The sequence below is a fragment of the Lepisma saccharinum genome, chromosome 7, assembly GCF_977018435.1.
Source record: "Lepisma saccharinum chromosome 7, izLepSacc3.1, whole genome shotgun sequence".
In the NCBI taxonomy this organism is placed as follows: Eukaryota; Metazoa; Arthropoda; class Insecta; order Zygentoma; family Lepismatidae; genus Lepisma; species Lepisma saccharinum.
The window spans coordinates 70,934,410-71,006,498 of NC_139235.1; positions in this window are offsets into that span (position 1 = coordinate 70,934,410).

Consider the following 72,089-nt stretch of genomic DNA (forward strand, 5'->3'; position numbering starts at 1 on the left):
AGGGAAATTTTCGATGAAGGTGCGGTATTTGAAGACACCTGTCTGTTCAATGCCCCCCTCTTCCCCCCACTGAGCATGCGCACATGCAGGCCTCTCGTTCGAGTCAACATAGACTGGAATTAAGCTGAATACAGGTGGCGCTTTGGTTTCAACTTTCCGAGAAAAGCGAGATAAAGAAGAAGGGAGGGATTGTGCCCAGATTAGAAACATTTCGACGGTCGAATCTTTTCCCAAACTCTGGTAAAAATTGAGGGAAAATTTCTAATTTTGTGCGTTTCCACGGAAATTTTCCTAATTTAATTTTTCAAGCAAAAATTTCCAAATTTGATTTTTCAAGCAAAAACATCCACAAAATATTCCACTTATTACAGTTTTCATGGTCATTTTGCACTTCTAGGAACCTTTTCCTGACTGAATGAAAGATGTTTCTAATTTTGAAATCCTTAAAACATTTCTCAAATGTTTACGAAACATTTGACAATTGTATGTCAAATACAAAACATTTCTTGACCGTATGCAAAATATTTCTAAAACTGCATGAAAAAATTCGCTAACTGTACGCAAAACTTTTCTAAGTTGTGTGAAAAAATATTTGTAAAATACTACCCATCTCTTACAAATCATCTTGACAACTGTAAGTAAGACTTTTATCAATTATGTGAAAGATGATTTCCAAATTGTGCTTACAAAATATTATCCAACAGCTTTTAAAACATTTCTTTATGTGTTAAAATCTATCCTACGTTCGTCAAGGCACGTATTTTCTGCTTTTACTTGTGCAGAAATGCACAGAGCAGTAAAATAATTCAGTGCTAACGACACAATCTCCTATAGCATTAACTTGGTCTGTCATTTGTAGCCTTATGAAGGCTACAAAACAGTACAAAATGGAGTATAGTGGAATGACGCGCTGTGAGCGCCACAGCGGCAAATAAATGTACTACCTGTTGTTCGCGAGAATACACAAGCGGAAATGGAAAGGTGTTAAGTATAGCGATGGTCGAGGTCTAATTGATTTGTGTCTTGCATTTCTAATATATCCATGATCCTGTATTATTATCAGTTTAACGGTTAAACTCAATTCCAGCCTATTGTCTCAAACGTTGACTGACATTTAAAAAACAAGATGGCCAACTGGAACATAATCATTCTTAATTGACGGCGAACGAAATATACTACATGAAGTGAATTCCATCTGCTAAAAGCTCAACAGCAATTAGCGAATCATGAAGATGACACGCTGAGCGGTCTTAATCGCAGGTTTAACCAGGCGCATCAATTAATCTCTTGTGGTCAAGCAGTTCTTGCTCTGAGAAATTGATTACACCTCATTCCGTTTTGGACCAAGATTGATCATCGTGCAAGATGGGTAGATAAATCTTCATTGTTTGTTTCACGGGGGGCTCTCGGCTCTGTTTGTCATCGCGTGATTTGGTTTATTGTTGAAGTTAACGAGGGAAGTTTATAATTTCTTCTTGGAGTATCGTGCGAATAATTAATTAATGAACGCTTCCAGACTGGAGAAAATTTATTATACGTCGACGTGGCTTCGTTATTAGTGACAAATGGTAGAATTTGTCACAAGTGATATTCAATAGTTTGTTGCACAGAAAGAAATGTTTCGAATGGTCAAAAAACAGTGTTTGTTGAAATTGGTGACATATTCTCCAATTTTGTAGTAATTCTAGCCGAACATCGTTCCCCTTGGCTTAGTATTACCACATAATTTATCAAATTTACGTAGAGATAACCTATTACGAATTCCATCCTATATCGTCGCACCAATACAAAGACCACGAATGCGATAAATTTTGATTTTGAGATAAAATAATTTTATCAATTGATGTCCCGGAAAATGCTGTCCTCGGTAAAATATGTACCTACTAATGGATTTTTGTTAGGTCACATAAGTTAGCATAGGAATTTAGCAACAAGAAGTTAGTCAGAAACTGCACTAGGTGAAAGTGCCATTGGTGCAACGAGAAGAGAGCAGTTCCATAGGAACTTCTGCTTCGAATCAGACCAATAAAAGACGGAGAAAGAAGGAGGACGATAGAGAAAGAAGAGAGAAACAGAGAAGAAGGATCGCAAGAGACAACATGATATTAGAAATATAGAGAAACAAGAAAGAAACAGAAGAAGGATCGCAAGAGACAAAGTAATATGGAGAAACATAGAGAAACAAGAAAGAAACAGAAGAAGGATCGCAATAGACAAAGTGATATGGAGGAAGATAGATAATTTGGTTTGAGTTGTTGTTTTAAGTCCACTTTATGCAGAGTAATGCTAATCGGGACTGGACCTACGGTTTAAAGTGGGATCCGAACCACTGTGCCATGTGCCTCCACCGGGTTTCGAACCCGGGACCCCTTGATTACAAGGCGACGACGCTACAACTGCGCAATCGGGGAGGCCGGAAGATAGAGAAACAAGAAAGAATCAGAGATGAAGGATCACAAGAGACAAAGTGATATGGAGAAAGATAGAGAAACAAAAAAGAAACAGAGAAGAAGGATCGCAAGAGACAAAGTGATATGGGGAGATAGAGAAATAAGAAAGAAACAGAAGAAGAATTGCAAGAGACAAAGTAATATGGAGAACTATAGAGAAACAAGTATGAAACAGAGAAGAAGGATCGCAAGAGACAAAGTGATATGGAGAAAGAGAGAGAAAACAGTAAGGAATGAGCAGAGAAATATAGAGAGAAACTGACTGATGAAAAAATATAAGAGAAACAATGGAGAAAAGATGGTGATCGAGAGAGAGGAAGAAAGTGTATTGTCTCTGTGCAGTCACGTATTCCCTTGTGGTTTGTAATGTTTGAGGAGTGGTCAATGTAGACCCATGTCAACGGAAATGCCTAGAGGGCTTCACTTTGACCGGATCTTAAATTCCGATTCTCCTCAGTTGTTGACCTGAACAAGTCTGAACACGGAAGATCATGGGTCACTGTAAATTAATCCTGGTAGACACTATATCTGGATCGCTATAACACCCTATCCGGAATGTAGGGAGGATATTTCACGACTTCACTCATCACTAAAGTACGGCCACGTGCGGATTGGCATTGCCATACAGTATGATGCAAGTGTTCCTGGTTATTTTTTCTTGACCATTTATTGTCGTCTTGGTCACGCCGCAAGAGTCTGAATCACTTCCCTTTCATCTTAGTCAGGCGGTGTCTCAAAAATTGTACGTCATCTTCAAAACTTGCAGCACAGTTGACGTCACTATACTAGCTGGCTTTGGACCATCTACACTTGACCTTTCATGTTCGTACAAGGATCTTGTAAACAAATACTTGATCAAGAGATGGCGCTAATGATTCTTAATGCTTTGAACGTCGTGACTAGAATTAAGCTTAACACCACGGTCTAGAAACTTTCAGAAAAAAAACGGGAAAAAGTGAGCTTCGAATTGTCTCACGTTACATTGTATTTGTTGTTATAAAATAAAAATATAATTACTTTTGTTTGGGTATGCTGTTTGTAGTTATGGTCAGATTGAATATAACTGGCCATCACATCCAATGTGTACAGTAGGCAATGGTACACAAACGAACCAAATAAAATATTGATGTTTCCAGTGATGGAATAATTGCAAGACACGTACAGAAGAATATAGTTTGTGAGCTAATTGACTCCATGTAATCTTCGTAAACAAAGAATAGTGAGGTGGACACGATTTATTTAACCTAATTAGTTTTAATTTGTAAAGTTCCCGGTGCACATAGCACCGTGCCATGAAGGCACATCTAGGGGATGTGGGGGTAGGGCTCCACACATTCTCAATCTAGGCCATCAACCTATGGGGCGCGATCCACTATTGGGTCCCGAGGGGGCGTTTGGTGGGTCGTGAAGTCGAGCTCTTAATGTATGTTAAAAACCTATTACATTTAACTTACTAAAATATATTGCTTTAAAAATTCAAATTCAACCCGTGTTGTACGTAGTCTAAGCTCTAAATTTCTGTTATTTGCGATCTACCATTTCACATTAGTTACTAGTCACAATAGTTCGGCGAGTATTTTTTGTTTTCAATTTCAACATGTGAATTTAGTTAAATGTTAGACTAGGGTAAATTAGTGTTTTAGATTATTATTTACTTTTCTAGAATGAAGTATGTGCAATTTCTTTAAGCAAGCGTAAAAAAGGGCTTCTTAAAGTACTCGATGTTAGCAAAAATATGATTATAAACCTATTAACCTTGCACACTAAGCGAAAATTGAAAGAAGCCAACAATACCGTAGCGAGTGACAATTACAGCTTAAAGGAAGAGTGTAAGTGGCAATAATGTGGCAGGTCATTATTATGGCACTACATTCTACTCATTGTCACACATTGTTACCGTCGGCTGACTTTATTTCCTTCCTTTCTCAAAGTATAAGGTTCTTTTTACCGCATGTTTCACACTTATACATTTTCAAAGAGCATTTTCCAAGGCCTTGTAACGAAAGAATCATCCTATATAACTAATGTTCGGCCGTGTGGAACAGTACAAGGTCGATCAGGTTATCAAAATGATTGTTGTCAATATCAACGTGCTAATGTTATATAACAATAACAGTGACACAACGCACTTATAGTAATTATGATACCCACTTTAATCACGCAAACTTTTATTATACAATTTTTTCACGTTTCTTGTCTACATACAAGGTTATGAGGGTTTAGAAACTTTGTGTTGGATATGCAGAGAAGATTAGTAGGTAATTGGTTTCGGTGTGCGATTTGAGACAGGTAACAGAGATTCCAAAAAAAGATGCAAACTCTTGGGTGTAAAGTTTTAAGCTTCTTCTAATCACCGTAACGTTTAAGTAAGGGAAGAGCTTCGTTTATGCGTTTTTCCCACAAAAACCTTTGCTTCCATCAAAGGGTGGATTCACATACTCCAATAGAGTTTAAAATAAGGAAGGAAAGAGGAGCTGAAAATAGATGATATCATCGCTCGAAAAGTGACGGGGCGAAGTGTGTGGATAAATGCATATCCAGTTGAACTGGAAGAGGCACTTAACCCACTCAACCTTCAATTTTCTAGTCACTTCAAACTTGGAAAACTCGTGCCTCTTTTCAAATCATCCAGCATTTTTATGTCTTCGTCTACTTTTGCTTTGATTCTTTAACAAAACATTCGTTTAATCTGCCCATTTGTAAATTTGAAAGGTTTAAAAGCACTATCGGAACGTAAGGTTGTAACGGCCATGCCAGTACGCATAAAGACTTACTCGGTATGACGCAATTATAAGAACTAGTGGTTAACTACTAACCTTTACGTAAAACTCTCTAAAAATAAGAAAGAAAGATTTATGACAGTTGTAAATTTTAGTTATATCATTTGAATATTTTTGTAATCAAGTGTAGCCTTGAGGTAGGAGCTACCTGTGACGTAGTAGTCAAGTGACTGACCTCAGAGCTGTTCAACGTCTAATGGCTTGAGCGAGATAAGAAAGAGAAAGTGCTGGCAGTTAGAACAGATGATTGAGAGAGGCCAGAAATTAAACGTGAGTTTTGAATAGTAGTTTTTTAGTAGAAGATTAAAATATGATCAGGTTTGAAAGTGTTATTTGGAACTTAACATTGCTGCTGTATTTTGGCACATGTATACATATGTGTGTGTGTGTGTGTGTGTATATATATACAATGACCCCAATACGAACCGATAAATGTTTGTATACACGCATTAATGGTGATGTAAAGTAAATAGTGTTTCTCCTCGTCGCCACAATCTGAGAAGTTCGATTGAGGGAGAGTTTCATTGCGTACTAACAACTTATAGCAACTTTACACAGGCCGGTTTGTGCGTGTCAAGGTTAGATGTCATAGTTACAGACTTGTGATCCCCAGTATGTCTTAATCTTCCATCACCTGGGACCACCAGAGTTCCAGTCGCAGAATCAATGTATCGGTGATAACATTGCTTGATTTGATTATTTTGCGTCGCTTTTCTTCCACCTTTGACTAATCGCGACGATGAAGATGAGTGATGGTGAAATTGATGAAGGGATACTCACAAAGAACATCCACATCCAGGCAGGGATTCGAAGCCGCGACTCTTAGCGTCGTAGCGCGCTGTGCTAACCATTCCGCCACGAATGTCGGCCTTCACTCTAGTGAACACCTGCGTACACTGGGAGACCACACACGGAGAAACGCTTTAACGTTCCATTGCGAATTCTACTTGGTTTTTTTTTTGGAATCTCATTACGGTTTTCTGAAGCAAGATAAATTTTCGAAAAAGTATGTTCTGAGAGGGTATATACTACTTTTTGGATGATGATACGACAGGTCACACTAAAAGTTTTTAGACACGCGCAAGTAAAACACTGGAGACCAAAAGTATGAATGCTATAATTTTTCAAAGTATTCTCCATGACAGTTGATACACTTGTTCATCCGCTCAAACCAAGTGTGAAAGCACTGGGACCACACGTCTGCAGGCACCTCTTGAATGCACTGAACGAAGGCGGTGACTGCCTCCTCGGGAGTAGGAAATGAAGAACCTCGTAATGTATCCTTGATTTTAGGGAACAGGAAGAAATCACAAGGGGCGAGGTCGGGACTGTAAGGAGGATGAGTAATTTCTTCGATGTTGGAGGCTTTGAAGAATTCAATTGTTCGTACTGCTGTATGGCTGCGCGCATTGTCTTGATGCACAATAATGCGACTTCGTGGGCGTTTTTCACGAACTTTCCGTACGATCTCCGGTAAACAAACCGTAGTGTACCATTCAGCATTAACGGTCCGACGTCCCTGTAGCGGCACTGTTGCAATATGGCCCGTCCGACTGAAGAAGTGGCAACCATTTGTTTGCCAACACTTCGTCCCTTCCTGACTTTTGTTGGTGGGTCTTCATCCGGGAAGATCCACTGCGTCGACTGTCGTTTGCTCTCGGGTTCATAACAGTACACCCAAATTTCGTTACCTGTTACGATGTCATACACTGCATTTGATTGTCCTTGGTTAAATTTGTCCAGCATTTTCATGCACCATGTGACCCGTGCCTGTTTTTGCTCCTGAGTAAGATGGTGTGGGATCCATCTGGCACAGAGCTTCCTGACACCAAGGCGGTCATGCAGGATCGTTTGAACCTGACTCATACCAATACCCAGTGTTGCACTAATAACTGCATATGTCACCCGGTTATCCTCCTCTATCATGCGACGCACTCTGTCGACGTTTTCTTGAGAAGTTGCTGTCACAGGATGATCATCACGTAATTCATCACTGAGTTTCTGACGTCCACGTCGAAATTCTAAAAACCAATTAAAAACAGTCGCACGGCATGGGGCTTCCTCCTGAAATGCATTTCGGAGCCTTTCATGACATTGCTGCTGCGTTAAACCTGCTCGAAATTCGTAAAAAATCATTGCTCTGAAGTGCTCCCGTGTTAAATCCATTTTACTGTACACACACGACAATAATTGACTAATTTCTGGCACACAACAATTAACAATTATAAATTCTGCAGCATTATCACACTTCACAGACTACTAACTTCAACATATCCTAGAGACAATGTATTGCTGCAATCAGTGTTGCCGCATCTAAAAACTTTTAGTGTCACCCACGTATTATTGATTTTCTTAAAAAAAATTCTTGATAATTCTTCTGATTTCTTCACTATGTATAAATTTAATTTTAATTTTTCTTTTCCTTGTCTTTAGTGGTAAAATGAAGTCAAATAAAAAAAAATATCCCATAGGCGAATCCTTACCTTTTGCTGGTTATAACTTTTGATACCCCTTACCCTTTAATGGTCCAATCCAACATTATAAAGCCGCAATAATAGGGCTGGCAAATAGCAAATATTTACTGTGCGGACACGACCGCTTTCCTCGATTTGTTGATTAACAATTCAAATTGCGTCACATCCGGAATTGAACGTCACTCCACCCATTACGTGAATGCGTCGGTGAAATTAATATTCCGCCCTGATCGCCTGACGCCCGCGAAAAAGCGAGCGAAATGCATTAAACGGGACAACAGCAATCGGGAAATTGAGTGTTTTTGCTTATAATGTTCTACCTTGAGGGTGGAATATAAATTACACTGGAATAGGTAACAGAGTGTATAAAAAGGTTGGTTCTATAAGTAACAATAAAATCTCATCATTGTAGGCTTGCTGTACACTTCGCATAGAATTTAGTTCATTAGGAACTTGTCAGTTTGTTGAACGCTGTGAAATATTCCCAGAGACCTAAATCAAATAATTTCAATTTGTTGATCGCTGTGAAATATTGCCAGAGACCTAAACCAAATAATTTCAATTTGTTGAACGCTATTAAAATATTCAGATCTGAACCAAATTTCCAGTGTAGACTGAAGACTTTGTATTTCTTAGTATTTATAGAATAAATACAATAGAAAGTCAAATGAAGACCTTAGAAGTCTGATACAAATTATAGACCACACTGTATACAGCTACAATTTACATGAAGATGGTAACAACTGTCATTTACAAAACGACCTCAAGCCTGCAACGCTGATTAAGTGAGCTTTACAACGCAATTTTTGCCATTTTCAATGTGGCGCCATCTACACACACTTGCATTAGTGACCAAGTGTGGCATCTTGCTATCTGGAAGCCTGAAATGTATTTAAATTACACTGGTCGGCAAATTGGAACTTTTTTTATCTCTGGCAAAATTTAAAGTAATTCCTATAGATTTCGAGGTCCTGATTCAGAATCTGAAAACCGTTTTCCTCCATCACTCACCAATTCTGAAATATTTCACTTTCAAAATCTCCAAAATTTCCAATACATTCAGTGATAGTCGAATGTGACAAATAGATAGTACTGTACTAAAAACAGGAAAAATAAGAAATGAGTAAACGTTTTGGGCTTGAAACTCTAATTTTATAAACGGACACACCATACACGAGGGCATTTAATTTTAAACGCAAAACTTACATGTAAAATATCAAATATTTCATATAGTCAGTAGCGTGAAAAATTTACGTATTCATACTTAATGGCCCAGATGAAATTTCTTCACATCTAGATACATTAAGAGAACATAAAAGTGGCACAAAATGTAAGGTAGAAAAGTGTAACATTTTTGCAATCTGCAGACATGCTTTATCCACACACGTAGGTTCGTAGAATGTTATTTTGTTGTCTTCTGTCTCTTGTATTGTTCCTTCGGGGTCTCACGCATAAGAGTCCAACAGTAATCGGCTAACATGTTTCCATTCCATCTCCCACTTGGACCACATCTTGGTGGAACCTCACACCACGTTCGTCTGAAACTGCGCCCATATTTTCCGGGAAAAAATCTAAATGGGAATGCAAGAAATGCAGCTTCAGTGACATGTTGCATCCGAAACTGTAGTAAGAGGAACTCAGTCCTTCCACTATTTCCACATAAGTTTCAGACTTTTTATTTCCCAGAAAGTTCTTGCACACATTTTCAAAAGCATCCCATGACCTCCTGTCAGTGTCATTCAAAACTTGTCTGAAATTGTGATCCTGAAATAGCTGTCTTACTGGTGGACCAATGAAGATACCTTCCTTTATTTTGGCATCACGTATGCACGGAAACTTTTCTTTTAGATAGAGAAACCCTTGTTCCTGTTTATCCATTGCCTTCACAAACAGTTTCATTAGGCCGAGCTTGATATGGAGAGGTGGTAACAAAATTTTTGATTTCTCGACTAAAGCTGGCAGTGATACATTTTTCTTTCCTGGAATATTTTCTTCACGATGTGCCCTTCTTTTTCAGTATAATGTCTGTCCTTTGCTCTGCTGTCCCACTCACAAATAAAACAGCAAAATTTTGTGTAACCCCCTTCTAACCCAGTCAGCAATGCAACAACTTTTAAGTCCACACATATGTTCCACTGATGTTCTTGGCAACATATTTTCTGCAACATTCGTTCAAGGTTTGCATACGTCTCTTCAATGTGAAATGCATAAGCCAGCGGTATTGATGGCAACTTGTTCCCATTATGAAGTAAAACAGCCTTCAAACTAACCTTTGATGAATCTATAAAAAGATCATAGTCATATTCGATCTCAAGTTTCTTCATCAATCCTCTAACAATGTTAGTGTACACTAAGTCACCCTCCATTGAAAACCACTTCGCAATCGTTGATTCCCTCTTCCTGAAGTATGACACATTTACATCACTTTCCAAAAGGTTCCACTGTTGAAGTTTGGATCCAAGCAGTTGCGCCTTTGTTTTGGGTAAATCCAAGTCTCGAACTAGGTCGTTCAACTCAGCTTGAGTAATTAAGTGCGGGATGTTGGTCATGGGCGGATGAAACTCATCATCTTCTTCTTCTCTCTTTCCAAAAAATGAATCTCTTGCATCATCTTCCAGTTCTAAATCCACGGTGTATTGTTCCGGAGGCTTTGGCACTGGCATTAAGTTATTGTGAGGGATAGGTCTGAGAGCAGATGGTATGTTCGGGTACTCCAATTTTCGTTTCAATTTGCTGGAAAACCGCTAACGTTCACCATACAAAAATAACAGTCATCTAGATGATTACGCGGTTCACGCTACACCATTGGCACAGCAAATGACATTCCTTTAAGGGTACCGTTCAACCAAGCAACGAGAGTTCTCGAACAAGGACTGCAACATATTTTGGGGGGGCATGCTTTATCTTGATCACCAACCTTGCAGCCAAAATAAAGCTCATGAGCCTTCCTCACAAGAGGAGTTAAAGGTTTTCTTTGAGATTTTAGTGTTAACTCGCCGCAAATGTAGCAGAAGGTGCTCGGTTGGTTACGACACGTACGAGACATTTCAGAAAATTCACTTCACTTAATACACTTTGACGGTAACGTAGAAAACAAAATTTGCATAGATTGAATATATAGAAGTATAAGAAAATAAGTTCAGTAACAAGTAATGCATTTGCTCAACAAATACATATTTACTGTTTTTTTAATTTCTTATACAAGATTCTAAGAGGAAATGGGTTACTATATTAAATACTTGTACTTATGAGAATCTCTGTAGACAGTTCTTTAAAATTTAATACAATTATTATTCACGTATATACAGAGCCATCTTTGGAGCAGATTATAAAAGCTTCATATTTTGCTCGACGATGAGCCCAATCCAACGAATCGAGAAATATCTTCTCCCTCAAAATTGATGGGTGATGGAACAATTTGGTCTATGCATGCTTTCTAGAATACTGAATGGGACTACTGCTACCCCGAGCGTGCTACACTCGAGCGTATAGAATGGAATGTCATTTTAATGTGACAATAATCGTAGACACGTAAATGTAAAATATCTGTCTTGGTAGTTTCAGCCCACAACAATCTCTTTCATTTTCATATTACTATCACTGTGTATTGGCAAGATAGACTAAACTACAGGGTGGGTCAAAAGTCGCAATACACCTAAATAAAAGAAGCTACTGTGGGGATAGGTGTCAGTGAGTGTTGGATATGCGTGTTGGGGGTGGGGGAAAACTTTATGATGAGGTTGATCTTGACGGCCGCCATCTTGAAGTCCGCCATCTTGGAATCAACATCATTTTTTAAATGGGAAGGGGGTCGTGTGACACATAATTTTAGGCTAGAATTTTGTCAGGAATTAAATGGTGTTGTCCATTTTGACGTATCTTTATTCGTGTAGGAGTTACAAAGGTTGTTTTTTTTTCAAGTTTTGAAAAGTGGCACACTTTACATGATGTGTTCGATGTGGCCTCCTTCATGCTGGACAGTCATTTCCATTCTCTTCTGCCACTCCGTATGCACACGTAACAGGACATCTGGTGTAATAGCCGCACATGCATCAATGATCCGCTGTTCCAGGTGGCGAAGATCATTGATTTTGACCGCATACACCATAGCTTTGAGGTGGCCCCATAGGTAAAAATCCAGGGGAGTGAGATCGGGGGATCTTGCAGGCCACTCCACTGGACCTCGACGGCCAATCCAGCGCTGTGGAAACTGTTCGTTGAGTAATCCACGTACCTGCAGACCGTAGTGAGGTGGTGCCCCGTCGTGCTGAAACCATAAGGGGAAGTCACCATCCTCCGTCGCTACGGATGGGAACACCAGCTCCTCCAACATCTCTTTGTAGCTGTCGGCATTCAAATTGTTGTGGATGAACACAGGACCAATGACACGTGTTCCCCAGATCCCGCACCACACTATGACTTTGGTATGTCCAACCATCTTGGATGGATCAGTCCAATGTGGGTTACTGTCTGACCAATAACGCAGGTTCTGCTTGTTAACCTCCCCGTTAACGTAAAAGTTAGCTTCGTCCGTAAAGAACATATTCTGGGCGAACTGTGGGTTATCTGCAAGCTGTGCTGTTGCCCATTCCGCAAACTGAAGCCGGCGGTCAGGATCGTCTTCAGAAAGGTGGTGTAATAACTGCAGCTTGAATGGATGAAAATGATGTGTCTTCAAGATCCGGAGTGTGGAGCATTTACCAACACCAGTCACATGAGACATGCTACGCACACTCCTTGTGGGACTGAGGGCGAAGCTACTTAACACGGCGATGGTTGTCGCCTCATCTGTTGATGAACGTGGCCTACCAGACCGTGGCGTATCTTTCACACTCCCTGTGGCAGTGAACCGAGACAGCAGTGATGCAACTGTGGCGTGGGAAATTGGATGTCGGTCTGGATGGCGAGCGTTGAAATCGGCTGCAATGGTGCGAGAACTTCTTTCCCCCTGATATTAGGATGATCTCAACTCGTTCAGCGTCGCTTAGTTTCATGTGGTCCTGTCAACCTGCAACGAAGAGAAAACCTTTGTAACTCCTACACGAATAAAGATACGTCAAAATGGACAACACTATTTAATTCCTGACAAAATTCTAGCCTAAAATTATGTGTCACACGACCCCCTTCCCATTTAAAAAAATGAAGTTGAATCCAAGATGGCGGACGTCAAGATCAACCTCATCATAAAGTTTTCCCCCACCCCCAACACGCATATCCAACACTCACTGACACCTATCCCCACAGTGGCTTCTTTTATTTAGGTGTATTGCGACTTTTGATCCACCCTGTACATTTTAACATGGGGATGATGACTATGTTCACTTATTTCAATTTCACCGTGTCTTTCATTTCACGATCCAACTTTGAGGGCTCACAATCACAGACAAATTACGGCCATTCGTGTACTAGTGGGCTTCGAGCGAATGCCGCTCCTTTTGCCTGTTCGAGTGTTATTCGCCCAAGCGAAGAAGCTCTCAATTCCGTACGCTATCTAGCGTCGTCTGTACGAACTATTTGGCGCTCCAGCGAAATCTTCTCCCTTCAGCACTCTAATGCATACCACACCAGCAATTTTACGAATGCTGGAAGAAGTTCGACAAAGTCATCAGTTCGCAGGCAGAGAGGGTGGAAAGACCTTCGTAGTCGCTCATAACTAACTAACTACACGTGCATCCCAAATATTATAGTTTTTGAGGTAAACAGACACTAACTCAGAGGTGAATATATATATATATATATATATATATATATATATATATATATATATATATATACAGGGGATGGACAAAAATATGGAAACACCTGCGAAAAAAAGCTGGAATACTGTAGCTAATAAGTAGACGTCGGATTTTTAGGTTCTAAAAGGTGTGCTTTTAGGTTCCTAAAATAGGCTCTAAAATCCTAAAATAGGCTCTACAATCCTAAAATAGGCTCTAAAAATACTAAAATAGGCTCTAAAAATACTAAAATAGGTTCTAAAAATCCTAAAAAAGGTCCGAAAAATCCTAAAATAGGTCCTAAAAATCTTAAGTTAGCTTGAAAAATCTTGAAGTAGGTTCAAAAAACTTAAAATAGTTCAAAATTCCTGAAAAATGCTGATTAGGTATAGTCACCTGCAATGAAAATCTTGAATAACGTGATGTGTGTTGCCTAACCCTTGGGCGATGGCAGAACTTACCATTGGAAATTTGCTATTAAAATCCACTCTTCGCCGTATAGTTAGGCAACAATCTTTTTTCATGTTATCCACAGTCAAACTCCGCAATGTTGTCTGTGAGGATCATCTTATATTTCAACAGCAACATTGTCTGTGCTGCAAACATCAATGCTGAAATGTTCGTTTGCAAGGCGTGAATGCCACAAAGCACCGAAGTGACGCGAAAAGTGAGCAAGACCACACAGATCAGACCACTTTGTACTGTACAGGTAACAGTGGCACCAGACATTTGATCTTTGAAAAATCACCATGGACTTTGAGGAAGGGAAATCGACAGAGAGTACGTTTCAAACACGTCCGTCATTGAATTGTTTCGTGACCAAACAAAGCAAATGCCTCTGTGTGACATAAAAATCCTGTAAAACCTTTAAAAAAATATATAAAAACCTAAAAAAGGCTTGATTTAGGCGCATAAAACTAAAATAGGTTCTAATCATCAGTCGTTGCGTTCTTTAACGCAACGCTGACATAACTTACTATTTCTTACATACCTGTAAAGGGAAAAATAGGTTAAAAACCTAAAAATACCCGAGGTCTACTAATAAGGTTCAGGACTGCCTTTAGCTTCTAAAAAGGGCTGCGGTCTCCTAGGAATGGACAAATACAAATCCTGGATGGTGAAATGGGATCTCGCACCATTCTTCATGCAAAACATGGTCACAATCCTTCTCAGTGTACATTTTCGTCCACGCAGGTGTTATCTGATGATGTCTTTCCGGACACACTATTATGTAATCATGATCTTGGATAGAGTCCCTCTCGATACGCCAAATAACATGGCTACTTTGGTAACAAAGGCTCCTGCAAGGCGGGCATCAACAATTTGCCCTCTTTGAAACACTGTCAGCTCCGACATGATTCAGCATCAACTACACTGCACGCTGTCTACAGCGCAACTGTCGACTCCTACCAGTCCGACAGGGTTTTATCCACGGCGCAAAACAAAATAATCTCGCACCGCGTCCGATTTCAAGTGGAAAAATTGCGTCGATATCACCCGTACCGATGTCGTGGTGTTTCCATATTTTTGTCCATCCCCAATGTGTGTGTGTGTGTGTGTGTGTATATATATATATATATATATATATATTCACATATATCAGGCATACATTCAGAATCACTACATTGGAAGGGCATGTTTGGTTAACCTTACTTTGGAAATTTATTACACAAATCCGGGTTTACGTTGAACCAGCAGCAGTCTACAACATGACATGATTTCACAGACTAGCAACACATAGTTCCGTACATGGAGAGCTTTATCCGTGACTGAAACTCCGTAATAAAATTTTGTGCATTATTTACAACATTTCTAATGTCGAAAATTGTGTATTTTTTTTCGAATCCGAAACGATGTTTTTGTAAATTATTAATAACACATAAAATATTTATTCCGTCACTATTATCTGCATAGCGCCGAAGTGATTCCACGTGACGGACTGTTCCACGACGTAGAACAAATATTAATTTAGAGTTCGGTGTTTTATTGTAGTTTATTGTGTCGTATACAATATATTCAACATTATCTAGAATATACTCGTAGTTTATACGAAATGGACATTGTCCCTTCAAATTCGAATATATTAGCCTCCCCTATGGCAGAGTGGTTCATCAGTCTGCCTGCAAATCGTGCAGGAAGCGTTTCGTAGCGAGCTCCGCTCTTCGCGTGAGAAGGCTTAGTGATCGAAATGTCCGAGTTAGCTAGGGCCGTAAACGGTTTGTTAGTGTTGTGTTAGTTTTTTTTCTCCCCCTTGGAGTGCAAGCGAGGTTTTGGCTAAAATTACCGTGAGCCAGTGAAGATACGATGAAATAGTTCACGATGAATACACAAAGAGAAAACACCTTGAAATTTGTTTTCATTGATGTCAAAACGCGACCTACGTCATTGGATTTTCATCGATGGTTTCATGATGTCTACCAAGTGCCTACGAACCAAGTGCTCAGTTTTGAAATAGATTACTTTCGTAAGTGTTTGTACGTGAAATTTGCGTCAAAAGTGGTAGGAGAACGGTTACTAAATGATTTTGGTGCTGAGGTAATTTATAGTGACGTAGATGGTGACCATAAGGTTGAAGTAGAATGGGCCCACCAGCGACATGTAATTGTTAGAATCCATGTAGTCCCAACTGAATTAAGTGCAGAAGTGATAAGTCGTGTCATGAGGTCTTATGGGGAAGTGTTGAAAATCGAAGATGAGACATACTCTGCAGACCACATTTACCCCACTCGAACTGGACGTGTCTTGATCAAAATGGTACTACGTAAACCCATACCCTCATATGTAAACATGAATGGAGACTCCTATTGGGTAACATACCCTGGGCAGGTTCGTACCTGCATAGCGTGCTCCGAAGAGGGTCACGTAGTCGCACAGTGTCCTAAGCGTCGATCCTCTAAAAACCAGCCCCGCCGGGGGCCGGTTAATATACCCGCTGACAATGTCCCAATGGTATATGAACTAACTGTGCTACCCGTACGGACTAAACCAAGAGATTCAGCTCCACCAGTTGCAGACGTCCCTGCGTCAGGAGATAACAATGGAGGGAACACGGATAGCCCCAGAATCACCGACGAGGAGACAGGTACCAGACAGGAAGTTAGTGTGAAGAATGCACCAACAGGAAGGGAAGAGATGGAGCAGCCAACATTGACCACTTCGGAGGAGATGCATCACATACCCCCGCCCCCACCCCCAAGTGCTTTGTTCGCGGAGGCAGAATTCCCCGTAGTCACCTCTCCTAGGAAATCAAGGTCAAGATCTGTATCAAGGTTACGGTCAGTGGCGGAAGAGTCCATGGTGCTACGTAGAAAGAAGAAGAAAAATAATGAATGCGTAAGTTCCACAATAGTTCATAAAGAATTTAGAGTAGAACCTGGTACCCCAAAACAAGATGTTTCAAAGGTTAGTTTAACAAGTAATTCAGCAAATGTAACTAAAGAGAAACCTTCGACGAGTAACAAACTTACCCCAGATTTATTTAGTGGAAAGCATAGTTAATGCATTCTAGGCAGAAATTAGAGTTTAGTAATGTTGAAGAAAGTAAGTAAGTTTAGTTTTCTTTTGTGGACAGTTATAATCACGCAAACATTTACCTTGGCATCTATAAATTTGAATCAAATGCGAAGTAAGACCAAACTAATTGCTCTCAATGACTTTCTCATTAAATCGTCTATTGATGTGGCCCTCTTACAAGAGGTAGCCATAGACGATTTTTCTGTACTGAACATGTTTAAAGTATACAACAATTTTACTCCTTTTGCACAAGGGACTGCCATAGCATGTAGGCGACACTTGGATTTACGTAATGTAGTGCCCCATCCCACGGGCAGACAAATAAGTGCCAAATTAGGCTCAGTGTTTCTCTGTAATGTGTATGCTCCGTCAGGAAGCCAAAACAGACAAGAAAGAGAAGATTTTTTTTCAACAGTTGTAGGGCCCGAGTTGACATCCCACACACTAGACACTATACTAGTGGGAGATTTTAACTGCGTAATTCGTTCACAAGATCAAAATCCAGGATACAACTTCTCACGTGCGCTCTATGAATCAACGCAGGGGTTACAACTGCGTGACGCTTGGATACACACACATAACCTCCAATAGTGCGTCAAGGATTGATAGGTTTTATGTCGCACCCAGATTTCAGGAATATATAATTAGTGTTCAAAATTTTCCAGTATGCTTTAGTGACCATAGTGTTCCAATTCTCAAAATAAATTTAGATTTGATCAAACCCCGACAAGGTAGCGGATACTGGCTTTTAAATAGCACATTATTACGCAATGGCAGTTATGTCCAGCTAATCAGGGAAACGTGGAACGAACTCAAGGCCTCTCGGCCAGTGCAAAAGACCCTAATCGAGTGGTGGGAAACTCGAGTTAAGCCTAAATTTCGTCAGGTCAGTAAATTCTTCAGTGCAGAGGTTAGTAGAGATCAAAGAAACAAATATAATTTTTTGTATGCGGTCTTGAATGATCTCCATCGTTTAGCACTGCAAGGTAATTTCGATCGTCCCTATGCAAATGAAATAAAAGCGCAATTACTTGCTATACATAGGAAACGAAAATCTGCAGCAATAATAAAGAGCAAGATTCTTTCTATAGACCCAGACGAGCAAGCCACACTAAGTCACATTCTTCAAGAACATAAACACGCCAGGAGTCACGTTATTCATAAATTAACTTTAGATTCCGGTGAAGTTGTCACCAGCCCTCATAGTATACACGACAGGTTTTTGCAATACTATAAAAATCTTCTTGGTCAAGCCTTTAATCCAACAGAAACGCAATGCAATTTTTTTGAACTACCTCCCTGCGCCACTGACAGAAAATGAAAGAACTGAGCTCACACAACCGTTTAGTAAAAAGGAGGTTCATGATGCAGTATTCAAAGCTCCGAGGAATAAAACTACAGCCGAAGATGGATTACCATCAGAATTCTATCAATGTTTCTGGGATCTAATAGGAGACGAATTAACGGAATGGGTCAACGAAGTGTTGACAACAGGGACCATAGGGAAGACCAGTAGCACGGGAGTTATAGTGTTAGTTCCCAAAAAGGCAAATCCAAAGTTCGTCACAGATTTTAGGCCAATTTCCATATTGAGCAGTGACATCAAACTTATAAGTAGGTGCATAAATCAGCGTTTAAAAAAATATATGGTTAAACTTATTGGCAATTTACAGTTCGCTTGTAATACGTCTCAAAGTATACATCACTTGCTACAAACGATAAGAGACGTAATTATTACCAAACAAAATAAGAATGCATCAGAGGCAATTCTATCTTTAGACTTTTCACAAGCATATGACAGAGTGAGCCACGAATATCTGTACAATGTCTTAGAAGCATATGGCTTCGGAGACACTTTTCTTAATTGGATAAAAACATTATATAATCACATGCTGCTAAAACTCAAAATAAATGGTTTCTTGACAACAAGTTTTAAAATGCGACGGGGTGTACTACAAGGTAGTCCCTTGAGTAGCACATTGAACGTTCTCACAATAGCCCCCTTTTTGTTTAGTATCCAGCATCATTTACAGGGCATTTCTATGGCTTCCACCACAATACAAGTTGGCAGTTTCATGGACGACGTCACGATTTTTCTCAAGGATGAAAGAGATCTGTACAGTGTTAAAAGCCAAATACATACTTTTGAGCTCACATCAGGAGCAAAACTAAACAATCGAAAGTCATTCCTGATTCCCCTTGGCAAGGAGAATCCTTTCACAAACAATACGGCGATCCCTGTAGACAAGAAAATAAAAATTTTAGGTATAAACTTCTATGCAAATATCGATGAAACGATCGAAGCCAATAGTAAGCTTACGTGCGAGAGGGAAATCTACGTCCTCAGAGTGAACAAGATGCGCTCTCTGAGTTTAAAAGCACGAGTAAGATTTATCAACGTTTTTGCTCTCTCTAAACTTTGGTATGTAGCAAAAATCCTGCCCTTCAAAACACAGCACTTAGCCAAGGTCAACAAAGCTGTTGGCTGCTTTTTGTGGCACGATACAATTTTCCGGGTGGCAATAAATGAGGTCACGTTATCAGAGAAGACAGGTGGGTTGGCACTAATACACGTGAACACACAGGCAAGAGCATTGTTTGTACAGACTGGCCTTCAAACAGCGTTCTCACTGCACGAGTCAACGACCCAAGCATGTATCCAGACGATAATACAAAACATTCCATTAGAAGCTCCCATCGATATCCAAAGTATCCCCAAAAGGTTTTTGTTTTATAAGGACATCGCTTTACAGGTATGCTACCAGTTATTACGACGAGACAATTACACCATCTGTTAAAAAGTTATATAGTGAAATCAATAGTTTCAAGCACACAGTACCACGAATAGTCAAGGATTTCAATACACATAATTGGCCACAAATATGGGAAAATGTCTCCGCCAAACACCTTTCAAAAGCTGGCCAATCAATATGGTACAAAGTGGTTCATCGTGTTATAGTGACAAGAGATAGGACATACCAATATGGAATCAGTGAGTCTCCTAACTGTATATCATGCAACGTGCCTGACTCTTTAGCCCACAGGATAACCAAGTGTCGCAACTCCTCCACGGCGTGGAACAAATTGCGAACAATGCTCAGTCGTATATGCCGCACCTCAGTAACAAAGTTTACGGATACAGATATAGTTTTTCCTGACTTCAATTTTTTTCCACCAACAAAACAACGAGCAGTACAATGGTTGATAACAGAATACTTATTATCTTGTATATTTCACAATGACGAGAGCAGTTTTCAGAAACAATTCAGTATCTTCTTGCAAGAACAATACGAAAAAATTCCTCTCCAAGCAAGGAAGAAATGGTATGCAAATTTCTTATTAGTGCTTTATACTTAATTTAGGTCAAACAAAAATGTAAAGGTTAACCAGATAGAAATACAAATTGTAATAGCAATAATACACTTATGTCAAAAACAATGTAATTCCATAAATTGTATATCAGAATGAGACAATAAAAAAAAAGAGTGGTAGCGTTCTCGCCTTGTAACCAAGGGGTCCCGGGTTCGATACCCGGTGGAGGCACATTGTGGTTCGGATTCCACTTTAAACTGTAGGTCCAGTCGAGATTAGCCTTACTGTACATCAAGTAGACTTAAAACACCAAATCAATTACAAATCAATCAATTAATGTACTTGTAGGCTTGTCAATCACGACATTCTTTTAAAACATTCTATGTTTAATAAAACCATATTTATGCATTTTAAAGTGACGAATGAGACTCCAGTATAAGGAAAATAAACAAAATGATGTTTAAAAAGAATCGTCATTTTGTAATTATGATGTAGAGGTTGTGTTGAAAATCAATTGCTTCTTATACGTAAAATTTACATAGGGCTAGTTACACTGTAATATCGAAACACGCTAGTGTTCTAGGGTTAATTCATTTTTGCCTTTACGTTTTACGTGTTTTTAAGAATTCAATTGTGGCATTGGTTGTACGGAAGTTGTCAACTGCTTCGTTGGAGTTTTGACAGTTCATAGACCGCGGATTGACTACAACGACGCAAATGAACACAGCGATGGACAATTTGCATGTACTCCACTCTACACCTGGATGTACCTTACTGGCTAGATTTCAATTCCAAAATAGCTTCTAATTAAAATATCTTTGATCTCTTAAGTGTATAGGTATAACATCATTCGCTCAAACACTCCATCGCAAGCTTTCTGGCTTCAGGTTATTCCCGCGATTCCCTAATTTCAATGTTTTAATCGGTGGACACGCACGACTGGAAGTGATACATACGCTTTGACGCATCGCACTGCAAAAAGCACCCATAAATAATGTAGTGAATTTTCCTGCCATTGATGAATCGCCTGCATGGAAACATCCGAAGGTGCGGAACGGCAAGTTAAAAGGTTACTTCATCGAGGGAATTGGCGTAGCTCTCGCACCTGTTAGCATCGAAAACGACCCTTTGTGGTGGCCATTTTTGCTGCAACCTTATCGACGCACGGGACATTTCCGATTCAATCTAGTTTCAGCTTTTATTTTCTCCTGTTCTCTCCGGCGGAAGTTCAAATTACAGCGGGCGGAAACTGATTTTAACCCACCCCCTCTTTTCCTGGTTCTCTACAGAGGAGAAAAACGAGAAAGGTGCTACGAAAAACCTTTGTGATACGTATTTACGTAACCATACGAGACAAGTAAGCGGTTAAGCTGGCAAATTGACATGGAAAAGGTTGGAAACTGTGATTAAACGGTCGTTCTGGTAGATTCTTACGTGTTGTCTTCTGCCGACCTACGTGGAGGAGTGGTTAGCACACAAACTGTCCCTTCATCACTTTCATTTTTCATCACTCATTCTCATCTTCGCAATTAGTCAAAAGTGGTAGAAAAGCAAAATCAGTTAATCAATAATTCAAATTAATTTGGAAAAACTATTTTTTTTAGTTCGCAAAACTTATTATTGCATAATAATCTTAACCATGATTGTTACAATTAAGATTGTTATTATTTCTATCATTCAAAGTCGAGTGTTCCTTCATCATACTATCCTCATCGACGCGATTAGCGAAAAGTTGCAGAAAAGTCAAGCTAAATAACAAAAATCAAAGCAAATCAAATCTACCATTCAAAGGTCTGACCCTCGCCCCTCCTATGAAAAATTCTGGGAACGCCAATGGAACAGAATTCTGCAAGTTCTAGGCTATGGCTGAAGTTACACTTTGCTGTCAACACCCCCACCTGGTTTCCTAACATCGTAAAGATCAAAATTGCAGATTTTCCCAAGGTATCAAAGGGGGTACGTGCCCCTTAGGCTCCCACGGCAACGCCCTTGACATCATCAATCCCAAGACGCATCCCAAGAGAACAGAGGCGTACTGCATCACTTAGAACTAACACCCCTCTTCATCATTTTAGCACATGTAATAACCTTTCGCCACGGAGACGGTGTATATCACGATGAAGAGGCAAGTATCCTGTGGTTTATAATCTCCGCTTCGAATAGAGTTCCCGCATCTTGACATGTAATAAGCACCAGTAGCTACACAACTCATCCGGGAGTTGTATCCAGGAAAGGGAGGGAGGACATGAAGAAAAAGGATATGATAAACTCATAAAGCAGGACCCATAAATGCAGCGGACGTAGTTGTCCAAGATAAATCCAAAATCTTCTCTCCTCCTCTAGCGTATTTCTTGTCGTCTGACGTCATCCTGTTGCAAACTTTACTGACCGAAAATTTTTGCCAGGGATAATCCCGAAAGACCGAGAGAAACCGTTAGATGGGAAAGTTCCTAATTCTGGACAACTTTTTTTGTAGCATGTTTTCACTTCTTTCTGTACTTGATAGAAAGTTGTCGGGTCCTGTGGATGAAAAGGAGGAAGGAGACCATTTCTGCTATTTCCGCCAACCTCATTCCTTCGGAGCCTTGCTATCTTTTGGCCACTTGCCGCCATTGCCGAGGAACCGCGGAAGAGGCTAATCGTGGGCTATGCAAACACCCGATACGGGTTTCGACGGTTACTTAGTCTTCGGGATCGGTCCTGCCGTGACGTATCGGGAATTTCAACAAGGTGTGGGTGGGCTTTGGGAGGAAGTGTCCCCTGATGGGTCATGGCTGCCAACTCAAGATGCCAAAAGTCTCCTGTCCATTTTAATCAATACCCACAGCTAGAGAGAATATATCTTTCGACGAAATTTGATCTTAAGTGCAAGAGGCAAGGTTCGAACAACGTTATTGCTTAATCACATTAAAGACCTATCTCAATTTCGTCTCATATATTGCTATGCACCCTGTATTGGTGTCACCAATTAAACATCAACTAATAATATCGCTTTCCTATTTATTGCATGGCTATATCCTGTACAGTGGGATCCATGAGTATTACCGTGCAAATTGTCCATCACCATGTTCGTGCACTTTATTTGACCCAACAAGAGCTTTAAGAATTAAAAGAAAACCAAAACAAGCTGTTGACAACTTCTGCACCAGCATAGGTACATAAAAATCCATATATAAGAGAAAATTAATTAATAGTCATGGACAATTTCCACGGTAATACTCATGGATCCCACTGTAAACTGGCCAATAATGCACATAAACCAGATCTATAATCACAAAAGAAGCATAACTGTTAACAGACTATTATACTTATTTACTTTGAGATTACGCCTTGTTTATTTATTGTACATAATCTTTCATATTCCTTTCCTTGTTTAAATTATTTATAACACAAACATATTCCACTAATGGTTTTAACAGAAATTATTCTCGAGACATTATTTTAACCACAACACGAAATCAATCTTATTTTTCCAGGTAGGTACATCCAGGTAGCTTCTTATCCTCACAAACTTCTCTGATTGGGTCGTTATGGAATTAGTACTCTAACTATAATAATAATATTTAAAGATATAAAACTACATTTCTTTCTTTCCTTCTGTCTTTAAACATTAACTCCACAAAGAATACTTCTTCAATGGACAATAATAAATTGAAACAAGATTTCGCACTTCTTCATGTCGAAACAAAGTTAACAACAAGTAGAGTTTGTACAGTCACGGACACTTCTGGGTTGCTAGGATCCCATTGAGTGTCAATATGTTTGTTACAATCCAGAAGTGTTCGCGACTGTACACAGCAGAGATTGAGCATGTCTGAATTTGAATAGAAGAAGTAAGTGATGAGTAGTGGCGACATCACTAACGCGTTCATTCTCTGAAGGTCAGCGACTGCTAAGTGTTTTTTTTTCCATTGGGTGACGCGTGGTCAGCGCATCGAGTCCCATTTCGAGAAGAAGCCCACTACTTCTTTTCAAGTATCTCCCCAATTTTCCTCAGGACAATTAAAGTTAGAGGCTCCCAACGGGAATCGAACACGGGACCACTCACACTAAAGGCGAGAGGGCTAACCGTCATACTGCACGGAAACCTGATGCATACAAACAAAGCAAACGAACTTAGGACAAAGGAACTTACAACAAGGCTGAGAAAATAACAAATTCTTGACGAAATCATCCATAGGTTAATGAAATAAATGTCTACCATTGTTTCCACATCAGGAGGTTTAGAAGAGGATATGGATTCTACAATAACGAAAGTAAGAGCTCGTTGCTCTCACCGGTATAGATATCTGAAAAAATAGGTGTCACTTCAGAATTATTGTATCAGTGCCAGACATGGAACCTGAAGTTACAAGTAATATGAATAGATGTCACCCTAGGAATTATGTGGCTAGAAATAATAACTAACCACGGGATATGGAGAGGAACAAATTAAAAAGAAGTGGAGAAAGAAACGAAATACATAAAATGAAAGTGGATGGAATATATATTGAGACAAGGTAGCCGAAATGAAGCAAAAAGCGACTTAGATTGAATTCCACAATGTACGAATTGAAGGAAAAACTTAAAAATTCTTAGGGAAGTGTGGTGCAAAGAGAGGCAGAGAGTTCGTTAAAACTGATTGTAATGCACGTTTTGAGGTAGCCTATGTGGTGCGAATATTTGATTCAAGACGTCGTAGTCTTGTAAGCAAAGGGTCCCGGGTTCGATACCCGGTGGAAGCACATAGTGGTTCGGATCCCACTTTAAACTGTAGGTCCAGTCCCGATTACCCTTGCTGTGTATAAGAAATTAAAGTGTTCCCCTGTGCTTTGCACCACTCCATGAAGGCGTAAAGGGGGTGTGGAGTTAACCCCCAGACTTTCTTGATCGCGGCCAAAGGTGGGGGTAATGTGATCAGCACCACGCGCCTCTAACCCCCAGAGTTTCCTCCAGGTACCCACTTTATACGACACTGGGCGGGCGTCGGATTACTGTGCATAAAGTGAACTTAAAACTCCAACTCTAATCAATATTTGAATCACGAATGTTCTGGTATGAATCATCTTTCATCCATTTTGCCTAATCGACATTCAGGGGCCGGCTCCTATGGCGGAGTGGTTAGCACATTTTGCTACAACGCCAGGAGTCCCGGGTTCGAATCTCGGCCTGGGCATGGATGTTTGTGAGTGTCCATTCATCAATTTCATCATATCATCACTCATCCCCATCCAAAAGTGGCACAAGAAGCGAAGTAAAATCAAGCAAATCAATCAATCGACATTCAGGGCATCCCTGATGACGTATGTGATGAAGTGGTCACGAGTTTCATCCATGATGGAGGCACATTACACAGTGGTTCCAACCCTCGTTAAACTCTACACTCAGACAAGCTAAAGTCATCAGCCTAAACAAAAAATGAATAAAGTATGGAGCTCAAACAAAGCTTACCTTTACAAACGATATGCAAAAATTCATCAAACGGTAAACCTGAGGCCAGAAAGCACACTTTAGAGCATCAATTATCGGTGTCAAAAAAAAATATGCATTTAATTTTCTTAATAGATTGATTTGAGTAATTTTACATCCCTTTTCTGCCACTTTTAACTAATCGCGAAGATGAGGATGAGTGATGATATAATGAAATTGATGATGGGACACTCAAAATTAACACCCAACCCGCCCACATTAGTTTTTCTGTTCTGGGAATCACGAAATTTTTAATCGTCTGGTTTAATTTTAAAATACGTAAAACCATCAACAAATATAAATTCGTTGCTTGTTCTTATATGTATGTGTCATCGTCACGACACCGGCCCTCGTGGCGGAGTGGTTAGCACAGCGCGCTACGACGCCAGGGGTTCAGGGGTCGAATTCCTGCCTGGGCATGGGGTGTTCTGTGTGGATGTCCAATCAATTTCACCCTATCATCAAAACGAAATCAATCAATCAAATCAACCATCGTCACGGTTATCCTAGAGATGTAGAAGTGGATCAATCTGGACCCAGGTTACATATTCTGTATACACAAACCCAAGATCGTACCACAAACACATTTAGACCGAATGAATATTGACTCACTGATTGGTTTTCACAAGGCTCCAATCTTCGCTTGAAACGGGGAAGAAATGTTCAAATTAAGGTGGTCGTTGATAGCCATAACCTGGAAAAAAATCTGCAAGTAATGAATCCCATCGCAGTAACGGGTTCCTTCCTAGGCACTTCCAGCGCTCGAACCGACAATCGATAGCGGAAGGAGTCAGAGAATATATCTTTATGGAGATGGAGACATTGGGAGGCGACCGACGTCTTTGATGGGAAGAAAGATGACCCGGAGAAGAGTTTCCAGTTGAGGAGGGGGAAAAAAAGCGATTCTTCTCGGAGATGGAGGAGAGAGATGAAAGTTGGGACGGAGTGGAAGGTTGTCGCAAAGATTTCTGGGGACTTCATCCAAGATTTTTAGCCCCAGGATACTCTCCCGACGCAGTTGTTGGCTTGGAACTCGATGACAATGAAATGACGTATTACACTTTTTCTGTTTCTCGCTGAGGAAACAAGGAACGCGTTCATTCTCTGCGCTTCTATTAGGTGAAGGTCTAACATTTTTGGTACCGCTAGGTGACACAACTGTACAAAACAATGCAACAAGTACATATACTCTTTGCTTCTTGTAATATTTACAACAGTTTCTTGCTCTTTTGCATATATTTACTGAGCAGCTGCTTTTTTCTTGCACATACTCACGTACTACCTGCATATTTATATCCGATATCTAATACAGCGAGTTTCTTTAAGTATAATATTATCAAAAAATATAAATATGCTGACACAGGCAGTAATTTATTTTATTAAAAACATAAACTAAACGTAACGTTTCAACCTTCTAGCAAGGTCTTCATCAGACTCTGTCATGTACAAAAGTATTTTGTACTTGATACAGAGTCTGATGAAGACCTTGCTAGAAGGTTGAAACGTTACGTTTAGTTTATGTTTTTAATAAAATAAATTACTGCCTGTGTCAGCATATTTATATTTTTTCATAATAATGGAAACAAGGCTTAATGGTGTTATAATATTATCAAATTACTTTCTTTAAGTTTGTTACATATCAAATACTCATCTCAGGTGTTGACATATCCTAGTAAAGGTCTTTTCTACTGTTACTGATGCTGCCAAGGGGAGCGGGGAAGCGACCAATTCAGCACGATAAGAAACGCTCGTAGAACGAGCTACACGTAGTACTTCCTACCGCCGCGTCGTAACTTTCGGCGCCACCGCTGTTGTCTGGTTGGTCTGCGGTGTAATCCCCGCTCACCACTTCCCTTGCCAGAACGAGGACCGGCCGCCATAAGAGTGGGAAAGACCTATAGATGTACAGTGTCTCTCAAAAGTTTTAGGACAACGACATTTTAAACTAGGCAACCCAATTTACGCAAGGCGTTGGTGGGTTGTGTGTAGAATTAGGCTCGATTTCAGGGTTGCCACGTGCAGAATAGATATTTATGAAATACTCGAATGAAATAAAAAAGTATTATTGTATAAAAATATAGAAATATCACTATTATATCGCAAATGACAAAATTCTTTCTGAAAGAAAAAAATAGGTTTTCTAGCATTTCATCGCTGATGAGTCTACAGAAAGGAAAATAGCTGAGAGCAAACGAAAGGTAACAAAGGAGAGGAGAAAGAGTAAACGAAAGGAGAAGAGGAATAGTAGAGGTGAGAAGAAAGAGAGGATAGACAAAGAGAGGAGAAGTAGTGAGAACAAAGGGAAAAGAGTCGAGGAGAGATGAGGAAAATGGAGCAAAAAGAGAAGAGAGGAGGGAGGGGAGGAGACGAGAAGATGGAAGTGGAGAGTAGAGTAAAAGAGAGAAAAAGAGAAGAACGGAAAGAACAGGACAAGAGTGCAGTGGAGTCGGAAATCGAAGAGAGGAGAGGAGATTAGAGGAGTGGAGAAGAGTGGGATAGAGAAAAGATGTGAGAAAAGTAGGGAAGGCGATATGAGATAAAAACAGAGGAGAAGGAGGTGAAAGAAGAAGGAGAAGAGAAGTACAGAAGGGACTGGAGACGAGAGAGAGAGAAGAGGTAGTTGCAGAAAATATCGTCTCAGCGTCAAGAATAGATGCATTGATCAAATTATCGACATGAAGCATTCAATAACATTTTGAAATGTATTAAAGAATGTATTATTTCGGTGCGAAATGCCGTTTAGCTGAGTACAGAGCAAGAAATAAATGTTCCACGTAAGATCTTTGATTTTACCTGCGATTATATCACTAAAAACATGAATGTAATTTTAATATTTATAAGAATTATCCAATTTTTCTCCACTTCTCAGTTTGTTGAAATGGAGATTTTGCAATTTAATATTTCCCCTCCACATCGTTAATTCGAAACTGAATAATTCCGTTTCACACGGCGTGGACAATTAACACAATGTGATATGTCTAGAAATTACGAAAATTTTCTGCCACCGGAGGGGTTTGATCCTACGACCATCAGGTTGACAATCCTTAACGTTAACCACTACTCTACAATAACTAATTTCTTGAAGATTCTTATCAATTCTTGGTTTCATGCAGATGTTATCACTTGCTGGTGTATTTGCTTCTCGTTATACAGGGTTATTGCAAATGATCTTCCAGATTTCAGACACATGTAAATCACATTTAATGAAACTCAGATTCAAAAAGTTTATATGAATGTGAAGAGTAACTCATAAAGTTTTATTTCATGACCTCGCAAGTGTTCATTGTGACCCCCTTTGGCAAAACTTGCATGGACCCGTTCCATTGCTTCCTCGTTTACTTACGGGCGGCCAGTTGACTTTCTCTTACAGATTCATCACCTCTCTTAAAAAAATCATAGCAACAATTTACGAAATGAATGCCCAATGGGTGGATGTGGACCACTCTTTGTACGTTAATGTCGCTGCAGACTGATAACAGACTGGTGATCTAACACACAAAACGCTTTCCTGTCTTCGCCGGCAGCCATTTTCTATCGTAGTTATTATGCAGCAGTGTTACCAACCGTATCTGAAATTATGATTTCATAATTACGTGATTTACATGTGTCTGAAATCGGGAAGATCATTTGCACGGACACACTATTGTGTTATTTTTTCTTTGTTGACATCCTCATATAAAAATTGATCCACTCTATGTCCAGGATTTGATTTGATTTGTTGTTTTAAGTCCACTTTATGCACAGTAAGGCTAATCGGGACTGGACCTACAGTTTAAAGTGGGATCCGAACCACTTGTCTCTCCACCGGGTGTCGAACCCGGGACCAGGATTTTAAATAAATAAAATAATACTTACCGACCTTAGGTTTGCTGCAGACACTGGCGTACGGAGAAGGTGGGTAGATGAGGCTGCAGCCCTGTCCGAAATTTTGAAATAATCAAAGTTTTAAAATTAAATCAGTGAATAGTTCAGGGAGAAACCCGAGTGGCAAGTGCACTCCCGCTTAAAATGACCCATGATTGCCATGAGAGAGAGTAGCAAGTTCAAAATATATGAAATATCTTATTGTGTATATCGCCCACTGTAGAAATCAGCTATGTACTGTGGGATCCATGAGTATTACCGTGCAAATTGCCATGTTCGTGCACTTTATTTGACCCTGTAAGAGCTTCAAGAATTAAAAGTAAACTCAAAACAACATATTGACAACTTCTGCGGTTGCATACATTTGTTTATTTGTTTATTTAGCAAAAGATCCTTAACAGAACCAATAGTTCCAATTACAAAGGATCATATTAAAAACATTAATAATGAAGATTAAATATACATTCTAAAAATTACAAAAATACAGAATTACTATATTACAAAATACAAAGCAAAAAATAAAAAAGATAAAAATAGCAGTAGGTATGTTACACAAAGTAACAGAACAAAATACATACACAATATAGTACAATCACACAGAGTACTGCTAAATACTTTCAGATACAAACATATTATACACCGCACTATAGATGATGAACACTAACATTAATTACACAATTTGTACAAATATCAAATCCATATGAGAGTAAATAAGGCATGACTTTAAATACATAGTATCGATAAAAATAATATAATACAAACACAGCTTCAATCAAATTTACTGTGAATTTGAATGATTAGGCAATTACAATATATGTCTTTTTATTATTGAGCTATATGTTATAAAAGGAAGCGCGAAGTCTACTTTAATTCCCTTTTGAACAAGGTTGTTATAATTTGTGCATAGTCTGATAACAACTGAAGATTTATGTATATTGTTTCTCGATTTATCAATAAAAAAAGGAAGCAAACGCTTAAAATTTATTGGCTTAACATTAAGTTTAAAATATTGCAACACTTCAGGCGAATCTATTAAGTAATTAATAATCTTATAAAGTATAAAATATTGAGCTATTAATCTTCTAGATTTCAAAGGTGGCACCTGAAAATCTACAAGTAAAAAATTATAAGAAATTCTATTTAATCCGGGAACTTTTCTAACGGTGGAAGCGGCCCCGGCGCCTACCCAGCGTCGAATAACATGGGTACCTGGGGGAAACCCTGGGGGGGTAAAGACGGTCAGGGGCGTGATGCTGATCACATCATCCCCACTCACGACCGGATCAAGAAAGTGTGGGGCGTTACCCCCACACCCCCTATACGCCTTCATGGCGTGGTGCTATGCACAGGGGAACACTTTACCTTTTTTTTTTTTACTGCTGAACGATTATACTTTTTAAAATACAAATATCATCAAAGTCCATAGCTTAAAAACACATAGGATATAAAAGAAAAATTAATGAAAATAGCCATGGACAATTTGCACGTTAATACTCATGGATCCCACTGTACTATTCACCTTTACAATTCCAGCCCATCACAAAAAGAACATCCTGCGTACACGAGTGGCTACAGATATTTTACAAAGTTCTACGTCAATCGTTTATCGTTCTTTAATCTCTACCTTATTAGTTCAACAACAAGGTCTATTTCATTATTATGCTCATGTCGGGGCCAGTGGAGGAAAACGTTATGAATGAAACACCTAATTGTCCACTACAAGGAGAGTGTTGTAAAATATAAATGTTATCTAGCGCATCCCTCTCGAAAGTAATAATTATATAGAAAACAAACTTTGGGGTGTACAGAAAGTGGGAATGAAGCTGGAATGTTAAAAAAAGGAAAACCGGAACAGAAAAGAGAATAGTCTATTGTTTGAAGGCTTTGGAAATGTTCCATGCGAGGAATACAAGCGTGAAATTTCACCACGAGCAAAAAATAGATGGAAGGGAGGTCATCGGAGTCGTTTCGTAGTTTTGCCTCTTCGTTCGTTGCTTTTTTTGTGCCTTCCTCTTTCCTTTGTGGTGTGTGTGGACGGGGAAATTTATAATTCACCCCTATCCAACGATTATGACCTTTCCAGTGGCAATGTTCGCGATATGTGAGTGCGCGTGGGTACGAGAGGCTGCGTGCGTATGTGTGCGTGAGACTTCTAAAGCTAATTGGGAATTATCAGTCCGTGAACTTCATTTGCATCGCTTTCCATTACTGCAGGGCCTCACCAGGAGCAGAGTACATTAACTCATCCTTTCCGTACGGTACGAATTTCCAAATGGCCTTCGGATATTTCTCTTTTCGAAAATTAATTTCGCCACACAATCTCTGTCAGAAGGTGATTTCAGGAGAGACACACTTTGCTAAAGAAGTAACTCATCTGAAGTAACGCTGCTCGAGTTAAATATTTGAGAAAGTAACCCAGCTACAGTTACTTTCCTCGGAAACTAACAGCATTAATTTGGGAAAGTAATTCAGTTAAAGTTACTTATTTGGAAAGGTGGCTTAGCAACAGTTACTAATTTGGGGAAGCAATTAAGCTAAAGTTACTTACTTGTGACAGTAACTCAGCTACAGTTACTTATTTGTTAAAGTAACTTAGCTACAGTTACTTATTTGGGGAAGCAATTAAGCTAAAGTTACTCACTTGTGACAGTAACTCAGCTACAGTTACTTATTTGTTAAAGTAACTTAGCTACAGTTACTTATTTGGGGAAGCAACTCAGCTAAAGTTACTTACTTGTAACAGTAACGCAGCTACAGTCACTTATTTGTTAAAGTAACTTAGCTAAAGTTACTTATTTGGGGAAGCAATTCAGCTAAAGTTACTTACTTGTGACAGTAACTCAGCTAAAGTTACTTACTTGTGACAGTAACTCAGCTACAGTTACTTATTTGGAAAGGTAACTCAGCTACAGTCACTTATTTGTTAAAGTAACTCAGTTACAGTTACTTATTTGGAAAGGTGACTTAGCTACAGTTACTTATTTGGAAAGGTAACTCTGCTACAGCTACTTATTTGGGATATTAACTTAAAGTTAATTATTATACTTTAAAAAGCATCTAAGTTACTTTTATATCTATGAAGAAAATAGCGAACGAGAAAAAAATGTCCAGTAATTGTACCTGGTTCATTTCCTAACGAGATTTTTCTAGAGCTTTGCACTCAGTTCAATGATAACCAGTCATGGATCATTGCATATTTTTGGGGGGGCAGTGAGGAGGCGGTTAAACACCAGTGTTGAATTAATCACTTTCCTCCGGGGGGAAATCAAACTTCACGGGGGAATATCATAGGCATTCACTTATAATACTAAAAAAATAATACTAATATTTTTTAAAGTGCCCCTTGCTTCTGATATGTAATTAAATTAAGTGTTATTATGTATAATTAACTATCATTTTAAGAATAGAATTATGGGAATCAATAAATAAATTTTATAGCATGCAATAATTTGCATTTGCTGCAAAGTAAGAAGTCTAGGTCTTCTACAGCATATCTGTGGATGACGTCATCAGTACAACTTTTTGTGGGTTTCTCGTCCCTTTCAGTTGGCACCTTCACATAGCTTGATTTGTAGCCATCATATTTATTAATTTAGCAGTTATCTAAACGGACGATAATTTAAATTCGTTCATTATTTGGACTTAATTTTAAAGAAGACTGAATCAGTGAAAACAAAAAAGCCAGAAACAATACGTTCTATGTTAAAATGATTGAAAGAAAGGCAAGGTGAACATGGTTACTAAATTTCTTAGTTATTGTCAGATTGCTCTGCCAGGTTACTGAAATTTTCAAGGGGAAACTTTTATTTTCCTGGGTTGATTCCCGCCGGGCCACCTACTGATTCATGACTGGTGAAAACAAAAAAAAATGCAGTAACGTCAGAAAGGCTGAGAGAGAGAGAGAGAGAACAGGTAGGGGAAGTTTGCTGTCAATGGACCACATAAAAATATTTAAGTTTTTCCGATAGTAGGTTTGGCCTAATTTGAACTCTGCATATGGAAATATTTTGTATACCACTTTCTAAACAACCATGGACATTTACAATGTTGATGTATTTTCTTTGTTATTGTTCTAAAAATGAAAATCATAATTGTAAGTCCATTGACGGCAACAGTTCTCCATGAATGGACCATCGAGTTTCCGTCAATGTACCATTTGTCAAAAGAAGGAAAACTGTAGCAAAGAATTAGTTTTTATTACATGAGAACAATAAACAATGAAATACATAATTAGGCAACACAAAACTTACGAAGAATTATCTTAAAAAGTCAAATCAGCATTCATATCTTAAACACTTACTGGTGCCAAGTTGAGGCTGCTGACTCTTATTTCTGGTTGCTGGAAAGTCTTGTGGAGTAACGTCTTCACTGTGCTCTGTTGTAGGCTGTTATTGAAGGAGAGTAGATGGTGCAAAATGGTGATCTTGGAACACATCCCTGTTGACCGGCCATAGTCCCGATGCTTTGAAAGCACCGAAAGCAGTAGTCATTGTTGCAGCTTTGGCATATGCGTTTCCAAATAAACCGGCGACTTTACGAATTGTAACTCCCAACTTGATCAGGATGAACCCTAAGGTACTTTTCTATTTATATAGTGAAGTACGTCGATAGAGATTTGAAAAAAAAGCAACATCAAGTGGCTGGAGCTTTGCACTTGTGTGGCTGGGCAGAGCCAACATAATGACTCCATTAGCTCTGGCCATTTCGATGGCTTCCAAATTTTTAATGTGAGTAGAATGTCCATTACAAAGAAGAAGCACAGGATCTTGCTTGTTTGGTTTTAAACATTTTATAAAATGGCGCATCCACTCGCAGAAAGTGTCTTCGTTGATCTAGCTACTCTCGGGATTAAAGACAAACACTGTCCCAGGTGGTGAGCCATCTTTGAAATCTTCACGCTCTAGCACGTTTGTAAATGAGCATAGGCGTAGGACAAACCGGTCCATTAATCACAACAGGAAGTGCTTCATTGATGGCAACCTCGCCATATTGGATTCTTTAGAAGGCACAGAAGCAATGCCTGCAAAAAAAAACGAAACATCCTATATCGGATTTAGTAGTAGAAAAACCACTATTTAACTTCACTGATGTGTGAAGTTGCTAAATGATGTCTTACTAGCGAAACAATTACAGAGAACAAGTGTGGAGTTATAACATTGAGTCAGGAAACTTACTTGAATTTTTAGCTCGGCGATGGAATGGCTCCAACGTGTTCCTTCTCCTGAACACAACTGGCGGGAAGGAAAGGAAGAGAATTCAACTGTCTTCGCGCATGCGCTAGCCCTGTTGGTCCTTCCATGGAAGCGGTCCATTGATGGCAACCTTCCTTTAATATGTAAAGAAAGGTGACAATTTCCACAGGGTAATACAAAAGGAAAGAAGAAGAAGAAGAAGAAGAAGAGAGGGAGAGAGAGAGAGAGAGAGAATACAATAAAAATGAACAAGAGATAGAATAAAAGAAACCCAAGAGATAAAAGAGGAAAAGAGGGACTTTCAGGGAAATATAATAAAGAAGAGAAGAAGACGAGAAACGCAAACTGGTAGTAAAGGAAATACTCACGCCAGAAGAAATTGATTCGATGGCAGTAGAAGCCGAAAATCTAATGATAGAGAAAAGCAACCAACTCCAAGCATAAGAAGAACATTAATAAGTAGCATTTTCCATATTTCATAGGTCAATCACCCCCCTCCCCCTTTCTGCTCCGCCAACTGACCGTCCATGTGACCAACCACTTTCTGCTCCTGTGCCGACAAAGACGATCGTAACCTGAGGCATAATGGGTAATCCATGGGACGGAAAATCGTATCAAGCAAGGTCTTAGGATATTCTGTTGAACGGATCGTTCGAATGAAGACTCGTGAACTGAACCTTACCCCCGGGGTCAGAGGTCTTGTCACGCCCCTGAAAACAAATTTGCAGCAAATGCTCTGCTTGTCTTTCTCCTCGCCTCTTTCTCCCTATTGTTACTTTAACGCTTCGTTCCAATGGGCATGCACTAACTGCAACAATGAAGGTTGCTTAAGCGATGTAAGTTGCATTGTTATCTCCCTTTGTTTGGGGACGAAACATCTTCTTTGAACTTGCTCCTGTTCTTACAAGCAATGCAAACATCTTCCATTGTTCTCGAACACATTTAAGTGAAGTAATGGGGAACATGAAAGAGAGAGCGAAAGAGAGAGGAAGATAGATAGAGAGACTTGGAGGACGGGGATTCAGGGTGACCAACTCTCCCGCATTTCCCGGGATTTCTCGTATTAAGAGCTTTTCTTATCCTCCCAACCCCATTGGCATTCTATTTCGCCCGCATATTTTATTCACAACCTGGATCGCAAGATTTAAATTCATTCCGAATCCGGAAAGCGATGCAAAACTTCATGTCGACTGCAAGATGTTGCACGTTTAACCTTCGATGGGCGTAAGTGACGTCATATCTTGCATTAGTTGATTGAAGCTTAGTTCTGCAGTTGCAATGGACATGTGGTCGAATGAAGAAGAGAAAACTTAGCATTACGCTTATGGGAGTATTATTTTACTTGTTTTTTTTTTTTTTTGGAATATTAAACTTCGGATGGCATAGTAAAACATATGAAGGGAAAGATAACAGGTTGAAGATTTCATTTCCCGTTGGAAAAGCCGAAATGTCCATTTGATTACACGTAAGTTGAAGTTGCCTCTTCATATATCGGGTGGTCCAAAAGTCCCGGAATGGACATATATCGTGAGAAATACACATCGAATCGGAAAACGAAAAAATACGTGTTTAATAAGTGAAAGAAAGCTATTCAATGATATCACACGTGAAATTTGAAATGGAAACCCCCATTTTGTATTGTAGAATCGGATTCTACGTAAGAACATAACCGGGTTTCGGCACTACGTTTCGCGTAACCCAGGAACAACGACGTGGACGTGGTAGTATTTTGTTCCCATCGGGGTGCTTGTTTTATTTAAGTCCCCTCGCCTCTCACCATTCGGTGTTCCCGTCAACCTCAATTCATTTCCTGCTCAAATTGGTTTCCCTTTTTTTCTTGGCACAGTCCCAACCGAAGATACATACCATTGGAAACATTCTGCAACATCTCCAGACTAATTGCATTTGACACTGTACGAATTCTGTCTTTCAATTCCTCGATATCGTCGGGTTTGGTTTCAAAAACGTTGTTTTTCAAGTATCCCCAGTAGAAGAAATGAAGAGGTGTCGAATCGGTTGACCTCGGTGGCCATTCTATGGTGCCCCTTCTACCAATCCACCTGTCAGGGAAAACGTTGTTCAGCACATTGCGAACAATTAAAGCAAAATGAATTTGAGCTCCATCTCGTTGATACTAAATATTTGCGAATGCATCCCCAACGATAGTTTGTATTTCAGGTATTAACTCATTGGTCAACAAATTTACGTACTTTTCAGATGTCAAATGGCCATCAATACGATTACACAATATTCCAGCCCAAACGTTAACTGTTTGCGGGTACTGTGTACGATGCTCCCTCATCCAGTGGGGATTCTCTGTCGCCCAATACCTCATGTTATGCCAGTGGACAGATCCGTTCAACTCAAAGGTAGCTTCATCGGAGAAACAAGTCCACCACAGAAATCGATTATTTCTGTCGAATCGTAGCATCATTTCCTCGCAGTATTCAAGTCTACGATCATAGTCGTCTCCGATGAGTTCTTGCACTAGTTTTATTTTGTACGGATGATACCGATGTGACTTCACAATTCTAAGGATAGATGTTTTGCTTACTTCGGTTTGTTGAGCTACTTTTCGACTCGAAGTATGGGCGTTTTCTTGGAAATGCATTAGAACTTCCAAAGATTTCTCGTCGTTTGTAGCAGTTTTATGTCTTCCATATCGTGGTTCATCCCTCACTGCTCCAGTTCTTTCGAAGCGATCAACGGTTCGGTAGAGAGTAGATTTTGAAATAGGTGCACGATTCGGGAACGTATCGTTGAATAAATGCGTAACGTCTCCGTATGATCGTTCCGTATCACCAAACCCCCGCATCATGAGAACTGTTATCCTTTCCCTCTCTGACAATGCCATCGTTGACAGAATACGAATAGTAATGGATTTTCTATTCTTTCGTAGACCTATTAATATTCCACTACGATTCCCCCCTTTCCCCTTCGTGAGTTGTAGAGAATGCACACAGGGTTACTGAAACTAAATTTGACCGCCCACTTTCACATTCTGTACGATCTCAAATGTTACACAACGATTGCCTTAAGCACGCGACCTAGATTACAGGAAGCTCCTCACGCAGAACTGACCTGGTGGCACGATGGGTAAGCCCACTGTGTGTGTATCGTTGTTGGTTGGGAACTGCTCACGCATCGAGCTGCCGACGCACGTCAAGGTAATCGCATGCCCGCATAGAGTCGCCAGATGGCAGACTTGTCGTCTTCGAGCGGCCCTATGGGAGCGCGGAAGAAAAACAAATCGGGCCGTGACGTAAACAATGAACAATTCAGACGTTTATGCTTTTCGACGTTGGGAACGGAGAAAAGGCGGTGGTGAGCGGGTAATTAAGTTCCGGTCACCACAGAGGCGACGGGACTCACCTAAAACAAGCTCCCCGATGGGAACAAAATACTACTACGTCCACGTCGTTGTTCCTGGGTTACGCGATATGTAGTACCGAAACCCGGTTATTTTATTACGTAGAATCCGATTCTACAATACAAAATGGGGGTTTCCATTTCAAATTTCACAGTTGCCCCCCGCCCCACCTGCCCAGGGGGCGGGGGTGGGAATCAAGTGTGATATCATTGAATAGCTTTCTTTCACTTATTAAACACGTATTTTTTCGTTTTCCGATTCGATGTGTATTTCTCACGATATTTGACCGTTCCGGGACTTTTGGACCACCCGGTATGAAACCCTGTAAATTCTAATTCATAATTTCTTTGACATATGGTGTCTGACTTAACAAATCAACCTAAAAGAACCGCTTCCACTTTCAACATGGGGAGAAATTCATGCTCTCTTTTGATTCTGTCGTTTTTTTCAGTAGCGGTTCACATTTCGACGTTAATGAAATAATTGTCCACCTGGTGCGAAATTGCCCCTATTAGTTCTAAAACAAAAACTGAAATAAAATATTACAAGGTTTATAGATACAGGTAGGTGCTTTTCCACATCGAATTCATTCATTGGACTATTACCAAAATCCCAATTGGCATCTACCAATAAGAGAGAAAACATATTTTATAACTAGAACAATAACGTTTTTGGAAACAATGGAAATCATAAGTGTAAACAATTTTACCGCGTCTAGGAAGACAACGAATTTCTCTTTAAAAAGGAGAACATTGTGGAAACAAAAAATGAGACGGGTGACGTGGTAACTTCAGCAAGTTCCTGGCCAATAGGTGTGCGAAGAATCCTTTCACCCTTTCACAGAAGGCATTCACATGGACCTCACTGCGGGTCATTCGCGGCAATAAAAAAAGCCGTCCTCTCTGAGGTTGCTGGCGTGAAAAACGGAGGGGGGCAGGGGGAGGGAACCCCTAGAAGTCAGAAAGAACTGCTTCGGGAGGGCGGAAAGAGAAAGAAAAAGAGAGCGGCCAATCCGTTCAAAGATGGCGCACTCTGACTGTTTCAACTGTAAATTATGGTTCCTGCGTGACGTACGGTTGAAGCAGCTGGGTCTTGTAAGCCCCCAGCCGGCGCAGAAATGTTATCTTGTCTTGGAGAAACGGGCAGAAGGTGGTCCGGCACATCCGCCCACTATCCAATCCATTTCCCTCTTACAGTGACGTGGACTTATTTTCATTCACTCCTTCCTAAGATGAATTTCCCCTATCAGTAATTACTTAACAGAAAAAATAATTAAAAATTGCAGAAGAAACACATATTCATGCTGAATTGGCAATTTCGAGTAGAGAATGATCGATTTTTTATACTATGGGTACACTCATCGGCAATAAAAATGGGACAGTTAGATCCTGAAATACTCTCTTCCCTGCAAGGCATTATGTGGATTTAAATACCGAATGTTTTACAAAACACCGTAGAGTTAGACAACACACACAACGCCTTGCAGCGAAGCGAGCATTTCAGGATCTAAGTGTCCCATTAATATTGCCGGTGAGTGTACATCAGCACATAGCCTACTTTTCCCTATTTGACAGTCAAGCAATACGGGATAAAAACCTTAAGGGGGAACTAAAACCGATTTTGCTGTAACTTTTCGATAATAGATGGCAGCACCGTCTGTCATTCCAACCAAGGACCATGTTGCCAGATCTCCTCATAAATATAACCCAGGTAGATACATACAGGTTGGTCGATTAGGGTACTCGATGTGAGATCACAGATTTAACCAAGCTTGCCGTGCCGTACGAGAGGGGGATCACTTTTTTTTGTCACTAATATTCAAGAACCATTAAGTTTTTGAATCACTGCTTGTTTTGTTGATTATATATGTGCAATTATTTATTAATTATAATAAATACAAAAATACCATCATTAATAAAATATAATAACTAATTATTGCATGAGTGTCACAAGCATAATTTTAATTAACGTTTTCTTGCTTATGGAGCTGCAGTATTATTAAAGTAATTAAAAAAAATAACATAATTTCCAGCCACACTGTCACTGGCGTGAGAGCCACGAATGAGAATGATAAAACCCTAGGAAACAATGTAATTTGTTTTCAAACATTTACAAAAATTTGCACAGTTGAAAAATTGAGGCTGTAAAGGGACACTCAGCACACAGAAGGACAAACACAGGACAACGCACAATACTATAGAGTATTATACAGGCCGAATACCCCATAGCCTCATTGGACTGCAAGAAGCAAGTTACTGGATTGTACTACGAGGAAGAGTACTTTTTGCTGCCTTACCAGCAGGTTACGTTTTACACCTCGAGTACAGAATGTATTTGAATATCCCTCATACATAGGTGTGCTTAATGACAACTACTTCAAACGCAAATTTATTCTCCCCAAGAGGCAATTAGTAGGACTTCATAAGTTGGGAAGACATTTAAATGAAATAGCCAACAGGTAAGGATCAGTTCCTGAGATGGCACTGTTTTTATTGGAATTTGCATAGTTCCTGAGTTGGGAATAACTTTCAATGAAATATCCATCTGGTAAAGATCAGTTCCTGAGATGGACTGTTTTAATTAGAATTTGCATAATTCCTGAGTTGGGAATAACTTTCAATGAAATATCCAACTGGTAAAGATCAATTCCTGAGATGGCACTGTTTTTATTGGAATTTCCATAATTCCTGAGTTGGGAAGACATTTCAATGAAATATACAACTGGTAAAGATCAGTTCCTGAGATGGCACTGTTTTTATTGGAATTTCCATAATTCCTGAGTTGGGAAGACATTTCACTAAAATATCCAACTGGTAAGGATCAGTTCCTGAGATGGACTGTTTTAATTGGAATTTGCATAGTTCCTGAGTTGGGAATAACTTTCAATGAAATATCCATCTGGTAAAGATCAGTTCCTGAGATGGACTGTTTTAATTGGAATTTGCATAGTTCCTGAGTTGGGAATAACTTTCAATGAAATATCCAACTGGTAAAGATCAATTCCTGAGATGGCATTGTTTTTATTGGAATTTCCATAATTCCTGAGTTGGGAAGACATTTCAATGAAATATACAACTGGTAAGGAACAGTTCCTGAGATGGTCTGTTTTAATTGGAATTTGCATAGTTCCTGAGTTGGGAATAACTTTCAATGAAATATCCAACTGGTAAAGATCAATTCCTGAGATGGCACTGTTTTTTATTGGAATTTCCATAGTTCCAGAGTTAGGAAGACATTTCAATGAAATATTCAACTGATAAAGATCAGTTCCTCAGATGGCACTGTTTCTATATGTATTTGCATAGTTCCTGAGTTGGGAAGACATTTCACTGAAATAACCAACTAGTAACGACCTGTTCCTTAAATGGCAATGTACTCATTGGAATTTCCATAGTTCCTGAGAATAAATAATTTTTTCTAGCAATATTCCTGCATGGAGTAGCTCGATTTATTCCCGACCCAGGATTTCCCAATTAAGGTACTATGGAAATTCCAATGAAAAGAAGTCACCCATGCCGGGAGTCAAACCCGGGTCTCCCACGTATAAGTCATGGCTAGAAATGTCGAGATTTGAAGAAATAATAATAACATTAATAATAATTCGGAATTTGTAAGGAATTTTTATTAATTTTTTCATAAAAAAGGATCCTGTTAGCGTGTACTTGATGAAAATTTTACGACCGAAAAGCAAAAATGGTCGACAAGAGAACCCAAATCTGAACTGACGTCAGGCGGTATTTACTTTGCCGTCATATCTCAGTCAGACAGAAACTCATACAGAACGAGAGAGAGGCAGACAGACAGACAGGGAGATCTTGTTCATAATTTTGTTTAACCTCTGCTTAAACGCCCCGGATATGAAATATTCAAACAGCCCCTTTCAAAGAGAGATGTCGCCTACGAGAAAGACCAGGGGAGGAGGCAAATATTTGCTAATTTTACGTTTCGGCGAGGGCCTATAAACGCCCCCTCCCCCCCTTGTGAAACGCACGCGGGTGGCATAAAGCCTTTTCGCTCTTTGGCTACAGTGTGAAATAAACGCGAGCATCAAAAGTTAGAAATGAAATCCTGGATGCAAAAAGGGGTCAAAGGGAAATTGAGAATGAAAGGCAAGGAGACAGAAATTCCCTTACCAGCCTCTCAGTGTTGCCAACTTTGAATTACTTAAATTCCTGTTTGCAATAACGAACAATTATAATTTGGGGATCGAACAGACCTTTCAGTGAAAACAGAGAAAATGGATTCGTTAACTTTTGTCAAGAAGTTAATGGGACATAAGATACAAGATAATCAGTGGCGTACTCAAGTGGGTTTGGTGAGGTCCTAACAGCCACACAACTGAAAAGTATGTGTTACAAAGAGACCTAGGATTTTATCAGTATTCGGAAAGTTACCCATGAAAAGTAAGTTACAGTTACTCATTTTAATAAGTAACTCAGTTACAGTTACTGGTACATGACAAGTAACTGCAGGTTACCTTTGCTGGAAAGTTATTCATTGTGATGTTTAATTTACGTTGTGGTAACATCGTGGCCTTGTATTCAAAAGGTGCCGGGTTCGATACCCGACGGAGGCATACAGTGTTTCAGATCCCACTTTAAACTGTTGATCCAGTCCCGATTAGCCCATGTGTGCACAAAGTGGGCTCGAAAACAAACTAAAACTTTATGTTTCTGGTTCATAATATAAGTTTTCATGTATTAATATTATTACAACAAATAAAAATAAGGGAAGAAGGAATCTGGTTTGCTTGAATGGTCATTAAATATATATTTTATTCTCTGTACGCATGCATATACCTTAAATACTTTCTCTTATTAAACAATGACTTGTTTATAAGTCTTCTGATACGTTCCAACTGAATGCAACAATCCACTCAATACACTGAAGTCTAAAACTATTTTATGAGTTGGGCTAAACCACCATCACCCACTCGTGGCAACGCCGCAATTCCTGAATATGATATTCCATGTTTCCGAAAAGAAAAGCTAGGGTACACACCAGCATCATATACGAACTCTTTTTTGAGCAAAAGCCATGCTACCATTAACCATGTCATTCGAAATTGGAATTTTCAAATAAGTTTGTGAATTGCATTACACATTGTTTGCTCCACAGATCAATATGCATTTTATTAGGTTTAATTTGTATCTTCCTGCAAAAATATAATGCATAAACATGGGAACAGATGTAGTGTGTGCAGTGGTGTATAGAGGGCACCATGTTGCACAGCTTGTCCAGTCATTATGCATGGGGAACAAATTCATTTACATTCACATTAGTTTTTTAGACTAAAAGTTCACATTTTACGTTGTTGTTTATGAATAATTTTACTAAATTCGTTATTTCATTTACCTCATCTATTATTAATCATTCATCGCTGTCGCGACTATTTCAAAGTGTGAAAAGTTGAATAAAATTTACAAAGTTATCAAGGAGTGCTTATGACCTCCCCGATGGCGTAGTGGTAGCGCCGTCGCCTTGTATTCAAGGGGTCCCGGATTCGATACCCGGTGGAGGCACATAGTGGTTCGGATCCCTCTTTAAAATATTGGTCCAGTCCCGATTACCCTTACTGTGCGTAAAGTGGACTTAAAACACCAAATCAATCAATCAGAGTGTCCTGGGTTCGATCTTGGATAAAAGCACATGATTAGAGTTTCACTTTAAACTGTAGGTCCAGTCCCGATTAGCCTATGTGACTATTTCATGATTGGTGGACAGTAGCGTGCCCAGATGGTGGGTGTTATACCTCCCTTTCGGCTCAGCATTTCTGAAAAAAATGCTGAAAATATTGCAAGATATAGGGCCGACTACTAAAATGGAAGAGACAACCCCCCTCCTTTTCGAAAGTCCTGGACACGCCACTAGCCTCAACTTTGTGGGATTGCGATTTCGCTGCGGCACCGTAGATTTGTGCTCGACCCCACACTGTGCGGTGGGCCATAGGGGGAAGTTTTGCCAGTTTTCTTTCTATTCTTCTTTCTTCTCTCTTGGAGGGAGCAGGAAACGATTAAGCTCTCTCCATTTAACATTCTCACTCAACAGTTTGCCAAGTGTTTGGGATTGCCTACACTCTTTCCCGGGGATCTATGGAACAAGCGAACGAAAGCAAGTTTCTGCGCACATAGTGAAAAGAAAGGTCTCGACCAAGATCAAGGGAACGGGATTCTGTGGGGTGGGGAAGCGACTGCAGCTACAGCCTACTCGCTTTCTCCCCTTCTCTGCCTTTATGCACGGCTTTCCTCCACATATTCCCGTGATTAAAGTATAGTGTTAATGACTCCCCTAAGAACGAATCTTGCTCACAATTGAGGTGTGTTGAAACAAGTCTTGATCGAGAGACTGTGATTTGATAAAACCGCTTCCGCAGAATATTTTGGACCGGGCGATACGAAACATATTTTTTACTCTCGATAACGTCGAATATTTCACACGACAAAAAAATCTTTCAAATCGGAAAATGCTACCTTGAACGCGACGTTCAGTATCCCCGAGTCTCAAAATAACGGGTATTTTTTTTAGTCTCTTCCGTACCTCTCTTTCAGAATTGCCACCCTCCTTGCATCCCGTTGCTATGGTTATGTCATTTCGCGCTCCAGTAGCCTCGCCTCATTCTTCTGTTGATATCAACGATGGGGAAATAGTCAAGATAAATAATTCCTTGCAAATGATACAGCCGTTTATTCTCTTCCTCATGTGGGAGAAACAAAAAGTTCCCGTACTGGATTTTTTTTGTCAGGAGAACAATAGTCGGATTGGTCTGATCTTTTGAGGATTGAGACATTCAAAAACGCTGAAGTCTGGTACGGCCATTGTACTGCAGAATATTCCAAGTCAGAAGTTTGTTCAAACATGATACCGGGTATATTTTGTATTGAAGAACGTAACACAAGCCACACCTCTGAATGCATTCAGTGTGCAACGACAAGGCTTTACTTACACATTCCTCTAATGGATCTTCAACAATAGACAGAATACTTACAACAAAGCTTCTTTTTTTTGTTAATTCCATGAATCGGCAACGAACTGATTGTTGAATTTGCCTGCAAACACCGTCAAGCAATGATGTCTACAACAGCAAACGTCCCTGATGGATGATTTATTTATTTATTTTACTCTGCTTTTGTGACATTTTTGGCTAATTTGCGAAGATGGGGATGAGTGATGAAATTGGTGAATGGACACTTACAAACATCCATGCCCAGGCCGGGAATAGAACCCTGGCCTAATGAATGAAACATGCCTCAAAGTCTCAGATAGATTGTCAGGTGGAATGGAGATTTGAATGAAAATAACTTTGGAAGAAAAACTGAATGGATATAAATATGATGATATTCTAAAATGACACAACTGAACATCTTCCATGTGCTACACCCTGCATAGTAATTTCAATCTAGCGAGACTCTGGCGTCTGGTCTCAGACAGATATTAATCCTCTGCAATGCTTGTGTTATGTGTGTTTGTGATTTCCCTTCAATAATTTCATTATATCACTATTAATCCTCATCTTCGCGATTAGACAAAAGGACAGAAAATTAAAGTAAAATAAAGCAATTCATTCATTCCTACTCTCTCCCATTGTGGAGAAATGATCAGTTTTCATATTTTGTTTTTTACTGCTGTGATATTGTGAATAGAAAAATTACGTACATAACGTAGAAATGTTACGCCCAGAGCATTTTAATTGTATTATAATTAGGAAATAAGAATTGAAGATTATATTTACTGTTCAATTTGTAAAGACGTGATCTTTTGGCAGTGTTTTTATTTCAGAAGTACTTTTGTTTTTCTGTTCGTTTGAAATGAATTTGACATTTCTTAAGTGAAAGTATGTTCCCACATGTTTGCCGGGATATGTCCGCAAAAATATATTTTTTATGGAAACATAAATAATAATTCAGGTATATCACTGTGTCAATATAGACTGTAACGTAAAATATAACTATTGGTATTAGAGTTCTGTTGGGAGAGGATTTCGATGCACCGCGAAATAGCTCTCACAAACGACGCTAGATAGCGTACGGAATTGAGAGCTTTCTCGCTCGTGCGAATAACACTCGTAGCCCAGTAGTGCACGTATAACAGTAATTTGTTTGTGGTGGTGGACCCTCAAATATGGATCGTGAAGTAAAAGACGAAGTGAAATTGAAAAATAAGTGAACACAGTCGTCATCTCCATGTTTCTACGAGGGGTACTAACGAAAGTAGTACCCGTTTTTGAATATAGGAAAAAATATCAAACATGTTTTTGACAAAACTTTGTAATTGTTAACAATAAACTTTAAACTGCTTCTCTACATAGTCACCATGCACATTTAAGCATTTGTCATACCGTGTGACAAGTTTTTGTAGCCCAGCTTCATATTCCTCTGCCGCCAGTCCATTGAAAAAAAGTAGTCACAACTTCTTTCAGTTCCCACTTTTCAATGCATTTTTGTGCTCATCTGCAAGGAAGCGAGGGACCCGCCTTGTACAAATTTTCTCATACTTCAGATGATAGTTGACAAATTCATGAAGAATTGTTCGTGAAATATCAGGGAACTGGTCACTGATTTCATTCAGTGTGGCGCGCCGACCTTTCTTGATGAATTCGTCAATGCGCTCAGCAGTTCGTCCATAATGACAAACGGGCGCCCGGAACTTTCGTCATCATTGACGTTCTTCCTCCCCGAGTTAAAGTTTCGACATCAGCGCCGAACAGACGACTCATCAATAACGTGGCGGCATTTTGAATTTTTTTCAACATTGCAAACACTCACAGAAACAATAACTGCAATGCCAACGCTACGAAACTTCGCACACACTAAGAAGACATTCAACTGAAGTCGTTTGACCTTGAGCGGCGGCTACTCGCGTCACTAGCGCTCGACACGGCGCGAACGGGTACTATTTTCCGGATGGCCCTCGTATATCTTACCGAGTTATGTGAAAATAAAATAGATGATTATGGGCTGAAACTGCCTAGCCTGACATTTTATGTTTCTACGATTATTGTCACATCAAACGGATGTTTGATTGAATGTTATAACTGCATATTATTATTTCGCAGAATATGGTTAGGCCAATCCTTGGCTCCGGTACCCCTTTCTACACCCTCGATTTCAGGCACATTTCAAATATTTTCGCGAAAATATTTAGTTCCTCATAACAATCAGTGTTTGCAAATAGCGCGGAAGTTAATTTTTTAAATCTACGTGCTACAAACCTTACGTTTTTTATAAAATTAAAATTCCTTGCGTAACGTCAAAAAGGGTTTTCAGAACTTCTATGATGGCGGATGTTGGATTCATGTCACAGGCTCACGTCTGATTTTGTCTTTTTCTTCTTATGATTGACTTGTGCAATGGGAACATTTGCGATTGCGATATGTTATTTGTGTGATATATTGGCGTATTGAACATTTCAGACATTGAATTTCATTTATGCGACTTCAGAAATTGGAATTAATTATTTCTTTTTTGGCAACTGCAGGCCGTAAAGGGGAGGGTTGTTTCTTCTACATGACTTGTGGGATGGGATAACTTGCGACTTCTTATTTTTACGATGGGAAGGGATTGGAGGGTGGTATTCTGTGGAAAGGGACAACAAGGACTTTCAACGTAGGATTTACTTCATTTTTGGACTTACAAATTTAACTTCGACCCGCAGTTCAGTGCCTGACCTTGGTAAATAGAGGTAAGTTACCTTCTTAGGTTTAATTTTAGCCTTCATTTTTGGTATCTTCATGTGTCAATAAGGAAAACAGTGAGAAATAGTGTTGGGGGCAGGTGACTCCGTCCAGTTTCTAACATGCCTTTAAAAGGGACTCTATAGATAAAGGCGGGGCCGCGGTAGCGGTATGGGGGCGGTAAGTCAATTACCCCAGGGGCGGAGCCCGGAATCGGTGGGAAATTTGGACTCAACAATTTCAAACGACAAAATCTGAACTTTAAACAGCTGTACAGCCGTAAATACTTCTTTCCGCGCTCCATTTTTTAAATTCACAATTAGGATCACATAATCTATATAAAGAAAAAAAAATGAAAATTCGAGGGTGTAGAATTGGGTACCCGACCCCCATCCTTTTCGGTAAGTGAACAATGATATACACGTACTTGTTGCATTGTGATACGTTATTTGTAATTGCTTAGACAGGTCTTTCAGCGTGTGTATCCATTTTACGTTTCGGTCTGTAGATATTGCATACTTTCATATGTGCTGTATTTGAGTCTTACATAATATACGGAATTATTATTTAGAATTGTAATTGCATAGAGTGGTTTCCTTCCATATAAGGGTTTTAGGTTGACAGTGCTGCTTATTAGGCTCTGAAAAGGGGTGTTGTCAATCATTCCTCTACGATCGAGAGTGGGAGATTCGATCGGGTACCAGGGAGCGAGAGTGGTCCTATGCAATACTCTAGTTTTTATGATTAAGAATACACAAGGTAAAATTTCATAATGTTAGGATGTCTGTAACTATAAAATTGTCCCTATGTATAATTTAAGCAATTTCATCATTCGATTACACCACACGCAAACACTGTTAATTAAAACTGTTTTTTAGAAATTAATAAAACGATACGATGTAACAATGTTTCTCGTTGTCTCTTGCAGGTATGTTGATAATGAAGCCAGCGAAGGTCGGTCGTCTAGACGGTAAGTGATTAAGAAATGAATTACCCTAACTCCTGCTGCCGCCTTGTCCCCGGTGTTAAATGCATGCCATAAACACTACTCACATTCCCAATTTCACCAGGTAGACGAATATAGCCGTGTTGACAGTTTTGTCAAACTGCGGAGCTCCCTGAGAGAGGTGAAACTCGCTTTTGGACGTTATTGCGACATAAACAGAGCTGATTTCTGCTTTGAAATACGCGGCGATGTTAGATAACACTGGGAAACAAATGTTTGTTGCTTTGATATCAGCACTTGTTCTAACCTAATTTGGGTGTACAGATTTCAAATCTCAAGTTAGTTTTTCTCTGTAAGCTCTAGTTTTTCTTTCAATTCAGCATTTTAAGTTTTAACGTTGCTATTGAATTTTCAAATACAATTCAACATTACCATCATGGATACTATTCTGGTGAAGGTACTCTTCATGTATTCATGAAAACGTGTATGTGCATCACAATGTGCATTACAGTTTGAAAATACTGCAAAATAAAAGCATTTGTTTGGAGTATTACACATATTCAATATAGTGAAGTATGAGTATTAATCTAAGGCCTTTTTTTGTTGAGAATAACATATATGTCTACAGGCAGGTAATGTAAAATGTATGATATAAATGGCATGCAAAATTCAAATAAGTTATATTCAGGCAAGAATTTGCACTTGTAGCTCTTGCATTTGTGGACTTGCTCAGGGCGTTTGATGGCCCGGCAGTAGTCTGCCACCATATTCCTGTCCCATTGCTCTTGATAATGCTATCCCATCGCCTTCAGGTATTGATAGAAACGCTCTCCCTGATCATCGCTAACAGTTACAAAGCTTTCGAGGAAATTGATCAAGGTGACTGTTAAGGAAATAGATCTTTACACTGATATTGCACCCAAAATCTCGGAAAGCCAAAAGTATTATTTCATCGACAACCTCATGGTTGTCTGCCTTGTTATTAGAGAGAAAGTTTTTTTTGTAACTGCAATGAAAGACAGACATTCTGCCTTCTCCTTATTCATCTTCATGACAAATTCATCGTCACGTACAATGACATGAATTTGAGGTTCATCGAACACATTTGCTTTGATCTTCTCGAAAGACAGAGCAAGAAAAGCAGAACCTATATGTTTAAAACAATGAGGATTCAGCGACAAGCTTGATGTGCACCAAGAGAAAAATGATCCTATCTCGGGTGAGGATTGGTTCATTCACAGAGTTAGCATCCCTGCTTCCAGGTTCACGGATGGACTACTGCTTCTGTCTCCAGTGTTTCTCTCGAGCATGGATACTCCGTGAAGCTTTTTTGCTGTCCGAGCAGGAAGTTGACCATTTTCATATCCGCACAAACGATCCAGTTGTGCTCGACTACTATAGGATGCCGATGAGGACATTTTTCAAAATATGCTTTATATATTTCAAAAATCACCAAAAACATAAAGAGAAATATTCAAAATCAAGGTAAAAAGTATTAAAAAAATAAAATAAAAATTTTGTTATATTTTGTCACTTTCTAGAGCAGTACAAAAAATAACCAAAAACATAAAGAGAAATATCCAAAATCAGGACAAAAATTAAAAAAAAAACAAGCTAAAAATTCTGGCCGATGAGGACACTTTTCAAAATATGCCTTATATAAGATAAAAATCACCAAAAATATAAAGAGAAATATGCAAAATCAGGGCAAAAAGTATTAAAAAAACAATTTAAAAATTCTGCTATATTTTTGTCATTTTCTAGAGCAGGCGCCAATAAACGTAAGGTAAAAACCCAAAATCAGGGCAAAAAGTGTTAAAAAAACAAGGTAAGAATTCTGCTATATTTTTGTTATTTTCTGGAGAATTTTTATTTTTGTAGGAAACCGAAATATAAATGGCGTTGTTTATTATTGTATATTATCTGATTTCGCTTTGATATTATTATGCATACAGCCATTTGTTACACATATCCGATAAAAAAGTAATTAATCATGGCTACATTTGCAACAAGAGCATTCTTGTCCATCATATTTTATATAGTGTTTTTCAATTTCTGAGACGGTGTCTGACTGATTTATTAGAATTACACTTTCTACGCGAATTTTATTTTCTTCATCATATCCACCAGTAATCTTATAAGGGATACGATGCTGTTTTAGATATTTTCTGTTAGTTCATGGTTTAACAAATTCAATGTCATGCTTTGTTTGCTTATCAAAGAGCTCTTTTTTACCTTTATATATAATTTTAAATTTATCGTCAACAAGTTCTTGCATCAATTCATTAGTTAAGGTTTTGCCATATCGATCTGGTAAAAACAATTTGTTTTTGTTATCTAATGTAACGCGTGCTTTTAGACCATGCATTGTATTTACAATTTCACCATTGGTGATTTCATACGGTTTACCTATTTCTAAATCTTGCATCTTGATATACTCGAACGACGAATTTAACATTTTTTCTAATGATTTAGCGCCTAGGTATTTGTGTGATGACTGATTCATTTATAAGATAAAAAAATTATAAATAATAAATGTACAAGTTTATTTTATTTAATATCCATAAGGAATCGTGTCAATAACACCATCTTTTTCCGGTAAGATCACCCGTTTATCGTATTCCAATTTAAATTTCTTCTGAATTGTTTTGTTAACCAAAGTATGGGTTTTTCTGCTTTTTGTAATTTGGTTATATTCTAAAATAATTTTATCAATTTCTTTATTTAAAATCTTTATCATTTCAGCCATATTTAATTTCTGAGAGTTTATGTAGTTTAATGTGAATCCTTTAATTTTGCACACAACTTTACCTTATGAATTCTATTATGTAATCACCGCTTAATTCGTCTGTCCATTCTCCAAGCATGCAACCTGTTTTTACAGTGTTTGTACCATCATCAATGTATATAATAGAGTCAGTATCGTAATAAACTACTTTGTCACCTAGTTTGTCAAGCATATCATATAATCTCAATCTAGAATATGAGATTGTAAATAATGCAATCAATATGTTTGTTTTAGTAGGATCTTCCAACCACTCATCTTTTGTTTGATACCTAACCTCAATCATGTCATCGTTGATTAATGAAAGGTTAATACATTCCAGTTTAGGATTCAATAATATATCATACAGATCTTTTGCTGAGTTGATATAATCTGTTGTTTCCATTTTTCTACGTTGACCAAACTTACCATAGAATGCGTTCAAAAGTAGTTTAGCCATTGCAACGTAAAACTGGATTAGGTTTAATGTTATTAATATCCAATTCGATACCTAATCTATTTTTTACATCTTCGACATACAATTCTTTAGTGCTGTAATCATTTTCCCATTCACTTGTTTCTAATTTTATTTTTAAAAATTTAGAAATATAGCTTTTAAACATGTTGGTGCTAGTTTCTTCAAACTGTCAAACTTCATATATTTTTGTTATCTTGTATCCTATTTCAAGTGCTTTATTAATTTCCGGTGTGCTCCATGTACCAGTAAATCCACGTTCAATGTCTGTGTGATTACACTTACGACTTTTAGAATAAACGCATTTACCACATAATGGAAATATCAGTTTTTCTTCTTTAATAGGTAGTACAGGATGATATAACTTTCTTGGTGGTTGTACCTTGCATTTAATTAATCCAAACCAATTCGGGTTGTAATTTTGAGGATGTAATATTTTTACTGGATGACCAACAGGAAACTTGTCATAGAACATAACTGTTGGATACAAACTACAAATATCTATATATTTTAACTTTTTCCCACGAACGTGTAATTTACTTGCATTTGTTCGTCCACCGAAATAAGCATCCCTAGGGGTGATTGGTGTTACTATATCGTTTATTTTATGTTTAAGTTTTTTGTATCTAGGTTCCCAAACACACTCCCACATTTCTATAACATTGTACCCTTTATCTTTTAATTGCTGAGTAAACCGTTTTGTTTTTTCATGAAGGTCACCCATGCTTTCTTGCTTCTTGTTGTTAATTATATCATCTTTGTAACAGTTGGGACAACCATGCCAGAAGCACCCATGGAACTGATAAACTGTGTTGGTTGTTTTATCAAAGCCATCAACCTTCCGTCCTAGTATAGCTTCTTCCCCACCGTTTAAAGCGTGTTTTACATTATCACCTAATGTTCTTAACCATGATATAGACTTTTTACTATACGTTTCATTGTTGCTATCTTTTAATACAGCTATGGTATCGGATTTTATATGATGGTATCTAAACTCAGCCATTGCCACACTTGAGATTGTTATATATTGAAATGGATCGATGTTACACGTATCTAGAAATGTTTGTCTAAGTTTTATAACTGCTTGAGTAAGTATGTCTACATCTGACTCACAATACTCACTCATTTCTTTTTGAAAGTCAAATATGTAATTCTCTTCAGCTCGTTCATCATGCCACTGTAAAAAGTGATTTCTTGTATGCCAATGTTTACAAGTCGCATCTGGGTTGCATTTACTGCATTTTTTCATAGTGCTCTCTCCATAATATTCAATATTCGGTATTGGTCCCACATATGTCTGGTTTTCTGTTGTGTTGAAGAAGTGAGGAAAGTATCCTTTTTTTAACTCGGCTAATTCGAATGTTTCTGGGAATGTACTCAATGGTTGTGAGATAAAGTTGTAGCTATCTATGAATCGCATATTTGCATTCCTAAGTATCATGGACATGATTTGGCAACCTTTATAAATTGTGAACGGTTTATATCCATTTCGCATACAGTAGTTCATAACGAAATACCAATCATACGATCTAGCGTTGTGCGCTATAACTGTATAACCACGATGATCTTTAGATATTAACCACTTACAAAATTCATCGCTATCTTTGAAATGAATCTTTTGTCCATTTCCAAAAGCATACTCAGCAACCACATAATTGGGTTTGTGTTCTCCAGTTTCTTGGTTAGCCTCGAAATCAATTGTTATATATTTTTTTGTGAATGTGCATGTAGGTTTTTGTAATGTATCCGCTTCACAAACATCACATGTTTTTAATTTTGAAACTGAAAGTGGATTCTTTAAGGTTGTGTAGTTTTTACATTCTTTACATTTGTACATATATCCATCTACTTTAGTTTTCTTTAAAGATTCAACATAACGATCCACAACTACTTCATCGTAATCAAAATCAGGAAAATAGTTTTCTTGTATATATTCACGTGCAAGTTCATTAATTTCTTTTTTGGTATATTTAGTTACTATATGTACATTATTTGGTGAGCATTTTTCACATCCTTCTACGTAACAGTCATCATTTAATTTTCTTACACAGATTCCACCTTTTCCTTTTTGCCACTGCATGTAACACAGATGAGTTTTTGTTTCAACTTCTTTTCTACAATTTACACAAATTTCGTATCCACATTTATGCTCCTCGTTTCTCTTACATATTTTATTGCATTGTAAACATTTGTAAACAGTTACACATACTTCTTTTTTATGTTGTTCAAAACATTCTACGTTGTAGCAATATCTATTAGAATCTTCACAATACTTTGCAGATTTGTTACCAAGATGAGTAGGACCGCAACATGTTACACATAATGCTTTGCATTTATGATTTTTGTGTTTATAAGGTGTGTCGCATCGATCACAGTAATTTGACAGTCCTAAAAACGCACTCATTTTAGTAATCACGTGAAAGTGATTTTCAACTTTGTACGAGAATATAGTTATATCTCGTTCACCTATTCCTTTGTATATAATGGTGTTAAAGTTTTCGGCACAGACAATTTTTGTACACACGTTTTTAAGAAAGTGTTCAACTTTTCTAAAAGAACTTAGATCAAACGGCGCACCAGGATCGTGTCTATTGCTAAATCCTTTTGTAGAGTTCGCCCCTTTCGTATATAAGCGATATCATTATTACTTAGTTCTCTGTCAAGTATAATGTTTGTCTTGTATGTCAATGCTGCAATAACAGCTCTCGGTCCACACAGGTTGTCGTTTGGATTTTTTATTTGCAGTATGCTCTGTTTTGTTCTAACATCTTCAGCTAAGTTTATTATTTTTCTAAGTCTTCCTCCAGTTGGCATTTTAACTATTTGAATATAGAATCTTGTATCTTCAAAAGCAATCTCATCATATTGTTCCATTATTTCGTTAAAATGGTTTACCAGAGCACCATGGTTGATTGTTGTACTAAAACCTGTAGAGAAAGCTTTACTATGAAGCCTTGGATTTTCGATAACAAAGTTTATTCTATCTACGCCTTCTCTAAACCCAACAGCTGGTTTTCTTTTTTCAATAATTTGATTAATAATATCATGTAATGCAAAGAAATCTACATTATTGTTGTCAACTCTAAATTCCACTCTATAGCGAGCATCCGAAATAACTGTAAGGTGTCTAACAGATTCTTCAATAGCTACAAAGTTATCATTGGATGCATCAATATCAATTGGAGAGATATTAAATATGTCCTCAACATCAACAGTGGATTGGTTTGCCGCCAAAGTATTATCTAATGGACGTGATATGTTAAATATGTTGTTATACTCATTATCAGTTTAAGAACTTGGTGTAAATAGATCATCACTGTTGGCAATATCTGTAAATGGCAATTTTTCTAGTTGAGTTCTTATGTAGAACCGAAGGTCACTTTCTTTTTTATATTTGCTATATCCAGTAATTCCATTATCTCTAGCAAATTGTTTTAAATTATTTATACCCTTGTTAATATCCAACAAGTCAACTGGTTGTGGAAATTCATTATTACGTCTTGCAAATTGTTGTAAATTTAGCATATGTTTTATATAATCCCTTAGTTCCTCGATTGTTTTATATTTGTTGCATCCAGTTATATTATGCTCTTTAGCAAACTTAACTAAATTACGTCTACCTTTTATATTATCAACAGCATGAGTGGAAGCCTCTTGTGTTAGTTGTCTTCTTATGTATTTTCTTAATCCGTTTATTGTTGTGCATCTGTTATACACTTTGATACCATGCTGCTTAGCAATGTTTATTAGAGCACGCTTGGTTCTTACATTTTCTAGATCCATTGTATTATTTATATTAGAAGTATTGTGTTGCACTATATCATTTTCAGTACTCATTTATTACTAAAAAAATTTAGCAATGAAAAACTTTAACATACCGTAACTACACAAGATGTATTAAATTTGATATAATTATTATTTACTAATAATTCATGTATTTCTGTCTTAGTGTGATTTTTGAAATGCATTTTAGTAATATATCTATTACATGGTTCACAATATACTTTTTCAAGCTTTTCCATATTAACTAATTTTTGACAGACATAACATGCATATCCATGACCATATTTCATTTTCTTATTTTTGACAAACTCATTAATAGATTTAACAGTTTTACAGTAAGAACACTTTCTGGAAATATCTTTTGGTACCTCCATTTAATAGTAAAATTTTTTATACTAATACTCTACCCCTTATTTCCATTTATTAAACAATAACATCTTTTTTAGGAACCCAACTGTTGTGTGAACTATCAAAACCAAGCCATTTAACATAGACCATATTTCCTCTTTTATGTAATACTTTCTCAACCAAGTATACATCGGGGTGTTTTGTTTTCTGTAGTTCTTGTTCATAAAATGTGCCGATGATTTGTTCGCCCTTAGAGTCCTTGAGATGATAATATGGTGGATCGCTTTTAAATACTTTTTCAATTGTAAATATCTTAGTAGACCAGTTGGCTGTGTATCCTTTCTCGAATATGCCTTTTATCTTACTAACACGTACATGATTACCAACATTAAATTTTGGATGACTCTTTGTTAGGGCCTCACTACGATACACACTGTTGTAGATCATCTCTTGGTTTTTTAAGCTGACCTCAACAGGTTTCATTTTGATAGTGCTATGTACTGTATGATTGTAGTTGTGCAATAATTTTGGTAATATGTCTATCCATTTATAATTACCTTGTATGGAGAACTGTTTCCACATTTTTTCTTTAAGTGTTCTATTGAATCTTTCAACAACGGATGCTTTGATGTTTGTATAAGTAGAATAATGATTTATGTTGTATTTATTCATGAGCTCCTTAAAGTTCTTGTTGTAGAACTCTTTGCCTTTATCGGTTTGAATATTATTTGGTTTTCGCTCATTCAATATGTGTTCGAACGCGTCGGTGACGTGCTTTCCAGTTTTATTTTTTAAAGGAATAGCCCAAGCATATTTAGAAAAGACGTCTATAATGGTTATCATGTACTTGCACCCTTTGTTGATTTTTGAAATTCCTTTAAGATTGCCAGAGTCCATTTCAACCAAATCAGCTTGCCAAACATCATCTATTCCATAAGTTAAAACTTTTCTTGTAGGGTAATTTTTTCTAGCTGGCTTATGTAGCTCATCAATGATGTGTTCCCTCTCATCAATGATGTGTTCCCTCTCACTTAAGTTTTTTTTAAAAGTAGATTTTTTAGATCCACATACAGTACACTTTGATAGAGTATAAGACTTTCCATTTTTAGATTTTTTAGTAACAGAATTAATGCTGTTAGTTTTGTCTTTGCATTTAACGCAATATGATGGAGTCATTTATTACGCAAAGAAATTGCGTATTGAAATTATTCAATTATGCAAAGAAATTGCGTATTGAAATTATTCAATTATATTTGAATTTATTCAATCATTGTATGAAGAACAATATAAACAACGGTATGCTCTTCCATTTCTGCTAGCCTATGTGGTTCAAAATGTAAAATATCACCCTTTTCAAATTGATATGGAAAATTTTCAATTATATTTGAATTTATAAAAGTATAAATATGAGCATCATGATCAGATTCAAAGTGTAATAATGATCCCTTGTATGGAAACTTAAATTGGGTAGCACCGTGAGTAAATTTAAATATACCTGGTTTATCACCTTTAACTTACCAATTAAATTTATTTTATTAATTTTTGTATTTCGCATTATTAAATTATGGAGCTGGAAATTTACATTTGAAATTTTTGTATTCGTTTCATTAATTGAATTATGAACTCAGAATAATCAATTTTTCGATAAATTGAATTCATTATTTCATTAATTGCATTTGTAATTTTTGTATCTACAAGATCAGTTACCACTGTATTCACAAGATCAGTTACCACTGTATTCACAAGATCAGTTACCACTGTATTCACAAGATCAGTTACCACTGTATTCACAACATCAGTCAACACCTGATCGTTTAATATTTTATCCTTAAATCTGTCAAAATCTTTCTTAAGTCTATTGATAGCAACATTCTTTGATGTGTTTCCATAAATATCAACTCCCATTTATATAAGGGATAAAAACATCTTCGATTTTTCTACATTCTGATAAAATCATCTTTGATTTTTCTACATTCTGATAAAATCATCTGTGATTTTTCTACATTCTGATAAAATCTTTTATTTTATTTCTGTATTTCCCATCATCTCGTTTGCATGTGCGATCTATAGTAATAAAATCATAATCCTGATTCTAACAATTACTACACAGAGAACTAAATTCCTCAAAGCCAATGTCACCACCAACAAAGTCTTTGTGTATATGTTTTAAATTGGTTTCATCCTGCCTAAATATGCAAAGAAAATTAGCATTGTCCCTAATTAACTGTTTTGGTATCTTACTATACGTCTGCCCTAGATAAAACACATCAATCTGTTTATGTCTACCACGTGTGTAATAGTCTCTCAGAATGTAGAAAAATCAAAGATGATTTTATCACATTCTCTTGGTTCTCCTGTATAAAATCATCAAAAATGACTATAGAATTGCTTTTACAATCATCAAGTGATACCACGTTTTCATTGCTATTACGGAATGTACATACATCTTCGCCTAATACTTGTTCAACTTTTTTAAACAGATTCTCTAAATACACGTACTCTGGTTGATTTAAACTTTTTGAGTATACGTACACATGTCTGTTTTTTTTTATCCAACCACCCTGGTGACAACAAAAAGTTATCTAGCATTAGAGTCGTCTTGCCACATTTCGATGGACCAACTATAATACATCTCAGAATGTAGAAAAATCAAAGATGATTTTATCATGTAATCATCATTTGGTAAATATTCACCATTTTTTCGATTCAATGATGATCTAGGTATAATGGTTTTGAATATCCCAGTCCGTCATTTAATAGCACAAAATATTTTATATCGAACTGAAAATTATTCTTAATAAATGAAACCATCTGTTTCCGAAGCGAAGCTTGCAGAAGCCAATGTTGCAGAAGCGCATAAACTATTGCAATTACGAGATCAATTAATTGAAGAATTTAAAAGTATCAAAAGATCCAAAACAGGAATATATAACAAATACAAAAAACAAGATCAACCCATTATTGATGCTATTAATCACCTTGGAGATAAAATTGAAAAAGTTGTTGACAACACATCACTTGTTCCAGTAACTGATGCGAAGCTTGCAGATGCGAAGCATGCAGAAGCGAAGCTTGCACAAACACCAACACAAACACAAACACCAACACAAACACGTGTTAAGGCGTTAACTAATTACACCACAACATCATTAGGCCCGATTGTTTCCAAATACCTAAACACTAGAAACGATAAGTCATTTGGGATAGTTGGTGGTAATGATGGTAAGAATTACATTGGTAATGCTGAAGTCACTTTTGACAACGATAATCTTATTATTAAAGGTACAAAATATAAAGCAACAGAAGGACTAATGGCTTTGTTAACAATAAATGATATTCCAAATGATCTTGTAACACAAGAAGACGCAAGAAATTACGAAAACATGTTATTTGAATCAGATGTAATTTATCAGAATAACGATCCTAATACTAAACATAGTAAATCAAGTAGATCAAAAAATATATTACATTTATTAAACCCATATGGGATATAAGAATGAAAAATGCAGTAGTGGAAGTGGATTGCGCAAATACACAGGCTTGCCTAAAGAATATGTTTGGATGAATGATGTTAGAAAACTAGTAGACAGACTGCTTGTTATAATAGGTGAGGAAGAGGCAGGTGACGATAACTTTTATAACGAGAAAGCTAGCATAATTAAAATGTTTTGCGATACGCTAACTAATTTCATTTTACAGAATCCTAAAAATATAGGTCACTTAATAAAAATAATTAGCATACTACCTCCTCGATTTTGGGATAAACAAGGAGCAGGATTTGTTAACAATATAATTAACAAACTACCATTTGAATTGCATGTTCCAGGTTTTCAGTATTGCGGTCCAGGTACAAAGTTAGAAGAGAGACTAGCACGGGGTGATCAAGGAATCAATCCATTAGACTCAGCTTGCAAAGAACACGATATTGCTTATAGAGATAACCAAGATTTAGAAAATCGACATAAGGCTGATAAAAAATTGGAACATAAAGCATTAGGTAGATTGTTTAGTAAAGATGCCTCAATTGGTGAAAAATTGACCTCTTTAGGAACCGCTGTTGTAATGAATAAAAAGGTTGCTTGGGGGTGGGGAATGCCAATGTAATGTTGTAATTTTTATTATTATATAAATGATGACAGATTTGCTGATCACAGAAAAATTTCTTAAAAATATAAAAAATGGTGGTGGTATTACAATACAAAAAGGTGGTACTATTTTCACATTACCTCTACTACTATATAGTGTTTCAGAATTACGAAAACCTTTAGGTCCAACCAAAATAGGGAGTGGTGGTGTAACTTTGGCAACCCCCAAAATAGGGAGTGGTATTACAATAGCATCATACATGAAAGCAGTTAATAACCTTAAAAAACTAAAAGTTGGTAGCGGAATAAAAATTCACAAAGGCGGCTTCATATTTACTCTTGCCACATTGTTTGCCGCACTTGCTGCTGCTGGTTCATTGGCAGGAGGAGCTGCTGCTATTACAAGTGCTGTTCATAATAAACAGAAAAATGATGCAGAGTTAGAAGAAACAAAAAAACATAATTTAGCAATGGAAACAAAATCGGGTACAGGTGTACGTAAGCGCAAATATAAACGTAAGACAACTATAACAAAAAACTTGATAGGATTACGCCTCTAAGTAACTATGATATCATAAAATTGTGTAGTGGTATTAAAGGCTTCAGAGGCGTTTACATGATAAAATCATCTTTGATTTTTCTACATTCTGATAGATGAATTACCGAGTAAACCTAACAATTATGAATGTGGTGTTGTTAATCTTGATGTGTCTAAAAATATAGGCACTCACTGGATATGTTATATTAAAGTTCGTGATGAAAGTTTTGTATTTGACTCATTTGGGGGCGTTCCTCCTAAAAAATTAGTAATCTATCTTAATAAGATCAAAAATCAAAGCGATCAGCTTAACAATAACAATAACAATATTAAATATAATAACGATAGAGTACAAGGTTTTGATGAAGTTACGTGTGGTCATTTGTGTGTTACATTTTTAAAAATGTATGATGGAGGTTACAAGATTAAAAATATTTTATCATTATTAAATGCCGATAGACATATTTGGAAAAACTATTACAAACCTTAAATTTAAGAAAAAAATAATCTTACTAAATGGCCTATGTATTCAAATTGTCTGAACGAAACTCCATCTTACAAAAAACCTTGAGTCATTCTATCACTAATGACAATTTAAAAGTAGCACTGATTGGTTTTTATACTACATATCTCACTCCTAATATAACAAAACACAATAATACATTATTCTATGAAGAAAATAATGTTACAAACGAATTGGTTATTCCACCTGGTCAATATAGTATAACCGCACTTGAAGAATACATCAACTCACAATCGCCATTCAGTTCACAAAATATATCAATAAAAGGCAATGATGTTACTAACCGAGTTGAGATAAAATCACCATTCAAATTGAATCTTAACAATGCTATCGGTGAAGTACTTGGATTCGATATAGAACTGGAACCTAATAAAGATTATATTGGAAGTAAGATTCCAAAATTTCATCCATTCGATACAATCAATATTCATTGTAATTTAGCAAAGGGAATGATGTTAAAACATGATGATTACTTGCAGAAGCGAGCTTATAGACATAAAAATACAGATATCATTGCATCATTTAAAACTAACGCAGAGTTTAAAGAATCTATTATTTACGAACCAACATATCCACTATTTTTTCCACTTCAACATATGGAATTTGATTATATAGAAGTGTCTATTTTAGATGAAAATGATGATGCAATTCATTTTGGAGATAGTCCCGTCACTGTAATTTTAAAAGTTTGCGAATAGCATTAGATTTTTAGAAAAATTATAAATTTTATTTATTATAAATGGAAAATAATATCATCAAGTATAGTTTTCAAGAATATCCGCCAACACAGGAGACTAAAGGTGACTTAAATTCACCGAATAAAGATGTTATTTATGAAATAGACTCAGGTGATGGGTTTATACATCCTTGGAACGCTGATGTATACATGCAATACAAATCATTTGTTAGAGATGATGGCACAGAATACAGTGATAACGATAAGGTGAGAATAGTTGACAATTTCTTCTGTCATCTTTGGTCTCAAATATTAATTGAAAAATGTGAGTATCTTCTTGACAGAATTGATTATCCAGGTATTACTTCTACAGCTTTAGGAACATGCTTTCTTTCTCAAGCAGAAGCAAGAACATATAAAATGTGTGGATTTGAAACAGATGGACAACTTAAAAATGCAAACAAAACAAAAGAGGTATTATTCAAACTAAGGCTTCTTGGTGGGTTTTTTAGTGGATTTCAGGATGTATTATATAAAGGAGGGTTGAAAATTACGTTTAAAAGAAATAACAATGATGATATGGCTGTCCATGTCTGGGAAGATGGAAAACCTGGAAAAATAGTGATTCAAAGTATGGTTATCAGAATGCCTGTAGTAAAATATGACCCATTAGTTGATATAAAGTTAAAGAATGATCTAATCAAGCAAGATTTTCCTATCAGCTTTATGAAAAGTAAAACGGTTAGAAAGTCTATAAGTGGAAAGTTTTCAGATATAGATTTAACAAATTCTTTTACAGCTGGTATATCTGACACGCCAGAGTGGGTTATAATCGTATTTCAAACAGATAGAAATAATACTAACCAGAAAAATTATTCAGCATATTTCGATCACTGTAAATTAAAATCTGCTTACCTAGAGAACGGAAGAGACGAAATATTTTCTTCATCTCTAAAGAATTTAGACATTTCAAAAGGAAAATTTTTAAAAATGTATCATGCGTACACAGAGATTAGAAGACTTGATGGTGTAAATAATGACTCATATTACACATTTGAAGAATTCATAGAAAAAAGACCCATGTATGTTATAGACTCAACTAAACGAATGAAAGTTGTAGATAAACAAAAAACTAGTTTACATCTCGTTCTTGATTTCGAAGAGGATGTGCCTGATAAAACTCTGTGCTATATCATAATGTTGAGCTACAACGTTTTATCGTATGACATCAAAAATCAACGAATCACTGAAAAGATTTAGATGGCGTTTGGATTTTGAAAATTGGTTAATAAGTAACAAAGATATTTAAGTTTTTATAATTTTATCCTTATAGTTATGCACCCAACACAACATTAGGAAACTAGTATTTTTAACTCTCTTTTCATCTTCGTTCGAATTTTTAAAATCGGTTCATAAATAAGAAAGATATTCAAGTTTATATAATTTTATCCTTAGAGTTATGCACCCAGCAACACATTAGGAAACTAGTATTTTTAACACTCTTTTGATATCCGTTGGAATTTTCAAAATCGGTTCATAAATAACAAAAATATTAAAGTTTTTCATTTTGCCCCTGAAATTTTCAGAAGGTATGCAAGCACACCACACTTGCCCCTGAAAATATGCAACCCGCAATACATGGGTGGGCTACCCAAATCTGAAGTCAGATTGCCGAAATATCTAATAGGAACCAAGATAATGAATTTCTTATTTCTGACCGCTGTGCATTATATATACACAACATTTTTTGAATTTGGCGCCATTCCCCTTAGAATTAGACCGCCTGCTCGACATATTGCGCAATATATGTATCGTAGCAAATCTTCGCCGCCGTGACGGCAAAGTGAGAATATTTTACCTTATAGTGACATCTAGTAGAGAATTGTGGAACTTGTTAGATGTACACACACTTGGAACTATAAAGACCGATTTATAACATATTATTCTTGCCTGACTCTGTGGCTCAGAGAGTTAAGGCAACAGTCTAGTAAGCTTGGTTCAACCGATAATGTAGGTTCGAACCCGGCTGAGGAAGAACAAATTTATACACCCGGCCGGGTATAAATTTACTTCCACGTGACTGTTTAATGTTATTGGTGGGTGACTGAGGGGCCCCTAAAAGGTGAGAGCTGTGTGGGTGGATGCTATAGCTCTTATTCAGATAAAAATGCTGGGTGGAAAGCTATAGGTACACTTACAGACCTCAAAAAGTAATGAGAAAAAACCTGGGTGTCCATCTGGGGGGAAAAATAATAAAAACCAGCGCTGGTCCTCTCAGATGGACATCCAGGTTTCTCCAAACCGGAGTTTTGCTTCCGTAAATAACAGCCCTGGTAAAAATTCATTGCATAACTCCATATCTCAACTAAAATTCACCACATAATCATAGATAAAAATCATTGCATAACTCCATATCTCATACCATACCATACCATACCATAGAGAAATTTAACCTCTGGCGTGGACGTAAAGTCCCGTAAGTTAATCAAGTAATGAGTAAATGAAGGTCACTGGCGAGAGATTAAGTTCTCCCTAAACCTGTGTGGGCACAGCTGAAACCTCTGGCATGGGCGTAAAGTCTCGTAAGTTAATCAGCTTTCAAAAAACCTAACTAAGAGAGTTAGTCTCTGGTGAGGTTTCCTCATAAGAGGTTTTTTAGTGGTTTTCTCTTTATGTTTTTGGTTATTTTTTGTACTGCTCTAGAAAGTGACAAAATATAACAAAATTTTTATTTTATTTTTTTAATACTTTTTACCTTGATTTTGAATATTTCTCTTTATGTTTTTGGTGATTTTTGAAATATATAAAGCATATTTTGAAAAATGTCCTCATCGGCACCCTATAGTAGTTGCTCGTGATATTTCAGTAAGTCAATATCAATCTTTATGTGATTATGTTATCGCAAATGCAGTGAGTGACCAACTGCAACAACGATTCATGCCCGTTTCGCCCAGTACCGAAGAACTTGTTTTATTCGCCCAAGTGATAACCCCGCGCCAAAACGGAAGTACCGTTTCGCCCAGAGGGATATGTGAAAGTAAAAATTTCCAATCGTGTAGAGCCACGTGTTCTAAACTATTGTGTTTGCCTAACCTAACCTAACCTGGCTAATACTATTGCTGATATTGTGTTTGTACTGTGAATTCTTATGTACATATATCTGTATTTCTGTTATTAATGCATTAAGCAATGCGACAAGGCTCCCCTTTGGAAGCCACACCTGATTGTTTGGCTTTTTACTTTCACATTTCCATTCACATTTAAACCATCTTTTAAACACTCCCTCTGGGAGAAACGGTACTTCCGTTCTGGCGCGTCTTATCACTTGGGTCAATAAAACAAGTTTTTTTCGGTACTGGGCGAAACGGGAAGACACGGCAACAACTCCATAACACTCCAGTTGTGCAAGTACGCTTGTAGCTGTCTAGAAATATCCCCTATTCTTTGGACTATACTAGGTAACACCTACTTGTCTGAGAAGACTCTGGGGTATTCTGGAAGTAGATAAGGTGGTTGATGTTCTGAAAAGAAGGCCACACAAATCTGGTCCCGATTTCTGACATAATGACACTTTTGCTGAGAAGTGCAGTGTAGTTTTACTTGCAAACCTGAAAGCGAATAACTCAGCTGCTTTCTTGTATCTGCTTGAAGAAGCCATTAAATGACATGAAAAACAGAAAAGTGGGTGTTTTAGTGCATGGTTAGGGCACATTGTCGTTGTCTATGTATCCCAAGTGTAATTACCAATTACTATTTTTGATGCAAAGTAAGAGTTTCAAATTGCATGATACCTACAGCATATACAGCAAAACCGGTTCAAGATTTGAAATCAGCGTTGAAAAAATATATACAAACAGTTGAAAAATATATCCAACAGAGAATGAGATAAAACGTGTTCACCAGTGGGGGGACACCTGAGGTGATAGCCGTGTTTCGTGCCCTCACAGCCCGTACCTGAGCGTCACAGCTGCCAGGAAACACCAGATACCCGTCTCTGATACGCACCTCCTCCCTGGGCTCCTATTTTCATGCAGTTTGGAGGGAGCGCAGGAAACTGCTGCAAGGAGTCAGTGAAAGTGAAGGGTATGGAACAGCAGGGGCTCAAGCATAGGTGAAGAGTGTAATGTAGTGTTGTGAAAATGAACAATCTCAAATGCAAGAAGAGGACCACATTGCTATTTATATATGTACATAGTATGTAATTATTTTCCAAATGTTTCTGTTTATAAATGTTTCTGAATGTATGATAAATGGGGTGCATGTTTAAGGTCGGGGTGTTTATGTAACAATATTGTAAGATACGCACAGCCGAAGGGCTCGTACCAATATCAATAAATATCAATATCAATATCCTAGGGTCTGTGACTGGTCACAGCTGGGTTACCTCAAATCGAACTTCTCAGTTCGGGTAACAGATGACGAGGTCCTGACTGGTCACTGGTGTCGGATATATACCTTACAATATTCTGAAATGTTATGGAAATTTCTTCCAATAAAGTCGTATATATTGTCCTTTTGCACAATTACAATAAAACTTAATCAGTGGCAATCCTGATTCGAATTGACTGTTGCAGATCTGCTTGCAAATCTGTAACGGGCAACGTTTCCAAGATTAATCAACGGTTTGCTAGTATCGCAGGAACCATCGCACTCAGGCGTAGGTTTGTGAAGAACTAACTGCACAAGGGTAATAAAAAGTTAACAATTTAAACCCCTTATAAACACAAAAATTGTTGACAAAATTCCAAGGTAACTTGCCGTTATTTATATGTTGTATCTATTGTTTTACATAATTACATTATGTAATTTAGACTTTTACAAGATCTACATGAAATTATTAATATTGGAAATAACACACCTTTTCAAAATATGTTTCAAAATGCCAAAAGTGGTTACAAGAAAATTAATTTTGATATCTAAAACGATAGCAAATTTAGTCCAGAATGTTCCAATTTCGTACATGGCACAGATTAGTGCATGCGCAGATGCTGTAATGCTGCTTTACAATGTGAGCATGACCAGATTCGACTGGGACGATACATCTTTAGATGGAAACTCTGGCAAAGTTGATTTCGTATGGTTCACCCCTCTCTCCATAACTTTAATTCATGCGTGTATCATTATTCATACCCCATTTCAGGTTTTAACATTAATGTTGGGCTATTCACTACATAGGGCTGCGCTAGCTTCCACTGGCTACCCAGTTATTCTGCAGCGTACTACTTTTTTGTCGTTTTTAGACTGACAATAAATCTGTCACTGGCAACCATGTATCTATGTGCATGTATCGATACATACATGACAGAAAATGTAGTTTTTCTGACTCTTAGCGTGGAAGCTACTCCTCGATTAGCAAAACATTACAATGAAACGTTGTTGGTCTTGATGTACACGCTGTGAAGATATATTGTATGCAATATTTGTTGATTTTATACGTAATTCTTAATAGCGAGTGTTCAATTTCTTGTAAGAATTGTTCATATCTTTTCATAGATTTGAAGCGTACTGAAAGCAAAAGTATAATGTTGATGGAAGTAAAGATTAAGGGTAAATTATGCATACATGAGTTTCCTTTCCCCCCGTTGGGAATTTCGTATCTTTTCATACTAGAAGACTCTCGAAAACTTGATAATTGGGGAAAATTTTCACTAGCCCTACTTTCAAACTCGCTTATTCCCTCAAGTAACCTCTCTCATATCCCGAGAGATTTTTTCCCAGGTCGGAATTCTATTCCTGGAGGAAACATGATCATGGCTTTTTAGAGCCCCTGTTTAAGGAAATGAAAGTCAGAAAATGTAACAAATTTCCCCCCGGGGGTTTGATACGATGCAAAATGCATACACCCTGCTCCCGGTGCATTTTCGAGCGATAATTATCCAGCGAGGGTATCCACTTTCAATAATAAAGAGGATCATGGTTCACACGGTCGTAACTTTACCTGCTTCGAATTTTCGTCTCAGCATAAATGGTGTTAGGCAATAGTAGCAGACGGGAGAATATACAGAGGTGTGTGTGCGTCGTTTTCTTCGGGGACGATCAAAGATCTGTCTGGAAAGGATAACTTTTTTTATGTATTTTTTCAATCAAAATTGTAAACAGGGGCGTAGTGTAAATGGAGACATTTGGAAAAGGTACTCAAATGTAACCCCCCTTGCATCACGCAGAACGGTCTGAAAGCTGGATTTGTCCCTGCCGACGAGGTTCGTAGGCCTAGACTCACAGCTAGTACAACCTTCCGTAGGGTTGTGTGTTATCCCGTTTCATTTCAGTTGTTTTCATTAGATTTGTTTCACGATAACTGGTTCATCTCCACAAGTCTAATGACTTTAGTTTTTAGACGTGTTCTATAGTGGGGTCGGAACACCGGTTTCACTTCCGGCGGAGAACGTGCCCTTTGGGGGGCGGATACTACATTAAATCCCGAACCTAAAACGCCCCAGACCCCAAGCTTTTAAGCCCTCGTTTGTCTGTAATGGCGTCTTCAAAATGGCGGTCATGACCAACATTCTATTTCTGTTCATTGCAGTTATTTATCATTCATGACATCTTATATCCACCTAATTTGCAGTTTATAACTGTATTATGATAATAAGAAATTAAAAATACCTCCTTTATCAAATATATTATCAGATATGACGGCCAATATGGGCGCGAAAAATCTAAAAATAACCCTTTCAGCTATGTGATCATGTTTGAGATCAAACCTTATGTTTTGGAGGTTCCAGAACTCAACGGTGGCATCAAAAGTAGTGTCAGACTAAGCTCACGAAATAATATTAGTTCAATTTTTATAATCTGTATATATACAGGGTGTTTCAAAAGTCTGACACCAAAGGACACTGCGTTATTAGTGCAGATGGCGAAAAATGGAAAGAGGAGAAAGTTGTTGAAATATGTTTTAAATATATCGTGCTTGAATTTTCAACGTAGAAGGCACCGGTGGGGCTGTACGCTGGTACGAGCCTCAATGAGAACTGACATTGCCTTGTTGCCACAATGCCACATGCTTCGTCCTTAAAGGGAGCATTTACGTTATCGCAACACCGTAATGTACTCGGTAAATTGAGAAAGGTGGCGCAAAATTAAAGGCAAACTAAGGAGTGCATGTGTGTGCGTTTGTGTGCGGGTGTGTGCAGAAACACACACACACAACTACAAAACCTGTAATTGTGGCTAATAATTTGTGAAATAGAGGTTGTTCATTAGTGTATAGTGATATGAACATAGGATAAAATTTCGAAACGAAAGGGGTCTTAATTTTCCATTTTAATCAGGACACTATTTAGACATTAAATATATGACTCCGGGACTATATTGTACATAAACATTTAAATTTCGTGCAAATTCTTAAGAATTCGCTTGTATGCGAGAAAATACTCTCCATTAGTAAGAAACATTTTATGAAGTTAAGAGGAGTTCATCTGGACTACAGTTAGACAGATTTGGACGCAAATGTGCATAACATGCACTCCCCTCCATTTAACACGCATCCCCACACACCATGTAAAGAACGCACACAAACATACACTCACACACACAACACGTAAGGATGCGCAAACAAACACACACTGATACATCTACAAATCTTAAATTCACACACATATCTATGATATGCAGAGTATGCACAGAATTTGAGCTTATTCTTCACTAACACGTGCACCGTGCACGCATCTCAATTCAAACTGGCGACAACGTGCAAGACTCTTGAAGAAACTTTCACTCGGATTTGTGCGCATGCGTAACTCGTTCGGTCGGACAATGGGCCACGCGAGTGATCCTCTGAATATCCAGAACGGTGCGTCCAATGGAAATTCAGAGCTGGATATTCCATGGACGTACAATGGATGTCATTAATATTATTGGATCTAATATCCTATAAATATCCCTTAGAGGTTTGTGACGATAGGCTATAGCCTGACAAGTTAAGTCCCGATATGCGCAGATCGCTGCAGAGCACTTCCTATTGCGTCATCCTCCCCACCACTCTTCTACTCACTGGTCTGGCGTTGAGAGTACCAGTGGTGCCAACTCAGCAAAATTAAGCTAAAATAAATATGACACACGATTTTCACTGTTTAGCGTGACGGTGCATGCAGGCTCCTATTATATCAGTGGTTCATTTTATGTAATCCGACCTTTGAAAATGCGTGCGGTGCGCCGATCGTAAACTGTAGTATTACGCACTGCGTTAAGGTTTATAACGAAGAGAAACTAAAGGCAAATGACTTCATTTTCTGAATGCGACATCGAGCAGTGGCCTGTTTTTTTGTTGTTTTTTTAAACCGACCGAGTGGGGTGGTGGTTCGTTTGTTTATCATACAACAATCACTACGAGAAGGTAATCTGATAACACGCTTGCCTGTGTTCTTTTCTAAAGCATTGAAATGTTCATGCTCTTTACTCTTGGCTGCAAGATTCTTACTTTGAAAGAGATGGACTTATGGACGAGCGTGTAGATGAACTGATAATTAGACTTGGTGAAGCCGATTCAGACACTGACACAGATTCATCGGTAGACGCTCGACCCTGTGGCCGAGTGGTTAGCACATCGCGCTGCGACGCCAAGGGTCCCGGGTTCGAATCCCGGTCGGGCTTGGTTGTTTGTGAATGTCCTTTCATCAATTTCATCATTTCATCACTCATCCCCATCTTCGCAAATTAGCCAAAAGGCACAAAACGCGAAGTAAAATAAACTAAATCAAATCAAAAATCAAATTCATCGGTAGACACAGACTCGGATGAGTGGGAGAGTGAAACTGAAGAAGGAGAACTGGAAAACATTTAGAAGATGAGCTCAGTTCTATCGTTTATATATTTTTCATTTTTCTATCGTTTTATTTCATACATTTCTTATGCTGGTAAGAAATATCCCTAATATAACTTAATTCATTTAAGGTTTAAAGGGAAAATATCAAGATGTATTTAGAATTTAGCGTAATCAATAGGTATCGTAGGTGAGGGGATACTAATTCATGCCTTTCACATTCAAATTTCGTTGAAAATTCTCAGACGATTCCGCTCCCTCCAGGTTGCAACACTGCGAACCAAAGTCGCCGCAGACAATGGAGTGGGGAAATGTGATGTGAGGTGCGCAAACAATGGATTGCAGCGTCTTGTTTTTAAACTTGTCAAGTTATATAAGGGAGTATTGACTTGATTTTCGTCTCCATTGTATAGTAGCTTTTCTGATTTACGAAAAAGTTTCAATCACTAGTGGATTAAGTTGAAAATTAAAAAAAAAAAATCTACGTTCATTTTCTAATGTCCGAAACACATCCTATTTATATCAATTATTGGATATTCAGTCTTGGGAAAGATCTAGCTATGTATTGGATATTCAGGAAATAAATGACTTCTAGATATCCAATTTTGGACAGGATCTGGCAACGTATTAGATATTCAGAATTGGATGAAATTTTGATAGACAGTTCTATACGCGCTTGAGCCACGTATTGGATATCTAGAATTGGTTGAGTTTCATACATCCAGTTCTGGATATCCCATGGACATACAGAATTAGATATCTCTAACTGGATATCTAATAGATGTCCATGGATCTGATCTGCACATTGTGGATATCCAAGGTATATCTCTTGGAAATTTGTGCTGGATGGGAAGCAGATACAGGCGTCGGAAACTGGTTGTCGAGAAACATATCAAGGCCCATGCATTGTGTCCAGATGGAAGTAGGTGTGCAATGTATGAAGCCGCGTTTGTATTGCATGAACAGACGACAAAACTCGCTGTTCTAATCATGACAATACCAATTTTCCATTAGCAAATAAGAGCAAATTAATACGAAATACTTAATTGCTAATTAGCTTTGAAATCGCAAAAATTTTACACTGGAATTGTTCTCATTTTCTCATTTGCAATTCGAAACATCCAAACAAATATAATTAATTGCAAAGAGTGGTGTTGTGTGTGGTGTGCTCGTGTTCAGGTAGGTGGGGAGGGAGAGAGAGAGACATGAAGAGAATTGTCATGAATTTTATTTGCGTTTGGTGCGGTTATTTTCCTCATTAATATTACATATTTCGGAGAATAATAATTTTACTGATTTCTCCATTTTCTTTGCATTCTGTATCTCTCATTTTCTCTTCTTCTCTCACTATTTTATTTTCTCTCTTTACTCTCGCTCTTCTATCTCTCTCTCGTTCT